The sequence below is a fragment of the Cricetulus griseus genome, chromosome 7 (genome assembly GCF_003668045.3).
Source record: "Cricetulus griseus strain 17A/GY chromosome 7, alternate assembly CriGri-PICRH-1.0, whole genome shotgun sequence".
Classification (NCBI taxonomy): Eukaryota; Metazoa; Chordata; class Mammalia; order Rodentia; family Cricetidae; genus Cricetulus; species Cricetulus griseus.
In genome coordinates, this window is record NC_048600.1 from 38,023,322 (window position 1) to 38,084,395 (window position 61,074).

At 44.8% G+C, this 61,074-nt stretch overlaps 1 protein-coding gene across 2 annotated transcripts; it reads left to right on the forward strand.

Annotated features, from left to right (window-relative positions):
- Nucleotides 1–4,364: 4,364 nt before the first annotated feature.
- On the forward strand, nucleotides 4,365–56,503 carry Usp7 (ubiquitin specific peptidase 7). Of its 2 annotated transcripts, none has more exons than XM_027423919.2 (31): nucleotides 4,365–4,519; nucleotides 26,046–26,150; nucleotides 31,057–31,255; nucleotides 32,963–33,101; nucleotides 34,203–34,291; nucleotides 35,353–35,461; nucleotides 36,562–36,692; nucleotides 37,152–37,206; nucleotides 38,211–38,291; nucleotides 38,387–38,477; nucleotides 40,994–41,076; nucleotides 43,121–43,230; nucleotides 44,923–45,079; nucleotides 45,753–45,897; nucleotides 46,230–46,360; nucleotides 46,565–46,699; nucleotides 47,132–47,233; nucleotides 47,430–47,535; nucleotides 48,233–48,325; nucleotides 48,408–48,475; nucleotides 49,235–49,335; nucleotides 50,205–50,358; nucleotides 50,868–50,935; nucleotides 51,317–51,425; nucleotides 51,507–51,584; nucleotides 52,160–52,260; nucleotides 52,832–52,931; nucleotides 54,292–54,411; nucleotides 54,554–54,625; nucleotides 54,729–54,819; nucleotides 55,194–56,503. In XM_027423919.2, the coding sequence occupies exons 1-31, from the start codon at nucleotides 4,441–4,443 to the stop codon at nucleotides 55,298–55,300; spliced, it is 3,309 nt and encodes a 1,102-aa protein (XP_027279720.1). In that variant the 5' UTR covers nucleotides 4,365–4,440; the 3' UTR covers nucleotides 55,301–56,503. The 2 variants fall into 2 exon arrangements, with proteins under 2 accessions (XP_027279720.1, XP_027279721.1); XM_027423920.2 differs by lacking the exon at nucleotides 4,365–4,519 and adding an exon at nucleotides 26,873–27,047 and having other exon boundaries at nucleotides 55,194–55,333.
- Nucleotides 56,504–61,074: the final 4,571 nt, after the last annotated feature.

Here is a 61,074-nt window from a genome sequence, read left to right on the forward strand (position 1 = left end):
ATAACATTATAGCGAATTGTCTAACCATATGAAAAGTCATGTAGGGAGTGAGCCCTGGATGGGAGAGGGCAAGAGAGGGTCCATCTTCTTCACTAGCCTCTTGGATCTGTATCTACCAGCCATCTCTGACATGTCTTTAGTCTAGATTCTCTATTTCTGTTTGTACATGTGTGGTGGGGGATCTTGGGGTGACCTGGCAGGCCAGTGGAGGTCAGAGGCCAACCTGTGGCAGTTGGTTTTTTCCATGTGGGTTGCAGGGTCAGCAGCGAGTGCCTTTATACCTTTCGTGGACAGTTTTAACCCAGATTCTTCATGAATTAACTGTTACTTCTAACTAGATGCTGATTGGGTACCTCAGCAGGTTTTATTTTTGTTTTTAACTTTTATTTGCATTTTTTTTCTGGGGTTGGAACACTTTGTTCCTTTTCAGTGAGGATCATCTCAGTGTGACAGGGGGAGCTCATATGTGGGCAAACCTGGTCATGAGCTCTGTAAATTCAATGGTGCATCTTAGATGCTTTCTTCACCTCGATTATATTCAATGACAGAGCATCTGCATCTAAACTTAAGTGCAGCATTACTCTATGCATTTTTAAGCATGTACAGCAAAAATTTAACACCCTTTGGGCCACCAACCCTGTGTCCAGTCTAGCCCCAGGCCAGGTGGGCCTGGCCACACCTACCAACTCCAACCCCCCAGGTTTTCTGAGACAGGGTTTCTCTGTATAACAGTCCTGGCTGTCCTGGAACTAGCTCTGTAGGCCAGACTGGCCTAGAACTCAGAGATCCACCTGCCTCTGCCTCCTGGGTGCTGGTATTAAAGGCATGCACCATCACCACCCAGCCCTACTCCACCATTATACCCCCAGAAGGGCACACATGGCTTCTTTAAAGTGACATCTTTAGATACTTGGTGGCATTTTGGGTAAGCATGTTCTTGATGGCTTGGGCAGTTTTCCTGTATGTTCATAAAGTGAACAGGAGGATTTGACCCTCTTGATTTGTATGATTTAGTACTGTTTTCTGGGTTAAGAGAGAGGTGAACCATCTTCACAGGTCATCTTCCATGTTTACATGAGGAGGAAGTTCAGTATGCTTATTGATGTAATAATTTCATGTGCCATATGATTTACACATTTAAAGTGCACAGCCATGTAATCCCATGCTGGAAGAAGGAAAGGGAGCCCCAGAGCAAGCTGACTAGTCAGGTTGGCTCCCTAGACTAGCTAAACTGGTAAGCTCTGGGTTAAACAAAAAGGGTGGAGAGTAAATGAGAAAGACTTCTGGGGTCAATAGTAGCCCCCCCCCCCCAGGTTAATAAGCCAAAAGGCTCTTAAAGGTTTACATCATAGCTTTGGAGAAATTAAAACAAAAAAGACAAAAATGTATAGTTAGTGCTGGAGAGCTGGCTTAGTGGTTAAGAGCACTTGCTGCTCTTACAGAGGATATGAGTTCAGTTCCCAGCACCCACACTGGCACACTTACGATGGCCTGAAACTCCAGCTCCACAGGCCCCTCTCCTGACCTTCCTAAATGGACATGCACATGCACACACATGTACGCATAATAAAAACAAAGCATACAATTAAATGGCTTCTGGTCATAGAGAACTCTACGTAGAGATCTAGGAATGTTTTCATTTCTCTCCAAAGATACCCTGTGCTGTCTGTCATCCCTTTGTCTTTCCTTGAAAACCTTACACCATTCACTCCCCAAACCCCAAGACCCTAGTCTCTGGCCACCAATAACTTATCTATTTTCTCTTGCTTGGAATTGATTTGCTTGTTAAGGATCTTGATGGAGTTGGATTCATTAACATATAGCCTTTGATTTGTCTTCTTAGCTCATGATTCATCCTGGTTATAGGTAGCATGGATTAGTATCTCATTCTTTTTTACTGCTACATAGTATTTCACTACAAGTACATACAGGTAACTATCTGTAGTCAGAGAACCCTAAATCTAAAATGTTATAAAATCCCTAATTTTCTGAACACCAACATGATGCTAGAAGTGGGGCTTAATTGTGTGTGCTTATGCATTTGTGGCCACATGTGCTATGGTACATGAGAGGAAGTTAGAGGACAACTTTCAGTTTTTTACCTACTGCCATGTGGAGCTCAAGGATCTGAATGATCAGGCTGGGTGGCAATAACCTTTACCTGCTGAGCCTTATTGCTGGCCCTAAGGAGTGGAAAATTTTATACCTGACCTCATGTGGGGTTGTGGTCAAAATACAAAATACTGTGATTATCTTCAAGCTGTGTATAAGGTGTGTCAGAAACATAAATATATGAATTTTGTCTAGGCTTGGTTTCCATCTCAAAGATATCTCTATGTACAGTCAAGAATTCCCCAAACTGAAATGTAAAACACTTCTGATCCCAAGCACATTAGATAAGGGGTATTCAACCAGGACTACGCCTCTTTATCCACCTTGTTTTTTCTTTTCTTTTTTTTAATTTACCATAGTTGAGTGTGTGTGCTTTTGCAGGCACACCCACATCTGTCATGGCAAGAGTGGAATTCAGAGGACAACATGCGGTTTTACTATGAGTCCTGGGGATGGAATTCAGGTCATAGGACTCAATGACAAGCACCTTTGCCCACTCAGCCATTTTGCTGGCTTTGTCTGCTTAGGTTTTGAACTCAGCAGAGGAATCATGGTTGGCTGTGTCTTTGCACTTTTTTCCTGAATTGGCTGGGCGGTTTTTGCAAGTCAGGAAGAGCCAGAGAAGGTTTTTGTTGTTGTTGTTGTTGCCAGTGCAAGCTGCTTAACAGCATTTGTGAGAATTTGGTGTGACTAGCGTCCCCCTACCTTCCACCCCAAACTCAGAGTGACCGGGGAAGGGGCGGTGTGTCAGGTGCTACTTATGTGATCTGGTAGTCGGATGTTCCTGGATGGGGAAACCTTCAAGCCTGTGAGATGCTTTTGTTGTTTGAGACAGTCTCTGTGTAGTCCTGGCTGCCTTGGAAATGGCTATGCCTGCAACTCACAGAGATCCTCCTGCCTCTGCTTCTTAAGTTCTGGAATTAAAGGCATACACCACCACAGTGGGCAATCTTTTTCTTTTAAAAAACCCACTTTAAAATGTATTTTTAATAAACCACGATACCTGACTACCAAATCAGTTGGTATTCAGCCTTAATAAGTTTTCTCCTCTTCAAATCTCTAGTACTTAAAAGGTCGTTTTGTAACATTTGACTCCTGAAGCCTTAGAGGGTAGAGGCAGGAGGATCAAGGAGTTCAAGGCAAGTTCCAGGCCATCCAGGAGTAATAACTGAGACTCGGTTTTCAAACCACAAAAAGAGGAGAGAAGTCTTTCTGAGTGGACGATCGTGGCTAATCTAGCAAGGAAATAAATTTTGGAGTAGGTGAGATCCGAAGAACTACACTTCACCTTTTTGGATTTGGGGTGCAAAATAGTTAAGTTTTCCCATGTATTCTCCCGGTGGAAAAACGAGGGACCGGTTAAAGGCGGTAAAAAAGGTGGCGAATCCTAGGCTCTGGGTCGGGCCCAGTTCCCTCGGGGAACGCTCCCCTCGGCCGGTAGGAACCGGGCATCTCTGGATCTGTGCCCTACCGCCTCTCTGAGCAGGACGCGGAGGCCGGCTCCAGCAGGGCGGACGGCGGGCGCCCAGAACCGCAGCGCGAAGCAGGGCGGGCGCTCCCCGGCGGCGGCGGGCGGCCGATACCCGCTCCGCCTCCCGCTCCGCCTTCCGCTCCGCCGCCCGCCCGCCCTCGTCTCGCTCGCCCGCTCTCGCCCCCCATGCGGATGTGACATTTCACGCCGCCGCCATTTTGAGCGAGCGAGCCGAGCCGAGCCGCCGGGCGCCGCATCCGCTGCCGGAGCCCCGACGACGACGCCGAGGAGGCGGAGGCCTCAGCGCTCCGAGCGCGGCCGGCCCGTCGCCGCGCCCGCGCAGCCCTCAGCAGCCGCCGCAGGCAGCGGCAGCACCAGGGCCCGCCAGGCTGCGCCGCGGCCCGCTCGAGGCCTCCAGTCTTACGCGCCCGGCCCGAGGCGGGCTGACTCCGCGGCCCCCATCCCGGCCGGGCCTCCGCCCCCGCCGACAGCGGCCCCGCAGCGCGCCAGTGCCCCGGCGCGGGAGGCGGTGCCCTGCGGGCGGACGGCGCCGGCAGCGGCGGCGCGCAGCGAGCGAGGAGGCCCGCCCGGCCGCGCCGCCGGCCGCCCGCACGCGGCTCGGCGCCGAGATTGGCGAATCGCGGAGCTTAAGTACGATGCGCGTCTCCGCTGGGCCGCCGCCGCCGCCAGGCCGCCCGCCGCGGCCCGCCCCGGGCCGCGCGCCGACCGACGCGCGGAGGAGGAGGAGGAGGCCGCGTCCGCCCGCCCGCCGCCGCGCCGCCTCGGCTCGCAGCCGCCCGCCCGCCGGCCCGCAGCCCGGGCCTCCGGCTGCAGGCGAGGCCCAGGCCGCGGCCGACATGAACCACCAACAGCAGCAGCAGCAGCAGAAAGCGGGCGAGCAGCAGCTGAGTGAGCCCGAGGACATGGAGATGGAAGGTGAGGCCCGCGGCGGGGCTGGCGCTTTCATTGTGGCCCGGGCGACCGCGGGAGCCACACGAGGGCCTCGCCATCTTTAACCAGGCCGGGCTCCCGCTCAGCCCGACCCGGGCGGGCACTCCTTGCCCGGCCGGGCTGCACAGTCATGCGGCCCGGCAGGGGGTGGCCCGGACCCCGAGTTAAGCGCATTGTGCAGCGCACGGCCTGCTGGGCACAAAGCGCCGGCAGTCGTAAATTAGGACTGAGGTGTGCTGGTTCCAGGCACCCAGGTCGGGAGGCGGGTCCCGGGGACCGTCCCCTTTCCGGGGTGTGTGACTGTGGCATGGCTGGTTGGGCCAGCTCCCCGGCCGCTGAGCTCTGACGGGGTGGGGGCGGGTGCGGGTGTGGGTGCGCCGGGTTCACCTGCACCTGCTTCGGAGCGCGCCCCCCAAATAGCTTGAACTGCTCTGCCCGGCGTGGCGCTTAATTGCGAAGACACCTGCAAGGCGCGCAGCTGTCCCCAGCCTTTGGACTGACTCTTGAGTGCGCACTCGGGTCCGCCCAGTTTATAAGTTAGCTCTGCTTGTGGAGGAGTTTGGGTACCTGGCTGTAGGTGGTGCCGTCCACATCCGGCCAAGTGTGTACTTGAAACTGTGAAAGTTTCGCCGCACATGACTGCTTCCAACGGAATCAAACTAGACCCTGGAGGTAACTAACTCGACTTTCTACCGGAGCGGCAGAAGTTTATCTTGGTACTGGATTCTATACTGTTTGCAGATAAGAGGAGTTTGGCTCTCAGGGTTTGGTGTAAAAGTGCAGTCAAGGCGAGGCTCTGACTTGTATCCTACTTGGGTTGTCGTTGACTGGCACAGTTATTTTTTTGACTTGGTACTTTGGGCAAAGTCAAAACAGTTTGTTCCCTTACCTGCCTTAAGTGGTCAGACAGGTAGGAATTCCAGTGAGGGGCATCCCGAATAGTGGCTTGTTATTTTACTTTCAGCAAGAGAGTGGGTTTCATAAATGAATGGAGGTCCTAAGGAAGTTGGTAAAACCGTATTTGTTCTGTGGAGTGCAGCATACTTTGGGTTGCGAATACTGATCCATGACTCCTGTGAACAACTTGCTGCAGATGAAACAGGCCCTTTTAGGGGATCTTATCAACGGCAGTAATGGGATTGGGTGAAGGAGAGCTGCGTCCATGCTAAGGCCTAAGTTGTTTCTCTTAGCTCAACAAGTCAGTAATTCCGCAGAGTCCCTAGCATGTATGGTTAAACCAAATAGCCGATGGGACTCATTGCTGACAAAATTGTATATTCTTTTCATGCTGCACTTCAAGCACATCTAAAGTGGAGAATTGGATTTGCACTTGTTTCCATTTCAAATAGCATCAGATGGAATAAAAAAATTATGGTATCATGGGCATACCCATTTCCCACGCAAGTTGTCCTAACTACTTTTCAAGGGTTTTGTATCCTGGTGTTGCTGGACAGCGTATATCAGATACAGACTATACCTGGAAAAATGTCTGTGTGCAAAAGTTTCTAAAATTTTGCCAAGAGACTACGGTGAAAGACAGTCATCACAGGTTTTCACGCTATATCCTGGGCTTTGTGTGTGCTTCCAAGATTTTTCTCATGAAGCTTTCTTTTCCTATCAAAGTTTGCATTTGTGAGTTAACACAGTTTTAGTTGTAATTGGTGCTATTGCTTTCAGTTTTACAGTCCAGGCTCTAATTCTCTGGAAAATGCAGTTTTAGAGGGTTGTGATCTTGTGAGCTAGTAGTGTATTGGTGTGTGTGTCTGTGCATGTGCCTCTGTGTGTTAGGTAGTCTATTTTAGCCTTCCACCCCTTAAATAGGTTACCGTGCCGACTGTTGTCAGTTAGGATCAGGAAGAGTAGAAGAATGCTTCTTCCAAATCCCTAATAGTGGAACTGAGTTACCAACTCTGGTAGGCCTCACAAGCCAGGGCTGTGGATAGGATCTGGAGGGAGTTAATGGCTTGCACCAGCCTTGGCCTGGATTCTGTAGAGCCAGCAGCTGAAGGGTGTCAGAGTGAGTTCTGACCAACTTGGGAAGGAAGGCTTTGTGAGGAGCATCATGTCTGCCCGCCCTGTAGGGCAGGGTGGTTTCGGTGGCAAGTGAGGCTGGGAGACTGGTTTTGTTGGTTGTTTCTCCCCCTCCTATCAATAGGTCAGGGCTCGTTTGCGGTCCTCCTGCCTCACTAAGTTGGAGTTACGTTTGTTTTTTACTGACCTCTGCACAGTGCTTGCACATCCACTAGAGAATTGGTTATTTTTAAAATGCCCTATTATGAGTGGTGAGGAAAGTATAGGGAAAGAGAAAATGAGGGACAGTTTATTTGTGTTGTAACCTCAGGCCAGAAAAGCAGCTTGTCCTGCCTTGTGCTCGGAGGTGGAAGGAAGCAGGGTCCCTGCCTAGTAAATGTAAGTAGGGATGCATTTATATGACAAATGTATTTACTGCCTAGTTTCAGTGGCTAATAAGGCCCCTAATCTGAAGAGGTGGCTTACTTATAAGACTGGTTGGCAATCCTGTTGAGGACACACAAGCTTTTCTGAGGCTTTACTTGTGCCTCAGAGTAGCTAACAGGAGAATGTGCTGTTCCCTGGGGTGGCATTTATGTCCCACCAGTACTGTTTTCAGAATATAATATCTGAGAGGAGTAAATGGTCAGTCTACTCTTGGCTGTCAGGAGCAAATCTTGAGACTACTGCAACTGACCGACCCTTAGGGCTTCGGTAGTAGTGGGCTCCTTTCACATCTTTGTGGGCAGATAGAGCTTCAAGACATCTTTTTTTTTATGTTTGTGAAAAGAAAGTGAGTTCTTGGGCAAGCCCACTAGCATAGACTGGCTGGCTAAGCCGCTTTATACCTAAAGTAGGGTTCCTTGCAGAGGGCACGCCAGTGGACTGAAAGTGCACCTTCCTTATGTAGGTTTTAAAGCCTCATTTATTTTTATTTTATGTACATGGGTGTTTTGCCCGCATGTATGTGTGAGGGTACCAGACTTTTTGTAACTGGAGTTAGAGTGTGAGCTGTCATGTGGGTGCTGGGACTTGAACCCAGGTCCTCTGGAAAGAGCTGCCAGTGCTCTTATCTGCTGAACCATCTCCAGCTGGAGCTTACAGTAGAGGAGAAATTCTGCTGGGCCCAGAAGCCTGTCCCTCTGATGCCAGCCAGTCAGGTTTGCATGTTGCAGAGCTGCTCTTTCAGCCTGTGTGCTGCTCCCAGTCTTCTCAGTCTGCTTGCTGGATAGTGTGTCCTCTGCAATTGGGGATAACAGCACAGCTGGGGGAAAATGTGTACCCTTACCCTTGCTTGCTTTTACCATTTTTCCTTCTCAGTTAGTTCTTTAGACAGGGAGGTCATTAAGTCAGTTCACAGTTGGACAGAATTGGCTAGTTATTTAGTTGCTATGTGATCTCCTGTCTGTTGTTGCTTAAGTTATGGATGCCTCAGTTTCTGCATCCTCGGAAAAAAGTTGTGCTGAAACCAATGTCACCAGTCATGTTTTGGACAGGCACAAGATAGAAGCACAGGTGTGCACTGAGTGTTGTAGATTTGTTGTCAGAGTTGCAGCTGAGATGAGGAAACACATCAGAGGTGAGGCATGCAAAGATGCCTGCTTATAATTCTATCTTGGCAGAATGGGACAGGGGCAACGACCCTATCAGTTTAGGTGGTGTTATTCTTGAACCCTTGGGTTGGATCAGTCTCCACAGAAACTTACGGAGTGTGACACCATGACCAATTAACTCCTGGTTTTGATGGCCAGTAATAGGGATATAGAGTTAAAGGTAAAAATTAGGAGAAAACTAAAAGAATGATAGAAACTGAGTAGATGTGCTGTCTGGGGACATTTGTTCTGGAGGTCTGAAGCAGCTTGATGGCCTCTTGCCTCTTCGATTTAGTCTTTTTCATTGCTTTGAGATAGGGTCTAATTGTAGCACAGGCTGGGTTTGAATATCCTGACCCTTTGTGGCTGCCTCTTGAGTTCTGAGATTTCCAGGTGTGCCCCATTACACATGATTGATTGTTTTTTTTTTGTAGTGTTAGTCCTAGTGATTAAGTCTTGGATGGCAGCAGGAAGATAGGTCACCAGGCCTCTAGGCGCAGGAGTAAGCTTAAGTTTTTTTGTGGGTCCCACATACTGTTACCAGGTTTTCCAGTCACCATCTTAAATGGAGTCCATTCTTGTTGGGATTTTTGCAGTGTCCCTGTTTTTGGTCTGTTACTGCAAAACCTGGCTACCTCTGGGACTGTTTGCCCTGCCCTATGAGAAGGAAGAAAAGATAGATACTACAGGAAAGTGGCTAATAACACAAATGAGAGCTGGGCAGGTGGCACTTGTAATCCTACCTAGCTAGCACTTGGGAGGCAGAGGCAAGAGAATAACAAGTTCTAGGCAGTCATGGGCTACATACTGAAATTTCCACTTGGTCTCCCATGTAACGCCAAGCAAGACCTCAAGCCATTTAGATGCCATTGTTCCTAAAAGCTTTGCAGGTCATCTCAGTCATGTCCCTTGGAAAGGAGCCACAGGGACTTTTTGTTGTTGTTGTTGTTCTACCTGTTCCAGCCATTTGTGCACCACTGTGTAGTTTGCTTGAAAAATGACCATCTCAGAATCCTCTTACTGGAGACCCACAGGAACTACAGTTTTCAAGGAACTTAGGCTAGACAGTAGTGCAGGAAGCTGGTGGGGAACTGGGGCCATAAGCAATAATGCTGTGATAGCTAGCTAACTGATTCCACTTCATTACCTTTTATTGGAAGTTACATAGAGAAACAAGCCTTTCCTGCCCATTCAGCAGTCCACCAGGGCTTTTCTAGACCTTCATAAGGTCTCCTGAAGGCTGCTTTTTGAGTGTCTAAGTTAACTTTTGTTACTGTTTCTAGTTTTTAGAAGAGTAATACATACTGGATATTGCTGCTTATTCTCCAAGCTGGGGTAGAACCCTGGGGAACAAGGTTGTAACGGTATTTCTTCACAGTGGCAGGTGTTAAATGTCACTGCTTCATTAAGTACTTGTTCTGAACTAATATGTATGGACACGAGAAAGTTGGCAGAAAGAATGTTTTCAAGTATCCTATAGAGGCTCAGCAATCCTGCCGATTTTTCTAGAAATGATGCATTTCTTGGCCAACAGAAGTCAGACAAGTTCAAATTGTTGAAGATAAGCAGACCTGTGTGCAGAAGGTTGAGACTTGAAGGTTTCCTGGAAAGTTATTTGCAGAGTTTCTAAGGACAATACACTGCCCCGGACTGGAACAAGGTGATGGACACTTAGAGAGGAACTAGCAGTGACCCAAACAGGAAGGGAAGGGGTGGATGCCTTGGAGAACTCCTGTCCTGAGAAAGAGTACATGTACTAGAAGGGCAATGCCTAGCCGAAACCAAGCTGGGCCTGGGTACTCAGCTGTGCCTTTCCTGTGTTTTGTGAATTCAGTTCTTAGATCAATACATGAAGGGTAGAGTTCACTGCTGAGTCACAGCTGTTGATAGATGCCCAGGTATCTTGTTAACAGCTTATGCTATCGGATTGACAGGAGCTTCAAATTCATTGGTGGTTAAAACCTGGGAACCAGCCAGTGTGGTGTTCCAGTCTCCAAGCTGGTGGGTGGGCCTTCATTCTTTTGGGTAATGAGAATGTAAAAGATAAGGAGAATCCTTGTAGAAACAGGACAGTTCTGTGTGACTCTTCTACTTACTGCATATAGTAAAACCTGGGTCCTTGGTTTTGATCTCATACCAGTGGCTAAGGTTCCCTGATGCCCTGTGTTGGAAGAGCAGAGCCTTATATTAGGGTTGGCCCTAGGATATTCTGCCCGGGAAAGGTCTGTTTTTAATTAACTAGCACATCACCAGAAGAGTGCTGAATGAATTCTATAGGGTGGCTTCTGTTGTAGAGTATTTAATTTACATCCCAGATGTAGCCACAGGCACTGGATAGTGAACTGACCCTTTTGCCACCTACCCATAGTACCTTCAGAAACAGTTGAGAGCCATCATTGAAAACACATGGTACTGCTCTGTATGTGTAGGCTGAGCCAACCTACAGTCCCCTAGAAACTGGCTGTGGAGAATGCAGATATAGAACACAGTATTAACACAACTTTATTACCCAATGTTAACCTAATCAACTTGGTGGGATTGGTTTCTTGCTTAGGTGTTTCTGATGGCGTTGAAGTCACTCGCACACAGTGAATGTTGGGAAAGATCCCAGAAAAGCAGAATGAATAAAAGCAGTGAAAATTTATGGATAAATGGTTCTTTCATGAATAGTGTCGAACAGGGTGTATAAGACTGTGAAGGGGTAAGATTTTTTTTTTTTTTTAATTTCCAGTGCCATGGACAGTGCTGAGTAGAAACATAATGCGGTCAAATTAACTAAATAAATGGTCATAAAAATACAAGTCCTGCTGGGTGGTGGTGGTGGCACATGCCTTTAATCCCAGCACTCAGGAGTCAGAGGCAGGCAGATCTGTGAACTCAAGGCCAGCCTAGTCTACATACATAGTGAATTCCAGGATATAGAAAGAAACTGCCTCAAAAAATAAATACAGAAAGTACATGTTTAGAGGAAATGATTATAGGTGGCAAGCACAGTGCTTGCTGCTGGGGTATTGTGCTCTTTTCCCTCCTTGAGAATCACAGAGGGAAGAAGCTACACCCCCCCCCCCCCAATGCTTGTGCTGGGGGAGAACTCTAGTGTCTTGTGGAATGTGGATGGGGTACTTGGGAAGTAGAGAGAGATGTTACAGATGAATCTAAAGAAGGGCTAGTGTGACCAGGGATGGGAGGCATTTGATATTTCCCAGTCTCTCACTAGAGTTCATAGTAAGCAAAATGTTTCCATCCTCTCAAAGGAGTCTCAGTGTTCTTCACTGCTGTACCATCTCTCTGGCCCCAGAGATGTTCCTGTTTTAATCCACAGGGCCAGTTAGCTTGTTAGTGTGGCAAAACCTCTTCTGCAGATGTGATTAGATTCAGGGTCCCCAAAAGGACCACCATACTACATTGTCCAGTGGGCTTAGTGTGATTGCCAGGGTCCCTGGCATCAAAAGGAGGGGTGGAACTGAGTTAACTTGATACAAGAATGTGACCAGCCTTGCTAGCTTTAAAGATGTCTGCGGAAGCTAGAAAAGTCAGGGACACATGTGGAACATGGGCCAGCTACACCTTGACTGTAGCCAGGAAGACCACTTCATACATCTGATCTCTAGACGTTTGGGCAGCTGGTGCCATAGAAAGGAAATTTAGCAAAGTTCTGAGATAGGTCAGAAGTGTGCAGTCATGGATACAGTGGATACAGTGCCTCCAGACTCTGAGAATACTGCACTGAGGCTCATTGACCACATGTGGTGGGCAACCAGGATATCAACAGTAGGTCAAAGGTGAAGTCACTCATACTGCTCTGAAAATTAGGTACATCCCCCCCCCCATGTGAAGCATCACACAGAAATTGGGGCTGGGGGTTTGATGAGATGGCTTAGTCACTTCTTGTTTCAAAAGCATGAGGATCTGGGTTCTAATCCCCAGTACCTGTGTAAAAAAGCTAGCTGCGGCTGTGCACACCTGTAATCACCGTACTTCCAGGCCTGCTAGTTTTGCTGAATTGGCAAGCTTTGGGTTCAGCAAGAGACTCAAACCAAACCCTATCTTAAAAAATAAAACTGGAACAATGAGAATAGCTCAGAGGTAAAAGGCCCTTGATTCTTAGTTTTATTGACTTGAATTTGATCACAAGCCATGTTAAAGTAGATGGAAAGAACAGATCCCACAAAATTGCACTCTTAACGCCATGCCTTCCCGAAATATCATGTGCACATACAAAATAAAAATGCAAATGAAGTGGCTATTGATGAATGAAGACAATATTGACCTCTGGCCTTGACACATGTGTTCACATCTGCATGTGAATATGCATGCACCAAACAAATAACAAAAACCCAGAATGAGCAAGTAAAAGAATGTCCCTCAGCTAGCACAGGAGACTGTGTGGGGTTGGTAATCAGGCCACTTGCCATTCATGCAAGGCACAAGGTACCATTGGCCATATATGTAGCTGTATAGCCTTGCATTTAAACACCCCTTTGGCTCTTACCCAGGTTTCTTACCTCATTACCCCCCAAATGGTAAACTGCAGTGAGACTTTTTTTTTTTTTAAGATTTTATTTATTTATTATGTATACAACATTCTGCTTCCATGTATATATGCACACCATACAGGGCACCAGGTCTTATAACGGATGGTTGTGAGCCACCATGTGGTTGCTGGGAATTGAACTCAGGACCTTTGGAAGAGCAGTTGGTGCTCTTAACCTCTGAGCCATCTCTCCAGCCCGCAGTGAGACTTTTTACTGACTGATTTTGGTATGGCCGACCCCATACTTTTAATATTTTTTTTATTGCCAGAATTGGCCAGGGCCCATGCATTTGGTGCAGCAGGTGGAATTTGATCACTGATAACAAAAGATACCAAGCACAGTGCAAAACTTTTTATCATTTATTGTCTGTGTGATGTGTGCACTACGACATATGTAGAAGTCCGAGAACACATTTCACAAGTCAGTTGTCTCCATTGTGAATGTTTTACCAACTGAGTCATCTCCATGACCTGATCACTCTTTGGTAATCAGAAACATGTTTGAATATGATTTTGATTTGGAGTAAATCATCCCTAAAGGAAACCATTCTGTGATCATGTAGTTGTAGATGGAGAAATTTCTTTAAGGACGTGTGTTGTAGACTGTGGGTGGTCAGCATTTCAGAACACCCAGCTCTTAGTGTACATGTGTGTGTTTAGAGGCAAAACATCAGGTGTCTTCTTCTGTCACCCCCCTCACTGAACTCAAACCCATCTCCAGCCAGACTGTCTGGCCTGGACTTCAGGGGTTATACTGTCTCTGTGTCTTCAATTGTAGAATTGTAGGCACATGCCACAATGCCCAGATTTTTGTGTGGGTGTTGAGGTTTGGAATTCAGATATTCATACCTACATAGCAAACTCTTTACTGAAATGAGCACTCCCCCACCCTTTTTGGTATGGGGGTGTTGAGACAGGATTTCTCTATGTAGACTTGGCTGTCCTGAATTTCACTCTGTAGATCAGGCTGGCCTTGGACTTACAGAGATCCACCTGCCTCTGCCTCCTGAGTGCTAGGATTAAAGACCTGCACCACCACTGTCTGGTCTGGAGAACATAATTTTAGGCTGTGTTCATTTCCTGAAAACACTGTGCACTCAGCAGTTACTCAGTGCCCCTAGCCCTCAGCATCCACCAGTCTTTGGATTCTGACTTGCCTGTGCTGAACATCACATGTGAATGGGGCTGTGGAGTTTGACTTCTTGTTGGTTTCTCTTAGCATTGTGTCCTCAGGGGTCATCCTGTCTGCATTGTGCTGGAGCTTAGTTCTTTGAGTGGTAAATAGCTCAAGAGCTGTGGATTCTCACCATGATTTATGCAAGATCAAAATCCTGCAGAGTCTCATGTCTCCATCATCATCTTTTTTTTTTTTCCTTTGGAGACATAGTCCCACTTTATAGCCCTCGGCTAGCCTGGAAATCACTATATAGACCAGGCTGACCGTGAACTCACAGAGATCTGAGTATTTCTGTTTCCTGTGCTGTGAGTAAAGACATGGCCTACACTTCTGGCTTCTTTTTTGTGTATGAGCAGAGGAAATTTTTTCTTTTTTATGGGAAAGTAAGAAAACTCCTTAGGGTGGGCTCCATTGGAGGAATTCCTAGGTATATTTTTTAAAGAATTTATTGCTGGGACTGGAGATCAGGCAAAGTGGCTAAGAAAAATTGCTCCTCTTCTGAAAGACTTGGGTTTGGTTCCTAGCACCTACATGACAACTCACAAATGTCTATAACTCCAGTTCTAGGGAATTTCCCCACCTCTTTTGGCCTCCCTGGCCATCAGACACTCATGTGGTACATATTCATGTATTCAGGCAAAACACCCATGCCAAAAATAAAAGAGAAATCTTCAAAACCTACATTTGACAATAGCTTGGTCTATATAGCAAGTTCTTGCCCAGACTAGCCAAGCTACATAGTAAGACACTGTGTGTGGTGTGTGTGTGTGTGTGTGTGTGTGTGTGTGTGTGTGTGTGTGTGTGTGTGTCTATGTCTATGGACTGGCTTGATGACAACCACTGAGCAAGGTCCTGAGTTTGATCCTCAGGACCTACACAGTGGAAGGAGAGAATAATTTCTGCATGTTTTTCTCTGACCTCTACCCCATGCCTTACCACCTGTGCCTTCATGCAAACACAATAAAGGAGTACAAGTTAGAAAATTGTCACAGTGTGGGCCAAAGAAAGTATATTTACAGAATGTGTATGGAGCTCAGATGACTTTAGCGGGTTGGTGTCCTGTTCCTAACCCATACTGTTTTTTTAAATCCATTTCCCTATGGCCCTGGCTCTTCTAGAACTTACTGTGTAGACCAGAGTGGCCTCATTCATAGAGATCCACCTTTGCCTCCCTAGTGCTGGGATTAAAGGTATGCAGTACCACACCCAGAGATGGTCTCTCATTTCCGCCACCTTGCTTTACTTCAGGCTAGCTGGCCTGAGCACTTGGGGGATTATTTGTATCTTCCCATCTCTCTGGTGGAGCACCACGATTACAGGTGGGCTCCTGAGTCTAACATATGTGAGTTTGGGGGATATGAACTTAGTCATACTTTGTGTACAAGAGCTTTACCCACCGAGCCATCTTCCCAACAACTGGTTTTGTTTTCTCTACGTACAGGCTACTTGTTTTATATCATTCTTTAAAGAGATTGTCTTCTTTCCTTGAGTTCTGTTTGCTGAGTATCATCCATCCACACATCCATTGTCCAGTTAATTGGAGACACACTCCCCTGTAACCCTGCTCAGCCTGGTCTAGAGCTCAGGTTCTCCTGCTGTGGTCTCTCACCTGTTTGGATCACAGGTCTTCATCGTTTTATTTTTGTCAGAATCCAACGGTCCTATTAATGACTGCATCTGGATTCCCTTCTGTTCTGAATGTTCTCCACGACAAAGGATCCCCTTTGTTAACAGTGCATCTTACTTGCAGCTGCTGAATGACCCTGGAGTTGAGTGAAGGAGTTCTTACTACTCATGTTCCTTTTCCAAGTAATTTTGCTTATCTGTTTCTTCTGTTTCTGTAGAAATACCAACTTGACGGGATTTGTGTTGCAAAGTGTGATTTTGTTTTCAAGTGTACTCACTTGAATTAATTTATGTGTTTATGTGTTATTTATGGGCATATGCATGTGTGGGAGTTGCACCTGTGTCTAGGCCAGAGGAGACCCGAGTCTTCTTCTACCACTCTATTCCCTTTGAGGCATTATCTATCTCTCTGAACCTGCTCTTGCATTTTTTCATGGCGGCTCAAAGCTTTTTGTCTTCCCCACCCCCCACAACAACGAATTAGAAAGTGTGCTTAGTTTGTTTGTTACCTGGGTTCTGGGATTCAAATTCTGGGTCATCATGATTGCATAACATGTGCTCATCTACTGAACCTCTTTTTCAGCTCCCTTTCCTCCCCAGCATAGGTTGGCCTAAAAGCTTCCCTATATGCCCAAGGATGATCTTGAACTCCTGATCCTCCTGCCTCCATCTCCAGAATGGTGAGATTACAGTAGTACATTACTATTCACAAAATGTGTAGTCTCTGTTGTCATTCACTGCTTAAATGTGTGATTTGGGGGACCATGTTTGCCATGTTGAGTATTCCTATTTGTGAACACTTAAGTGCTCAGTGATTTGACCCCAAGAGTGGCCAGTACTCATGCACTATGTGGACAGCCAGTGTGGCTCACCATTGCTTTGTAAATTCAATCCTTGCTACCCAGAGTGGCCTCCTTTGACTTTACATTAAAGTCAGGCTTCTTTTGCTGTAGTTTTCACAGTACCTCTGGGCACTAGTTTTTCAACCCTGAAATGAAAGACAGAATACTGGGTCTCTAAGGAGAGTAACCTAGAATACGGTCTGTTTGTGTGGCTGAAAATGGAACAGGCAACCTGTGATGAAAGTGTTAAAAGAAATGAATTTAGGTTTCCTCTTAGAGTCTTACCCAAATAAAAGAACTCAAAAACTCTTATTTATTTGTTTGCTTTTGGTTTTTCAGGATGGGGTTTATCTGTTTAACAGCCCTGGTGATTTGTAGACTAGGTTGGCCTCAAACTCAGAGATCTGCTTGCCTCTGTCTCTGGAGTGCTAGTATTAAAGGAGTTCACCATCATAGTAGGCTGAAAGCTTTTTTTTTTGGAGACAGGGTCCTTTATGTCGTTCACGATTATCTGGAATCATTTATCCTGCCTCAGCCTCATGATTATAGGTCCTTTTGGGGGGAAAGTTTTTGGTTTTTCGAGACAGGGTTTCTCTGTGTAGCTTTGGAGCCTATCCTGGCACTCACTCCGTAGACCAGGCTGGCCTCAAACTCATTGTGATCCGCCTGCCTCTGCCTCCTGAGTGCTGGGATTAAAGGTGTGTGCCATCAACACGACTTGGGAGAAAGTTTTATGTATGTCCTTTTTACTCTGACTTTGCTACTTCTCACTTGACCTATCTTTGAGTGACTTTGAAGGGAAACTAGGTACTATAGTAAGGAGGTTGCTGATTTCAAGGTGGAAAGGGACCTTCTAGGTAGTCCACAGATAACTCTAGATGTCTGCTGTGCCCCTTTCCCTCATACAAATTACAAAGGCTATCCAAGGAGGGCCTTGCTTCAGCTAATATTTTAGTTGTTCTTTTGGTATTGATGTAGTGTGCATGTACACACTTGTGTAAGTGTGCACACTATAAACTTTCTGTACTCTAAACTCACTGAAAACATTCAAAGCAGGGAGCTGAGGGTCAAAAAGAGAAGCTTCTGGTCTGTAGAGATTGTGGGCCAGCCTTGGTCCTTCAGGGGATTCATGCCCTGTCTTGTGTGCTATTCTGCGCACTGTTGCTTTGGCCACTCTAGCTCCTGCGTCCGTCCCCCAGCAGCAGTTGGTTACACACCACAGTTGAGCAGTGGAAGTGAATGCAGAGCATGCATGGTCACCAGCTCCTCATTATTTTATACTTCTCAGTTCCCATTGCTGTATTTAGACCAGAGTTTGGAAGACACAGCTTACAATGAGGATCTCCAGGGAACAGATTTTTTTTTTTTTTTTACACGATAAAGCCAAAGTGGAAGCCCCAGTTTTATTTAAGGAATACAAATTACACGTGTCTTTCCTTGGGGTTTCATTTTCATGTAACTAATGTAAATCAGGGTTCTTTTTAGACCATAGAGGTGTTCTGTAAAATGGGGTCTATTTCTAGCTTTCAGGCTTCATTGCCTTTAAACCTGTGGGCACTGGCCCCTGAAATGGACTTCCTTCCTGCTCTGTCGGTCAGATGCCTGGAACTACATGCCCAGTGCAGAAGCCCAAGTTGGACCACTTTAGCTTCATGAGACCAGTAGAGACAGTCTTACTGCCAGTGGGATGATCAAAGGAATTCATAGGCTGACTGGGATCTACATCAAATAGAGGTCCACCTTGACAGAAGGAGAGGCAAGCTAGTCCATTTTCATCAAGATTTTTTGGGGAACAAGTAGCTTGGAAGGGGTCCCTTTTGCCTGTGATGGACAAGACAGACAAAAGTCCAAGTAGTTCTGTCAGGTCCATAGTGCATTTTCATGGTGTGTCTTCCTCTCTGCCCATTACTTAAAATGAGCTTGAGTTCACCTTGGTCTTCAAGGTCTTCCATGGTTGTGGCCCCATTTTCTTCCCACCTTTTGCATCACCCTTGGTCCTGTTCCTTTTGTGGCTTACTCCATCCACCTGGTGTGGGTTATTCTCACCAGGGTTTGCCCACCTCACTGCTGTTCTATGATTTCCCCCAAGAATCTTCTCTGTGGCTATGGTATATGGGAAGTTCAGGTCCTCTATCTTTAACTCCATTGCTGTTTGTTACTTTTTGTGCTGGATTGGTCCTCTGGTCAGTGTTCCAAGCCATTTGGTTATAGCTCTGGTCCTGGATATCAGTGTGGTCATTTGTGCCATGAAAAGAGGCTAGCTGATTCTGGAAGCCAGAGAGAAACCAGGCTGTGTGTTGCATCATTCCAAGTAGCCAAAAACCAAAACAAATACCATAAACATAAACACAGAAAAAAAGCTAGATATCTTTGTCCTCAGAGTACCTGTCTGTGCATCTTGGTCCAATGGCTGTGACTCGCCTGTGTGGTGTGAGAATGTTTCTTCCTTAAGAAAAAGTGCTCACTAAACATTGAGAAAGCTTGGAGGACAGCTGCTGTTGGCGGGCACCTGGTCCAGCAGTAGTTCTTTGACATTAGAATTGAACATCCCTTTGTTTATACAGCATTGGTTGACTTGCTAACTTAATATTGGCTTTTAAGAATTCATCTTTCAAAATCCCAAAATAAAAACAGTAGATCTAAAATGCTCCCAGAGCTTTATTTGTAAAACTCACACAGATCTGGTGAATGGTCACACAGTGCCCTCCTTTTCACCCTGTCTGGCAGTGAAAAGCAACATATTGTTACATACTGTAGCATTTATGTAACACTGTTGAAAAGACAAAGAGGACTCTCACCCCCTCCTGCCTACTGAGACAGTCTCTAACCATGTAGCTCTGGCTGTCCTAGAACTCACTATGTAGACCAGGCTGGCCTTGAACTCACAGACATTCTCTTACCTCGGCCTCCTGAGTGCTGGGATTAAAACTGCATTGCTATGCCTGGCCTAAAATTAAAGACACAATGGTTGTCGGATTGTGGTGCGAGGTTGTGGAACATTACAGGTTCCATCCTGTAATGTTACAGGATGGAAAAGTTGCTTAGCATATACCACGGTTGCTGCTCCTCCAGAGGACCTGAATTTGTCTCTCAGTCCTCACTGTGATTCTATCCCCAGGGGTCTGATGTCCTCTTCTGTCCTCTGACTGGAGGAAAGGAATACATGTATACAAATAATTTTTTTTTTTTAAAGGACTCTTCTTCTGGAATTGATCTCTTCTGCTTCTCTGGTAGTGGCTACAAATCTACATGTGTGCTAAAATTATATAGAACCAAAAAATTGAGTAGAAGTAAATGCTGAAAATTCTGTTTAGGATTGGTAGATTTCTGGACCAGGTGGACCAGTTGGACCAGGACCTAGGTTTTGTGTGGTGTCTCCCCCCCTAACCTCCACAGGGAAAACCAGAAAAAGAGTACATAGTCTCTCTGCATTGTTTGTTTTTTTGTGATGGAAATCTCATAGTCCAGGCTCACATCCCTCATCTTCCCTTGTCTGTGCCCTACCCCATGCTGGTCACCACCCACCACTGTGCTTTGTGATTCCTAGTATGGAACCCAGGCCTCTGAATACTTGGCAAACCAATTAAGCCCCAGTCCAGAACACAATTTTAAAAAGCATATATGCATGCTTAAAAGCAGTTTGTTAGCCTTTTCAGATTGTCATGTATATTGATCAGGGCTTCGGTACTGAGACCCAGCACCTTGTGACATGGCCCTTCATCTGTCCAAGTGTGACTTTAATCAACCCATAGTGTGTTAGTAAACCAGGGCTTACTCTGGAGGTCATTGGTGCTTGCTTGCCGTGTCACATCCCCAGTTGGAGTTTTGTTTGTTTTTAGACTATCTGTTCTGTTCCCTAGTGCCATCCATGGGGTACCACCATGACCTTGATTAGGGAAGTGCTCCTGTCCAGATAGATGCTCTCCCAACATCACGCCCAACACAGCTAGGGACGTACTTGAATGGAGTGGTGAGGGAAGGAGAAAAGGTAATATGCGGACCAGAAAAGCTGAGATCAGGTGGGCTGGGCTCTCTGGAGAAATTGCAGCACCCAGAATGCCAGTGCGTTATATACAGTTTATTATGTATAGAGGCGGGATGCATATATGCTTACAGCTGAATGCATCAGGGAGACTGGCCTAGCTAGTCTTGGTAAGAGAGCAGTGTTTGGGTTGTGGGTATTTTGGACATTTTTCTGAATACACTACCAATATCCACACATGGACCAGAGGAAAGTTTTGTCATCCCTCTGAGCCTCACTGTGCTTGTGTGTGTGTGTGTGTGTGTGTGTGTGTGTGTGTGTGTGTGTGTGTGTGTTGGGGGTCATGTCAACAACACACATTCACTTGGGACTTAACACACTGTTAAGGCTTACCCCCCTGCTCTCCATATCCCCACCCAGCACCTGCTCCCTTCTGTATACTTGTTGTTTGGTGTAGGAAACTTCATGTTTCAGGGGGCCATCACGCTGCATGAGTGAGTGAAGGCATTGCTGCCAAGCCTGACCTGCATTTGATCCTGGAGCTCCATACATGAGAGAACCAACTCATTCAAGTTGTACTTGGCTTGTACACCTACACACACACACAATAAAATTTATATATAAAAACTCTTTTTACCCTTAATATTTTTACTCTTAATATTTTTAGTTGTTTGAGACCTAAAGGCATACCCTATATGATGCATGATGGTAAAATTTTCTACCAGTCCTTTTCCTTGCTTCTTAGGCTTGAGTACTTCCAATAATTTAAAATTTTTGGAGTCATTTGGATTTACAGAGAAGTTAAGACTTGCTACAGGGAATTCCCTCTTATCTCCTACTTGGTTCTCTTCTAGGTTAAAATCTCCCATCAAATTGACCTTAATATATTACTGCTTACCAAACTCAAGACTGCTTTTGCGGCTTCACCAGTGACCTATAAATGTCCTCTTTCTGGTCATGTGGTCATTTTACCTTCTATGAATTGATGAGGTTGTTAGAATATATTTCTTGTCCTAAAAACAAGAATTTTACAGGATGCTTTAAAAAAATAGAATGTTGAGGTGTACAGCTCCTGGAGATTCTATGCATTCACTACGCTGTGGGCGACAGAACCCTCCCTCTCCAGCCCCCCAGACTCGCTGGGCTACAGAGCCATGAGACATGGCTGGGAACTACAGGCTTGGGCAAGAAGGTGATTCAAGACTTCCAGACCAGTACCCACATAGCTCAGTTACCCCTCAAATGATTTGGTGTTGTCAATTAAGTAATATCAGTCTAAGATATCTATGCAGAACAATAGATCTGTTCCCTCTCTTCTCTCTATCTGTCCCTCCATCCTTCAAAATCTCTCTCCCTTCTACCTTCCTTCTTTCCCCTTTTGTTTCTCAGGAGACTGAACATAGGGCCTCATGAATGTTTTAGGCAAGGACTCTTAACATTCAGCTGTGTCCCCAAACCCTCTTTTGTTACAGATAGTTTCTGTATTAAATAATATTCTGAATTGAGTTTAAATGTGGGTTGAGGAGAGGAGAGAGGAACCACGTAGATAATACTCCTAAAACTGGAAATGGAGCCGATTGGAGATGGGGATAAAGATGGCCTGGCTCTAAGATGTTATATGACATGCCCAGGACCCAAGAATTGACCCCTGGTGTTCTGTGTTCTGCTTTGTACTGGTGGGTGGTTACTAGTAGGTTGTTAGCACAAGTTGAAGAGTCTGGAGTGCGGTCAGAGTGAGAGATGCTTAGGACTACAAAGAAAGAGTCTGACACTTGCAGCCAAGGCCACCACATGGTGGTAATAACAGCAGATTGTAATAGTTATTTGGAATATTGGTATGTCTTCTCCTGCTTTTGCCCTTTTAGGTTACCACAAGGTTCTTCCCTCGGGCTCTTAATCTCCTATCCAGGTTTGGGACTGAGGTGCTAAATTAGTGCTGCCAATTTCCATAGCAGTTGGCAAGTGTTCTTTGGTGAGATGGTAGTTCTGTTATGACATCACAAATGAAGGTTGATGGGATGAAGCACAGGCCTCTCCTGAGTAAGGAGGTTTAGACTTTTAACTAGCCAAGAAGCTGTGATGGTTCTAAAAAGAGGTGTTTTTTTTTTTTTTTTGCCTTTTAATAAACACAAAATTATACCTCTGATACTCAATAATGAAAATGGAATCCCTTTTCTGAGTGACACATACATTAGGATGGCGATTGTTTTATATGAAGGTTGGGTTTTGTGCAGGTTGATGGGAGGGAGTGCTCAGAATTGAACTAGTCCCTCACTCATGCTATGTTAGTGCTCAATCACTGAGCTACACTCCAGCCCCAGGAACTTTTTTTACCTAGCCATTTTAGTCATTGTCATTGTTGGCTTATGATTCCTCATTATTTGAGATGGTTCTGTGTTAGAAAGTTAATATTGGGGTTCATGTTTGGCCAAATTATAAGATTCCAATTAGGTGCTGGGGAGAGAGCTCAGCAGGTAAATTGTTTGCTGAGCAAGCTGGAGGATCTGAGTTTGGAGCACACACCTGTAACCCCAGTGCTTAGTTAGGGCTGTGAGTTAGTGAGGCAAGTGGGTCTTGCAGGCTTATTGGCCAGTTAGTCTAGTGGAATAGGTGAGAGTCATGTTACCACCTGATAAAATACAAAGTGATGGAGAAGAATCAATGAGAGAATCAATGTCCACTTCTGGCCTTTACATTATGCAAACATGAATGACTACTCCTATACCTCTACCCTACTCAGTAGGACAGAAAACCCAGGAATGAAATCCCTTATGTAGCCATAACCTGTTCTTAAAGTGTGCCTTTGACAATGAAGGTCATTTGGGTGCAGTCCTTACTCTGGCCTAGAAATCTCCTGCATCTTAAGTTTTACATGCTTTGCAGATGAACTAGTTTTTTGAAGAACTTTACAAACTTGATATTCTGTCTGTCCTTTGGGAGTTAGACTTGAGCTGCCTAGGCAGTTTAGGAACTTCTCATGGCTGAGTTTCTAGCACTTGTCAGACCAGCAAGTGACTTAATGACATTTTGTAGCCACCAGCCTCAACTCTACCAGTGTGGTGGGTTAATTGGGGTGTGAGGGTTGGGCTGTTAGTTACTCAGTGAAGATTTCAACTATAGGGTTCTTGTCCGTCCCGTCCCCCCCCAATTTGCCAACTGTGGATCAGCCTTCATTAGTGATGGAACAAATGCTTCTCTCCAGTCAACATTGCAGTTAGTTGTGCTGCTCGAAAGCTGGGGCAATTGTGTGCATTCCTCTGATAACAATGTACACGATGTAAGAGTGTGGAGCCATAGCTCTCTTGAACTCAGTTTTCATAGCCAACATAACTTTTGCTTTAATCCCAACAAAACCAAAACAGAAACCCTCTTTTCTGAATTTACTTGCATCTTTGGGTTTCAGTGGAACTAGTAAAAGGAGAGCCCTTGTCTTCTCAGTGACTGAGTTATAAAATGTTGAGGGGATGGTTGTATTTGGAAGGATATTTTGAGAGTGGTTTGGCATTTTAACACAAAACATGTTCAGAGGCATTTGTGATAGTACCAGACATACTGCCAGGTGTAATTCTTAAAGAGAATTCCTTTCGGGTCTGATACCTCCAAACTTGTGTGTGCAACAGACTGGCCACTGTTACTTTACTTCCTGTGGTGCACCAAATGAACAGGGCCAATAGGAATAGGTCTTCACATACTTGAGACTTGGTGAAGAAAGTAAATTACATACTTTGCCCATTCCAGCACACAACTCTTTGAACATTTACATAGATCTAACTTCGTATAGCCCTGGCTGATTTAAAACACAGAGATCTACCCACTGAGATTAAAAGCATATGCAACCATGCCCAATTTACATTTTTGTTTTGGGGGGTAGAGACCTTGAGCAGATGGCCTATGCTATGGTGTGTGTCTGGAGCTCAGAGGCAACTTTGAGAAGTTGGTCCTTCATTCTACATTTCAGAGCCTTCTGTGGCAAACACTTTAACCAGTGCTGAGCTATTGCACTGACCACAGTCCTCCTGCTTAGAGACAGAGGTTTGCATGGGAAGCAAATAGTTTCTGTTTTTGTATTTTAATAAACTATATATGCAGTGAGGTTATATTGTGGCCCTTTTAAAATGCCAGACAACACAATAAATGCGTCAAAGCTTTTTGCCTTTTAGCTCTTGAAAGTTTGGACTGGTTGAAAATTAGCAAAAAGAGCCTCACCGTCTCTTCCTGCATCTCACACACAGCCTTTGTGTGCCATTCAAAACCTTTTCATTGCTTTGTTACCTGGCACGTGGGTTTAAGGTAGGGGTGATTGTAAGTTCCAGGCTAGCCCGAAGACCGACCAACTTTATTTACCCCCATTATTCCACCCCTCCTCCAAGACAAACCCTTGTCCAAGAGATTGTGGTCTTTAGAGATTAAAGCGCCAGTTTTTAAGTGTTTGTTTTTTAGAAACAGCTTTCTAATTAAAATGTAGGTGGGAATGCCTATCTCTTGTTATTTTGAGAGTTTTAAGATGTAGAGGCAATGGGGCATCATTTAATACAGGAGTTGGAGAGTTTTCATATTCTAACAGGAGGATTGCAGTCTGAGAGCCAAATAGGGGGAAGAAAAACAAAAACCACTTCAGCTCTGTCCTTGGTCCTGAACCAGTATGTCATATTCCCCCTCACTCCCATCCCATCACAGTGACAAGTGAGATTTGGAATTATGAAGGTCCAGCACACAGCTACCTTTTCAGAAAAAGCATGCCTCCTGCATGTTAAGATCTGTTTCCTGCTGGGATATTTGGTTTTGGAGGAAAAATCCAAAGCTCCTAGACAACCTGGGGCAACATTTGTGGAATTGAGCTGCTTCTGCAGTCTGTTTTGGAATGGTGTGCCTGGACTAATCCCAAGATTAGCCAGAATGGTGACATCACCTGTAGTCCCAACATTTAGGAGGCAGAATGATGAGAAACCTAAATGCAACCCACAGTTTCCCCACTCTGTTTTGTTTGCTGATATTTAGTGAACTCAAGAAAATAGTCTGTAGGGTTAAGGTTTTTATCCAGTGATGTGTTTTATTTTGTGTGTGTGGTGTACATGTGGGTACGGGTACCCTCTAAGTTCAGGAGACATATCCCCAGGGACTAAGAGTTACAGGCAGTTGTGAGCTACCGTGTCAGTCTTGGGAACTGAACTCCGGTCCTCTGCAAAAGCACTGAATGCTCTGAATCTCTGAGACATCTCTTCATTCCTAGGTTAAGTTTTATTGTTTTTTGTTTTGTTTTGTTTCCCAGTGTTAAGTATAGGATCCAGGAACCTTTGTACATGCAAGGAAAGACCTAGTCATTCCCTAGAGGATTAAGTTTTAATTAGTAGGAAGCTTACTGCAAAATGACTTTCCATATCAATTATGTAAAGGTTCTTAAATCTAAGCCATTAGCTATTGCAGAATAAGTAAATAAGAAATGCTGCAAATAAGCATTTTATGTATACAGAATAGTTCTTTCATTAATTACAAATGGTTATGTGATGCAGCCAGTTTTCATCTGCCTTTAAGCTTTAAAAAGTTAAACGTTACAAGCTGGGCAGTGGCGCACATCTTTAATCCCAGCACTCTGGAGGCAGAGGCAGGCAATCTCTGTGAGTTCGAGACCAACCTGGTCTACAAGAGCTAGTTCCAGGACAGCCTCCAAAGCACAGAGAAATGTAACTATATTCTTGTGCATCTAGTCCAGCTGTGAAGATAACTCAAGGTTTCTTATTTTCCTTAAAGCTGGAGATACAGATGACCCACCAAGAATTACTCAGAACCCTGTCATCAATGGGAACGTAGCTCTGAGTGATGGGCACAGCAATGCGGAGGAGGACATGGAGGACGGTAAGTACTGCTCACTTACTCACAGCTGTGGAGCGCTGCCAGAAACACAATCCATCTGTATTTTTTCCTTGAGTACTTTCAAGTCTTTAGAGTAGTTAGTTTTCAGGAGGTTATGTCTGAGGGCAATTTAGGATCCTATTTTTGTTTTGGGTTTCAAGATTGTGTTTCAAGGTAAGTTGCTTCTCCTCAGCCTAGGCAAGGGGGTTCAAATCCAGAGGTTTGTAGTGAGTGGGTGTCTGCTCATACCCACAGGTTTCCAGCCACTGTTATCATCCAGGGTGCCAGGTAGACTGTATTGTCCTTTCCCATTTGTTTGCAGCAAGATACTTCCAGCATTGGGATTTGGTTTTCCACTGCATTCCCACTTTAGTGTCTTATCATTCGACTGCAATTGAGAACACTTCCCAGCTCCTGTTAGGTGAAGTTGAGAGCCAAGCGTTGGGCCCTGTACTTTCTCCACTCACTTTCCTCTGTAGCTTCCATGTGGAAAAGCATATGCGTATGTATATGCATGGGCATTTTGTGTCAGGGAATCACTTTTTTCTTTTGAGAATTCTTGATGATATATCATCTTAAGAGATGTAACATTTGCAAGTCAAAGTCCTGAGGAGGGAGCAGCCAGTAATTGCTTTATGCAGCCCCTGGAATCTTGCAGTGTAATATGAAACCATGTTCTGTACAAGCATGTCCATCAATCCTCATGAGGGTTGTGTCCTTCCCAGGGGAGTAACGGGGCAGTTGAAAGAAACCATCAGGCACGGGCTGCACCACCAGAAGGACTGCTGTTCAGACCTCCTGCCAAAAGTTCAGCCTCCATGCGAAACTGCAGCCGCAGTTGAGAGTTCTCTCACAGTGCGGTTTACCCCTGGCAGCTGGCTGAGGCAATTTCTGAGGAAGGTAAAGAGGCGTGGGCTACACCCCGCTGCTTTGTTCCCCGTGGAGTGCGCTTTCCACTGTAGATGAAGGGCAACGGTGTGGGTGTGGTCTCATTGGTTATTGGGCGTTTGGTGGTTTCATTTTGGACCCCATAGATGCCAAGAGTGGTTCAGAGAGTGCATTTGGGAAGGTGGCCAGGCAAAGGTGCCAGGTGTGTATTTGGGGTCAATTTGAGTTGTATGAAGAACAGTAGCAAGCACACCCCATCAGCTCTCCCAGTGTAGTTTGTTTTAAGCTATCCCTCTCTTTATTAGGAGTGTCTGGGAGACACAGATGCAGCTATGAGACAGTGGGTTATTCTGTGTAGTAGAAGAGGCCAGTGTTAACCCTCTGAACCCTACCTACTTCCTGCCAGCAGTCAAAACAGACAACCAAGTGTTTTTGGGGGCCGGGGTGGCCTAGGTTGAGAATCATGGTTAAGAGATTATGAATCTGAATTCTTTTGGGGCAAGCAGCACTGAATTCTTCATTCTAAATACCCATGCTGTGTCACAAAGATCTGAAAGTAGAAGCCCCCAGTTTGGGGTCTCAGATGGACAAAGCAGAACATTCCTCTTGGTTTGGTGTTGGAATTGTCTTCAGAGAGGGCTCAGGGCCTAAGCCTGTTTACAGCATGACAAAGGCACAGGAGGGTTGGGCTCTGCATCTGGCGCAGAACATAGTTTCCAGAGATTGTGAAACACTGATGTAGGTTGTGTCATGTGGCGAGGGTCAGAACCTTGGAAAGGTTGAGGGGCTCTGCATTGTGCAGGCCTCAGCCATCTATGCCTAAGCTGGCTTCTACAGGGGGGTTTCTTAATGATTCCCCAGACTCTGGCTTTGAACCCCTTTACACATCAAACAAGGACACATGATTGAGAGAACACTGGATTTAGGTCAGTTTGTAACCAAATGGTGAGTGACTTCCTGGCCCTTCTAGTAAGAGACATCACTTGTGTAAGAACTTACGTAGCTCGGCAGTGCAGATATCAGTGGAGAACATGTTTAGTTGAGGAAGAGAACGGTTTTAAAGTTCTGATAACAGACTAATGAGACAGCAAGTTTCAGAGCTACTTCTTCATCATACCTATTCTTATTCCCTCAAATATGGTTTTTCCTTAGATGACTAAAAGAAGTTTTAGAGAAAACGTGGGCTCTGAAGATCTCTATGGAGCTAGATTAAGTTGTAGGTATCTGACAGCTCATTTCATCAGATGAAGTGACTACAAAGTTTTATGAGAATGACTAATATATGTTAAGTGAGGTTTGAGAAAACACTCTAGTGCCACCATTTGGAGAAATTAGTCCCTTTAAAAGCCTGAAATGTCCTATCTTCATTTGCTTTCTCTACAAAATTGAAGCCCAGCCCAACCCATTGGCATTTGCTCTGGGCCCATAAGATAGTAGTGAGCTTTGGGGCAGGCAGTACAGCTGCTACTCCACAGTATCTGGGGCAGGACTGATGCTGGTGGGTTATCAAGGAATCTAGTGTGGTCAAGAGAAAAAGAAGGGTGTAGGTTTGAGCAAAGACAGTGGCCTGGAGCCAGCTGTCTCCATTTGAATGATAGGATCACTTAGGGTTTCCATGTCCTTTATTCTGATTATCCCTTGTGTTTTAAAAAAATAATAATAATAAAAAGCAAAAGCCTTGGAAATGCTTAAACTCATACAGGTTTTTGTTGTTTTTGTGTTTTTTTTTTCTTTTTTTTCTTTTTTTTTTTTAATAATGAAATCCACATACTACTTCATCCATTCCTGGGCAAAGACTTGTGTCAGTCAGTCTCATGTAATTCCCTCTTTGGAGGGTAATCAGCAGGCTTTTAGTGTCAGAAAGGTTTCAGATTTCTTTTATAAATTTTCATTTGTCCTATTGGTGTGAATACTGAGGGCCTTGCTCATGTCAACTGTAGGCTCTACAATTGTACTCCAGCCCTCAAGTTATTCATAAGAAGTTTCAACTTCCTTAGCCTGTTCTAAGAATGTGCCTTCAGTATAATGCAAAAATCCAGTGGGACATGGAATGACTCATACTAGTGAAGAGGGGTGCCAAGTGCTACCTTGTCAAAAGAATTACATGTCAGTGTAAATTTCACCACTGTTTCTTTTTACTAAAATGTGTGGGGTGGAAGAACAAATATTAAATTACAGTATGCTTCCATTTTTGTGGTTATAAAGTATAATCCTATAGATCTAAATTGCAGGGATAGGCTAGCTTTATTGGCTCCTGTATCTTGTAGAGTGCACCATCACTGTCCTTGGTGTCTCCACAGATGATGGGCATTAGTGAAGACTCACTGTCACTTTGTAACATGCTTCACATCAGTATGCCTCAGTTTCCTTACTCGTAAAGTGGATAATGCTGCTCAGGTGCAATCTATCTCCATTAAAGCATGTGGCACACCTTTTCTGCTAAGTCCTTTTAGGTATTGTCATGGACAGAATTCATCCCCTTTCAAGCAGGTATAGGAATACCCCTCTCAGTAGGCTTGGGTCCGTCATCAGCACCCTGTTGCAGCTTCCTGGAGCCGCTCTTGTTGTTGGAGCCGGGATGTACGTAGTGCAAAGGGGTGGGGAAAGCAGAGTGTGAGCTCTGACAGACTTTGGTAAAGAATACCCTCTGTGAGGACTGATGGACATGTTTTCTTAAGAACAGACCTAGGTAGTTGCAAACTTCTAGCAACTTTAGTATATCTAGAAGTAGGTGATCCCACAAATTCAATTTGTGTGCAGTTTGGAGTTGGAAGGATTGTGGGACTGTTGTGATGGCCTTCAGCAATCTGGGGTTTAAGGGGGCAGGGTGTCCCTGCTAATTAACACGCTCCTCATGAGTCTAGACTGGTTATGCTATGGGACCCAGTAGTCAGGGATGCCAGTACCTGATTCTATGGTGTGTGTGTGTGTGTGTGTGTGTGTGCGCGCATGCGCGCGTGTGTGTGTGTGCACGCGCGTGTGTGCGTGTGTGTGTGCGCGTGTGTGCGTGTGCGCGTGTGTGCGTGTGTGCGTGTGTGCGTGCGTGCGTGCGTGTGTGTGTGTGTGTGTGTGTGTGTGTGTGTGTGTGCGTGCGTGCGCGCGTGCGTGCGTGTGTGCGCGCGTGCCTGCCTGCCTGCCTTCAGGCCTCTCAAGGTGGCCCTCAGCCCCTACCAGTCAGGGAGCTGTTCCTTCTCCACAATGAAGCAAGTACAGAAAGTGATGCCTTCAGACACTTGTGCAGGCCCTTGGTCTTCCATGGCTTTTGTTTGGCTTTCCTGATGCTTGTCAGTGACAATTGCCAGAGTGTCTGTGGAAGACAGCTCCCTGGCTGTAGCCTGAGAAGCAAACAAGACATTATTGGTGCTGCATCAACTTACTGGCCAGTGGTGGGTAAATGATGCTATTATTTTAGATAATACATTTTTTTATTAACACACTGAACCCCTGACCAGAAGCACAGTAGGGCAGAAACCTTCATTCCTTTGCTAATATTTGGAAGAACTTTATTTCTTTATAAACAGATTGCTACTGTAAGATATCCAGCTTATTAGTTCACAAAAGTTGAAGCTGAGGGACAATATTGGAAGTCAATATGTGTTGTGCTCCTAGCACAGTGGCTGGTCTCTTTGGCTGCCCTTCTCCCTACTCCCGGGTCTCAGTCAAAGGCTCATATTTTCCCTGTTTCTCTACTTACATATAGAAATATGAGCCCTTCTTTTCCTTCCATCTTAAGTCTGCCCCCACACTTGATGCCCAGGTTTGGGGGTGAACACTGAAGATGTTCAACCCTTAAAATCTTGGTTTTCTGAGGGAAGGCAGGTGTGTTTGAGTGAGCCCCTCTGTTAGGAGTCCAGCTGTGCAAAAACTGTCCTTACTAGCCTCTTCATAATTGGAAATGACACTATCATTTCCTCAGAGGCTTCAGCCGTTGGATTGAGATATTGTAGAGCAGTTTACTGTAGTGTTCATGCGCTTTTGGTTAATGCCCTGGCTCTGTGATTGATGGCATGTTTTCTTGCAGACACCAGTTGGCGCTCCGAGGCAACCTTTCAGTTCACTGTCGAGCGCTTCAGCAGACTGAGTGAGTCGGTCCTTAGCCCTCCGTGTTTTGTGCGAAATCTGCCGTGGAAGATAATGGTGATGCCACGCTTTTATCCAGACAGACCACACCAAAAAAGCGTAGGATTCTTTCTCCAGTGCAATGCTGAATCTGACTCCACGTAAGAGTTTAAATGATGCCACTACAAATGCACAGATTTCTGGAAGCCAAATTCCATCCTCTGTTTTCAGTTTCTCCATAACTCTATGCAGTTCTTTTCCTTTTGTTTTGGGGATGGAACCTAGGGCCTTGCTATATAATCACTACTACTGAGTTAAAGCCAGCCCTGGTTCTAGTGTGCTAGAGCCCAGCAGCCTGGAGAGGCTGGGCCCACTGTGGGCTCTGCCAACCACTGAGTACTCATTCCCTTCTCACCATAAGCAGATAGATGCCTTATGTGTGGCTGTCAGAGACTGATGGCCCTTCTGTCCTCTGATGGCCTGGGCCTGTGGGCTAGTTGGAAAGTACGAGTCATAGCATTTAGTGAGGTATTTAGAAAAAAGTATGGATCTGGCCTATTTAGGGGGAAAGTTTTGGTCATAACTTTGTTATGTAAAGATTTGTGTAAAATTGTATTTGGGAAATGGAGGCAGGAAGTTCAATTCAAGGCCAGCCTGGATTACATGAGGCCTTGTTACAGTAACTAAGAAACAAAAATCTTGGAGTTCCTTCCATTGATATGAAAGATGTATCCTGTTCTATGAGTCTTTCAGGTTTGTTCTCAGAAGTTTGTAGCTCTCCTTCAGTCCTATCCCTCACTGTCACTGTTAAACTTATGCATGCCAGGATAGTTATGAGAAGGTTGATGGGAGGATGGAGTGTATTGTCCCTTTGTCTACACCAGGGAGCCTAACCCTCTGTTCTTAGACCCTGTCTAGCCTATATGATTGGGAAACCTGGGGAGAGTGTTCTCCCGAGGATGCCAGCTTTGGCTGTTCTGTAAATGGTTCCGGGAAGGACATGCTTTGTTTCCTTCTCCTTTAATGTTTATGAAGTGCCTAGCTAAGCTGCAAGTGGTTCAGTGGTAAGGGGTTGGCCTAGTACAAGAAATGGACTGGGTTTATGGCTCAGCACCCCCCCTCTACCTACCACCACCAAAAAAATGTGTGAAATTAATTGTATGTGTAGTAAGGTCCTTTTTATAGTTTTTCTTCTGAGCTTGTCTCCGCTAATAAATGGGTTCCTAGATTGGACTGCATAACTGGAAGTCAAGGTGATACCCTCTGGTGTCCCCATTGGCAGCACCTAACTTTTGTGCCCAATCCCTCCTGATACATAGGGCAGGTGTGCAGGAACCCTAAGGCACAGGCTCTACTGAGGAGTGCTGCATTCTTTGTTGTCCAGGCTAGCCTTGACTTCACAATAATCCTCTTGCCTCAGCTTCCTGAGTGCTAGAGATTATGTGTGTGTGCTATCATACCTTGCTCATCAACTCTTACTCTTGGATCTATCCCCCGTCACAGGACTTTTTGTACATGCCATGAAACCACTATTGCTGAGTTACACCCCTCACCTAGCCACAGTTGTATAAAGCTTAAAACTTGTGTTTTATACTTATTTTTAGGGGTTAAAAGAGACTCACAAACCAGGCAGGTATCAATGGTACAGAGTCTCTTGAGTGCTAGTCCAGCTAGAGTCACATGGTGAGACCCTGTTATCACCAAATAATAAAACCATGAATTAAGCCACTGCAGTTCTGTCCTCAAATCCCTCTTCTCTATCCAAAGTAGATTTTCGTGTGCTGGTTTTGCTGTTTTAAAAATGTATGACTCTCAGTTAAATGTGTCAACTAAGGCTTGGGTGATTCTCTCCCCCTCCCTTCCAATAGGTCGTGGTCCTGTCATGCACAAGCAGTGTTGAAGATAATAAATTACAGGGACGATGACAAATCATTCAGCCGTCGAATCAGTCACTTGTTCTTCCACAAGGAGAATGACTGGGGATTCTCTAATTTTATGGCCTGGAGTGTAAGTGACGGAGTATTTAGTCTCAATATCCCAACTCTTATTGCTAGTCTTGTTCTTTTATTCCTCAAAAATCTTGCTTTGTGAATTGAGCAGGTATCTGGAAGTTGGTGTGGCTTTCTGACATTAGGTGTTCAGGTTGCATCCTTTTACGTTTTTCTGTCCTGTGTATGTATGGTGTACAAACTTAATTATCTGTGTTTGCTTATGTACAAATACTGAGTGTGGGCACACATGTGGTGGCACATGGTGTGGCACATTTCTGTGAGTTCTGTGAATTGAGCTCAGGTTCACAGGTTCAGGCTTAGATGACAAGTACCTCTACTGGGTCATCTCAACTGGCTTTTCAAGCATGAGGGATTTTTTGTTGTTGTTGTTGTTTTGTTTTTGTTTTCAAAACAGGACTTCTCTGTGTAGCTGTGACTGTCCTGGAACTCAGGCTGGCTTCAATTCAGAGATCTACCTGCTTCTGCCTCCCTAGAATTGGGATTAAAGGCATGTGTCACCACTGCCTAGCATCAAGTATTAATTTTTAAAATATCTTTAAAAAACTGTCTCTGCCTGGATATATATGGGGCACGTGTGTGAGGATGGCTGCAGAGTCCAGGAGGGGTTGTCAGATTCTTTGGGGGTTAGAATGATGGGACTTTGTGAGGTGTGGGTACTAGGATTCAAACTCTGGTTCAAGAGTAGCAAGTCTGTTAACCACTGAGCTGTTTCTTCATTCCACTGAAGTGTGAACTGTTAATTACAGTCCTTCCTGATAGGCTGACCTTCCTTGGGAAGACACATTATTCTTTAGGACAGAGGAAGTGGCCAGTGGGTGGTGTTTGACAGTGGGTGACTCTCTCCCTAGTCAGTACATCAGAACCTTACCAGCTCACCCAGGCTGTGGCACTAAACCCTGAACACCTCTGCAGAACTCCCAGGGTCTGTGCTTAACAAAAAATGGACCACTTCCACACTAGAGCAAAACTGCAGAAATTTTAAAGTATTAAATTTTGAAGGTAGTGCTTTGTTGAGTGCCAAGTACAAGGACAGTCTCTTTGGAATAAAGTAGATGCCTATATGTTCTTATATAAGTTGGGTATTTTTATTTTATAGGAAGTGACTGATCCTGAGAAAGGATTTATAGACGATGATAAAGTCACCTTTGAAGTTTTTGTTCAGGCGGATGCTCCCCATGGAGTTGCGTAAGTTTTGTTCATTTGGGTACTGCTGTATTGTATTGAGAAGCATTAGCATGTGTTTAAGAGAGATGCTCAGCCAGTAAGGCCATCCTCTTTATTTAGTTTGCCCTCAACATTCACATCATAGCTGCCTGCTTCACACCCTGTCATTTAACCGGGTTCCTTAGCAGTTCCTTTGTGCTCACCAGTGAGTTTTCTGAATGTAACCAGCCAGCAGACTAGATGATTTTGCAATCTTAAAAGGCACAGCCTTACCAAGTAGAGAAGCTGGGGCCTCATATGCATGGCCACTGACTGCAGTGGGGATTTGCTTTTATTTTGAAGAGTGCATGGCGAAAAAACCTGTCAAAGAGAAACAGAGAACATGCTGGGTACTACCTGCTGACAGCTGCAGTCCCTTTTTAGGTGTGAGGTTCTAACCCGGGCCATTGGCCAGGCTCTGGGACTACATAGTAGCTGTCATCCTCTCTGACAGTGTTGATTCATGTCTCTTATTAGTATGTAGAGGGATATTAAATTGGGTGGTTTTCTCTGGCTCCATTACCACATGGGTTCAGGATACCTAGGACAAAACTCAGACCACCGTTTCTCCTATGTAGCCACCCAAATAGCATAGTAAAGAGGAAAAGCCCTCAGAGTTTAGAAGTGCATCCTAAAACTTGAGAAAATACATTCCTGTCTTCCTGTATATGTGTTTCTACAGAATTGGCAGCAGGGGTGGGTGTTCAGCTGTTGACATGTCCTACTGAAAAAAATACTGAATTCCACATTTGATATAAATGTAAACAGGTCCCCCCATTGTCTTGACTGATGATCTTTATAAATGGCAGCTGTGCTGGGAACTGTTAGCAGGCAGGTGAATACTGAAATTGAGTTTGAATAGTCAGTGAAAGGACTTGTATGATGTGAAGTCAGGCCTCAATGGAACGTGTTCTTTGCCAGGGTGCTAGAAAACACATGATGGCATAGGGCAGTGACACTCAGCCACACTGATGGCAGGGTCAGACTGACTAGAAACAAACTGTCCTGTACAGTTGACCTTCAAGCTTGGACTGATCTTTCAGGTGGGACTCAAAGAAGCATACGGGCTATGTCGGCTTAAAGAATCAGGGAGCTACATGTTACATGAATAGCTTGCTGCAGACTTTGTTCTTCACAAATCAACTACGAAAGGTAAATGAATAGTGTTCCTCTCTCGGCTTTCTACCTTCTGTTCTGTAAGGTATGTCAAAAGGCCCAATAAATAAAGTATTCAGCAGGTGTTCCCTTCCCCCTCCCTGGACTGCATCCCTTTCTCCACAAGGAGGCCCTGCCAGGCTGCCTTTTAGTCTCTGGCCAGGGGACACCTGCTATTGAAGCTGACTCGGGTGATCAGCTTTAAAAATACAAACACCATAATGATAACAGTAAATTGATCCTAAGACTAATATTTCTACAACTAAATTATATTCCCAGGCTCCCTTCACACCCTCTTCTCTTATTCATTTACTTGGAGGTAAGGCCTCTATATAGTACTGGCTTTCCTGGAGCTGACATACTTGCCAGAGATCTGCAGGCCCGTCTGTCTGTTAGAAAGTGCTGGTTTTAAAGATAATGTGACACCACGCCTGGCCCCACACCACTTTTTTGAAAAAACAAAATTGAGGAGGAGGGGAAGGTCTTAATTAAGTTGCTTAGATTGGCTTTAAATTTGCTTGGTAGCCTTTGTGATCCTCCTGCCTCGGCTTCATAATAACTGGGATTACCAGGACCAGGTGTGCACCTTATATTTACATGGATTAATAAGAATATTTTGAATGTAATGATGGAGGGTGGTGCTTTCTGATCTGAGGGTTTTCTGCAGACAGTATGGAGCAGTACACGGAGAAGGTATTTCTAGTTAGGCTCTTTCTGTATCTGTCTCATTTGCACGTTTCTGCCCAACAGGTGACTGAGATGAGATTGTGTGAAGTGTTAGCTTGAGTGCCATCTACATTTCATCATCTCTTTTTTGTTCATAAGTAATGGCAAATTTAAGTCTGTACTGTCCCCAGGGGGCGTAAAATGAATGAGTTTTGTTTTATTTTTGCCTGGTTGGTGAGCTGTAGGTGACTTAATTTTTTTTTTTTTTTTTTTGCATTCTCCTTTGTGTTTTCTAAATTGTCTTTATAGACAATTCGATGGTTTTTCAAACTTGGGCATAGCTAAGAGCCCCTAGCAAATTGCTTTACCCTTATGATAATAGAAATGATTCTTTTAACTAAAATTAAACACTTCTAAATCAATTCTTTTAGGCTGTGTACATGATGCCAACAGAGGGCGATGATTCATCTAAAAGCGTCCCTTTAGCATTACAAAGAGTGTTCTATGAATTACAGCACAGCGATAAGCCTGTAGGAACAAAAAAGCTCACAAAGTCATTTGGGTATGTATCAGCAATCACCTCCATTCTGCTTTCTATGGAAGGGACAAGAGTGGAGAGAGACTTGAGTGACACGGTGAAGTGGGCTTCAGTTCAGGCAGGCTTACAGTCGTCCCAGAGTATGTGCACTGTTTCCCCTTTTAGGAAATAGGCTTTGTTTTAGAGTTTTTCTTGAAAAATGTCACCACTTTGCTTTTCAACAAAGGGGCGTGTGTAGCTTTTAAATGTATGTATATTTAACTTGTAGATACCACCTCTTCTAGATAACAGTTTAGAAAATATTGTTTTTTTGCTGACTGCAGGCAAAATTCAACTTAATCTTTGAATTATGACAATTACACACACAAAAAGCACCAAATTTGATAATAGTGTCTGATTTTTAGTTTATAATCTAGATTGCTTCTTAATTGACTCCCTTGAAATAATAGAAATTGAAATATAGATGCTTTTTCTCTTTGAAAGGTGGGAAACTTTAGATAGCTTCATGCAACATGATGTTCAAGAGCTTTGTCGAGTGGTAAGTTTCAAGTAGTAACCATTTGGTTCTTAGAATAAATGTTTGAGGCAATGCTAGAGGTCTTTGTAAATAAAAGCCTCGCAGCTAATCAGATCACTTACCTTGACTTAGGACTGGTGTTTAGGCCAGAGTGAGGAGTGCTGGGATTCCAGACATGTATCACCATGTCTGGTTTAGGACTCATCTAGTTCTAAACAGTGGGAAGGACTGTGTTACTCAGTAGAAGGCGACTTGTTGGGGAACATTGGATAGATGTAGCTATAAGAAGTGGGTGTCTTACTAGTTAACTGAGCGTTATGCACAGGAGTCACAAAGCAAAGGGCAAGTACATTGCCGAGGCAGCTGCATTCAATCAAGAATCTTCTACACCCACCTCCCACTGTGGGCACCTCTGTGTTGCTGCTTGTCCCCAAGCTCATTAGTCACTACTACATTCTCATTCCTGGATTGAGGAAAGAAAGACATAGATTCATGTACACGCAGACGTGGAATGGCTGTTCAAGGTGATTGGCTGGGCAAGGTGTGTTTTCTTTTTTGCAGCACTAGCTGGATTGAATCAGTTCATTAAATATCCATGGACAAACCAGTCAATCCTGTTGACAGGCTCAACCTCATTAATCTCTTGGTGTGGACCAATACGAGTTAAGTTTAGTGATCAATTTACATGCTTTTCCACAGAGGTAAAATAAATATAAAAAAATGCTTCTAAAGGCACTACAGATTACTAATTCATTCCAAAGACTGTATAAAAGGTTAACTCCAACTATTGCATGTAGATATGTTTTGTAAAAGCAACAAAATCCAGCCAAGAAAGATTTGTATGGTTTTTGATAATTGCATGCCAAAGGTAATATTTTTATAGTCTAGAAACTCTTTGACTGTTGGTACTTCCAAGTAAATTGTTAAATTATGGTGTATTACTCAAGTATAAGGGTGTTTTGTTTGTTTGATTGGTTGGTTAGTTGGTTTGGTTTGCTTTTTAATACCCAAACCTTCTCTTTCAGTTGCTTGATAATGTGGAAAATAAGATGAAAGGCACATGTGTAGAAGGCACCATTCCAAAATTATTCAGAGGCAAAATGGTGGTATGTGAACATTAGTTTTAAAGAAATGGCTTTGAAAAATCATAAAAGTGTAGATTTGATGACCAATGTTGAAGCTGTCTTCTGTTTGATTACAGTCTTACATTCAGTGCAAAGAAGTAGACTACCGTTCTGATAGAAGAGAAGATTATTATGATATCCAGCTAAGTATAAAAGGGAAGAAAAACAGTAAGTCTTATCTCCATAAGCTTTTAATCATTGTTGCTCTGGCTCAGTGATTTTTTATAATAAGGGATAGATCCTGGGAGTGACTAAAGTGTACAGCATCCTGGGTGAATACCTCCTTCTACCCTGTCTAACTCTCAGAACACTGTATTAGGCTGCCTAAAACCCTCCTGTTCTGCCGAGCACAGCCTGCCTATTCCCTGGCTCCCCTCAACTCCTCATGGAAACCACCCTGAGTTTTCAGCAACCTGGGCCACCCTTTGTGTGTGTGTTTGTGGAAGCATGTAGCTTCATGCAGCCTGATGGCTTTTTGTTCAGCATCATATTCATATCTGCATCATGTGTGTCTCATAGGAGTGGTGGTTTGATTATCACCTAGGGACCATTCTTTTCTAGATATTGTGCTTATCTACAGGCTCAGGCAATTGTTCTTTTTTTCTCCTTGCATTTATGACAAGGCTCAAACTCATTTATTTCTTGGTGTGGACTGGTGATACATAGTAAGTTTAGTGATCAAGTGTACATACTTTTCCACAGATCTAAAACCAATATTAGAAAGTGTTTTATGTATTTTATTTTAAAACCTGTATACAAATTTAGCTTATACTGTTGTAGGTGCATTGCTCCAGTGGTAAAAGTGTGGAACTGTTTCTTGGGTCTGTGAATTTAGGGTAGGCTTAGTTCCAGTTTGTGTTTCCCCCAAGATTGGTAGAGCCATCTCCTTTTTAGATCATTAGTGAAAGTTAGATATACTCTTTGTAAAATGCCCATTTAACCACTGTACCTAGGTTCAGTGTGGGTAGTGGTGGTGGTTGTTTTGGCATTTAGGATGGGACCCAGAGCCTTGTGCATGCCAGAAAGGTGCTGAGTTCCTACTTTGGTGGATCTTCCTTTGAAGAGATTTGTTTGTTTGCTTGCTTGCTTGTTTTTTTTTTAAAAGAAAAGGGTTATGTTTGGAATATATTTGCTCCTTTTTCAACTTCCCTAGTGTTTCCATTCTTAACATATATGGTGCTGTCTGGTACACACACCACACACACACACGCAAACGTGTTCTGCCAAGTTATAGGTTTGCTGTGATGTCAGTCAGTGATGGTGCATTGGAATAGTATTTGCAAGCCCTAGGTTCATTTCCTTTTTTTTTTGTTTTGTTTTTTTGTTTTGTTTTGTTTTTTTGAGCCAGGGTTACTCTGCATGCATAGCTTTTGGATCCTGTCTTGGAACTCACTCTGTATAGATCAGACTGGCCTCAAAATCACAGAGATCTGCCTGCCTCAGGCTCCCGAGTGCTGGGACTAAAGGCTTGTGCCACCACCTCCCGTCTTCCTAGGTTCATTTCTTAGCATTACCAAAAGATAACAAGATATTCCTCTTACAGCGTTGATATATTTGTGTAACCCAGTTTGTTTTAGAACTTGCTGTGTAGACCAGGCTGACCTTGAGCTCACAGAAATCCTTCTGCTTCTGCTTCCTGAGTTCTGGGATTAAAGGCGCATACTGCTATGCCCAGCTTGATGAGATCTTTAATTTCATCTTTTGAATGAATTTTTTTCTGGGCATAGATTCTAGATTGGTAATTGTATTGTAGCACTGTCTTCCTGTTGGGGACCCTTGTTGCCTTGTAGAGGTGTTCTCCCATCGCCATCATTATAAGCTATGGTTTATGATGATAGTTTATTCTGTTGTTGTCCCATAGTCTGCATAGGTATTTACCAAACAATCTAAACACTCTTTCACACCCTATTTTCCCTTCAGCCTCTTGTTGTCTGGGTCTTCTTTGGTGTTGCAGTTCCCATTGCTTTGCCTTCAGTTTCACTTTTCCTTGGCAGCATTTCATTCATTGTTAACCCTGGCCCTCCTCTACTCCTCCTCTCAGGAACATTGTTCCACACCACCTGTAACTACTTACCTCATGTTGTTCAATTGTGTTACCCCATCCCAAATGAAGCAGAGCACCTTTCCCCCAGGGTGTGGCTGGCCTTATCTCATTCCTAATTTGTTTAATGGCATGTGCTAATTTTAGTTAAATAATTGTATTGGTTTTTGCTCTTCTATTCTTGTCACTGTTGTGATTGTGTGTGATCCCACTAGAACAGGTGTGTGTCAGAATACCAGGGCTGACCTCACCCTGACCCACTCAGGTACATCTGTGCCCTCGTTCTCCTGGTTTGGCATCATCATTAGGCTCTTCAGTTTTACATCCTGTTTCTAGGTCCATTGGCTTTCCATGCTGTCTTAATTGTTATAATAAGCATCTCAAAAAAATTGAAAGGAAGGACTTGAGTTTCCATTTCATGCTGCTATTTTACTGCCCTGAGAATATATCTGTGGAGGGGCAGTGGTCTGTGTCTCTCTATTCAGTAGATGGTGAAGCTGCTGTTCATAGCTAAAATCACACATTCTACTGGGTGCCTGTCCTAAACACATTAATGTGCATCATTTATACCTGGGCTGACCCTGTTTTATACATGAGTTTTATTGACCACGCCAGTTGACCTATCTTTTTATTTCTTTTAAAGTATTTGAATCATTTGTGGATTATGTGGCAGTAGAACAACTAGACGGTGACAACAAATATGACGCTGGGGAACACGGCCTGCAGGTAACCTCCTTCCTGTGCTGTTTGCAGTCCCTTTACTCAGTCACTGATCAATACTGTGCTGTGTTCTTTTCTGCTTCTGAGATTTGGAGCCTAAAGGTTTTTTCTGTCTTGAGAGGTCTGCTGAGGTGGGAGGGAGGGTTTTCTTGATGAAGAGGTGCATTGTGTCGCAGGCAGAAGCAGCAGAGTGGTATGAATGTCTTGTGGGGCTTGACATTTCCTCTGTGGTTTTTGGTTTTTTTTCCCCCTTCATTAGAGCATTCACTGATCTTATCAGAAGGTTTCTTTGTCATTTGAACTCTTACTTTTAGAGCTCCCCACCCCCACCCCCATTTTTTTCTAGGTAGGGTTTCTTTCTGTGTAGCCCTGGCTGTCCTGGAACTTACTTTTTTGTAGACCAGGCTGGCCTCTTACTCAGATCTGCTGCCTCTGCTTCCCTGGAACTAAAGGCATGTACCACTACACCCTACTCTTATATTCATAGATGCCTTGTTTGTCTCTTTCTTTCATTGTTTTACTTTGCTGAGTGCTAGGCTGTTAGGCTTTTAGGGCAAGGAGTACATCCCTAGGGTGTTGCTCAAAGGGAATGTGAGAGCTGGGGTGTGGTTGCTGGTCAAGCTGGCCAGCTGCATGCAGCAATCTTGGGTCTTGTTTTCAGGCTTCTAACTAGGTTCTTGCTGGCTCTATGAATTTATTATCAGAGTATATCACAGTGCTTAACCAGGCCTGCAGGCTTGTAGCCTGTCATGGTACCACAGCTCTGCTTTGCTGGGTCAGACCATTGAGAATCAGAGGCTTTGCTGCTAAGCTGTGAGGAGTGCTTGAGAAGCACTGTAGTCAGCTGCCACCCTGGATGGTTTAGGATGTGCTTGTGCAACAGGAGTGCAGAGTGCTTACTTGAGTGGGAAGGGGTGGAAACACAAATATTTTTGTTGTTGTTGTTGTTACTTGTTAGTATGGACTAGGTACCTTTGTCTTTCTTGAGATAACCCTGTCTTCTTCATTCTATATTACAAAGAATGTTGCCAAATAGGGTTTCCAGGTTTCTAGTTGTTGAGTGGAGTTGGAAGTGAAGACTGTGGTGGGGTTGAGGTGCTGGTGAGATTTAGGGCTAATCATTGTGAGCACTGAGCCTGTGCCCCAGCCTTCAGGAAAGAAGGTCACTTAGCTAGAATCCTTGTGCCTGCAGATCTGTTCTTCTCTTACTGGTGTTTCTATAGCTAGCATACACTTTTCACATAACATCCACCACAGTTTTCTACTTACTGATTTTTTTTTTTTTTTTAAGGTCCTCTATGTTTTTCTCAGTGTTTGATGACTGCAGTATTGCAGGTAGCAAGTGTCTTTTTAAATAAGCCCTGCTTCTCTTCTGGTTGTCTAGGTTAGGGTGTAATCTCCCACATGTTAGAGACCTAAACTTAAGGCTTTCTGAACAACAACAAAAAAATGCAGATGTTCTCACTTTTAGCACCAGAAGATCCTAGGTGTGTTTGTTCTCCTAGTGCTGAAACTTACTTATTATAATTCTGTGTGTGTGTGTGCGTGCGTGCGTGTGCGCGCGCGCGCGCGCACGCATGATGTGCCTGTGTAGGCATGTGTATAGGGACATGTTTGGAGTACACAGGGCAATTTTTTGTGGACTCAGTTCTTCCCTTTCATCTTGATATTCATCCCAGGGATCACAGTCAGACCTGTCAGCTTTTGGGGCAAGTGTTTTCAACTCTGGGCTGTCTCCCTGGCCAGAAAAAGTTCTTTTCTAGCTGGTGTAGTGAAGTATACCTTTAGTGTACCCCTATTTGATAGGCAGAGGCATGTGGATCTCTGAGTTCCAGGCCAACCTGATCTATATAGCGAGTTCCAGGCCAGCCAGGGTAACCTAGTGAAAAACAAAAAAAGATGGGTAAAACCTGGTGTAGTAGCTTAGGAGGTGGAGGTAGGAGATCACTTTAAGTTCAAGGTTTATAGAGTGAGATTTTGTCTCCAAAAATAAAAGTGAACTAAATTAAGCAGAGATGAACTAAAATCACCATTTCTTCTCAACTTCCAGGAAGCAGAGAAAGGTGTGAAATTCCTAACATTGCCACCAGTGTTACACCTGCAACTAATGAGGTTTATGTATGACCCTCAGACGGACCAAAACATCAAGATCAACGATAGGTAATTTGAGGGCTTGGGTGACCTGTCTCTGTTCTCCTTTGCTCTATGTATGGGCATTGGCTCTGTAATAGTAGAGATGTCATCTAACAGATGGTTGTTTTCAGTTGATTATCCCTTTCAGGGATACCATGACCCCAGCCCTCTACTGTGCCACCTTGAAAGCAAAGGGCAGGGTTTTCTGAGTAGGTCCTAGAGTTTTGTATTTAGCTTTTCTAATGGTTAGATTTTGACTAAATGTGGATTTTTGGTTGTTTTTGGTATTTTCAAGGCAGGGGTTCTCTGTAGCCCTGGCTGGCCCAGAACTCTCAGATATCTGTCTGCCTTGCCTTCCAAGTGCTGGGATTAAAGGTGTGTTTCTGCCCTGGTAAATGTAGATCTCAACCACAAATTGGTGTTTTTGTTTTTGGCTTCCAGAATGTTCTAGAACTTGAAGAATGAAGAAGTATGTCTACTCCATCATAGTTTCCATATTTTTAAGACAACAGATTTAAGGATTTAGGGATGTGGTAGAGGCCCCAGGTTTCATCTAGGCTTGGTGTTGCATGTCTATAATCCAGCAAAGAGCAGGTAGAAACAGCCATATTAAGAATTCAGGATTATCCTTAGATGAGTAATGAGTTTGAGGTCAATCTGACTTGTATTAACAACGAACCTTTGTGAGAGTGATGGTACATGTTTTATCTGAGTTGTATACACAGTTTTACTCTGATTAGTTTGAATATCAATTTTGAACAGTACATACATATGATGCACAGTCACCATTTGTATTTGAGGGTAAGAGTGGCCAAATTATTTCCACAAACTGAGTATGTGCTCACCTGCCTGTGTTTTACAAACCTGTTTCTGCACACCTCATTTTTGTTGTTTTTAATGGAATTACTGCTACTGTTCTAATAGTGAGGTTTTTCTTTCATGTCCAAATCAGACATTTTCAGCAGATAGGGTCACAGTCCCAAGGTAGTGAGGCTAGATCCAAGCAGCCCTTGGCCACTAGCCACATACTCTTTGGGTCTCTCTATTCCACCTTGCATGGCTTTCTTTCCTGTCTCTGAATTTTGGGACAGTTTCAACTCAGGCTGGTCACCAACTCACCAAGACCATAAATTTGATTATCCTGCTTTCACCCTTGTGAGCTCAACCAACTCACCTTATCTATACCATGTTGGTGATAGAACCCATGGCTTCATACATGCTAGGCAGGGACTGTACCAACTGGGCTGCCATCCAGGACAGCTTAATTTATCATTGATGATGAGATTTGGTAAACTAAATCACAAGTTAAGAAGCCAGTCAAATATAGTATGTTCATATAATCTAAGGATCTTTATAAACATCTGACTAGCTTATACTCTTTCTTTAATATCAAGGTGTCTTCATTAGTACCTTCCTGGATGCCTTAGGCTTATATATACCCTAGAATTGAATTCAGTGTCAATTTTCTATAAGACAGTTGGGTAAAGGTTTTGAATTTGAACCTGTTAGTTATCTGGCTCTTCTCTGTGAATTTTCCCTGAAAATTTGATAATTCACCTTTGATAAGTAGGAGCTCCCTTCAGAAGTAGCTTCCAGGGCCTTCAGAGCCATCATGATTAAAGATGGATAGTTAATTATAAGAGTTTATAATAATGTTCTAACATACCATGTTTTGCATGTAAATCAAACATGAATTTCTTTTTTAAATATTTTGAATAGGTTTGAGTTTCCAGAACAATTACCACTTGATGAATTTTTGCAAAAAACAGACCCTAAGGACCCCGCAAATTATATTCTCCATGCAGTCCTGGTTCACAGTGGAGATAATCATGGTGGACATTACGTGGTTTATCTAAACCCCAAAGGGGATGGCAAAGTAAGTGTTGGCTTTGGATGCCCTTATTTAAGAAACATGCCTATTCTGGTTCACACTTCGTGCACTTACTGGATTTCTTCCCAGCCTTTGAATGCTTGTGTGGTTTGTTTTCCTGTCCAATTTTCCACAATGCAAAGGTGAACGGTACCCTAGAGAGTGGCTTGTGTTAGTAATTGTACCTCACAGAGGCTCATGCAACTGACAAATACTGAAAGTGGTTTTCCTTCGCTGGGCAGGGAGGCTTCATTATACCAAGTCTGTTCACAGGTCCTTTGTTCACTCATCCTCCAGGATCCCTGCTGGGGTGCCATGTGCCAAAGATTTTCAGAATAGTTGATATATATTTTTTTTATTAAGGTATTTCCGCATTTAAAGTGACAAATTGGAAGGAAGATCATTATTAAATAATTTTAAGTCAGAAGCTTGCTACAACATTATGGAGTTAATTTACAAAATCTCTCATTTAATTGTACTCTGTGCCTTTAATTCTCCAAAGGGTTTGCACTATGCTAACGATTGGCCCAGTGTCAGAAATAGGCTATTTGAGTAGGTAACAAACAGTACCAGTGGGTATATCCTGCCTCCTTCAAATTTTGAACAAGGAAGACAAAAGCACTCTGGGTGTTGTGGGAGGGTGCATATCATTACTCACATTTGCCTGCTTTCCTTCCAGTGGTGTAAATTTGATGATGACGTCGTATCCAGGTGTACTAAAGAAGAAGCTATTGAGCACAATTATGGGGGTCATGATGATGACCTATCTGTTCGACACTGCACAAATGCCTATATGTTAGTGTACATCAGGGAATCAAAGCTAAGTGAGTACCCATGACTTGTGTTAAACTTGTACTATGGCAAACTCGGTATAGTTCTACAAAGATTCCCTCACTGCCTGTATAATACAGTATCATAAAGCATAGCAGACCCAGCCATGTTTAATGGTCAACTTTTTTTTTCCCTTATTCTTTCTGTCTCCATCATTCTATCCCCCAAAACAACCATTGGGATTGTGGGCTTTGAGGTGGTCACATGGTCCCAAGACCTTCCACATTCCTAGGTTATTTTATGAATGAAGACCTAACATATGGCTCTTATAAGAAGGGAAAGCAGAGAGTCAGCACCAGGTGAAGAAGATCCATTTGTCCTGCAGGTGAAGTGTTACAAGCTGTTACCGACCATGATATTCCTCAGCAGTTGGTGGAACGATTGCAAGAAGAGAAAAGGATCGAGGCTCAGAAGCGGAAAGAGCGGCAGGAAGCCCATCTCTACATGCAAGTGCAGGTCAGTCTAGGCCTTGGAAACTGCTGTGTTGGCACAGCAGTGCAGTGGGTCTGTGTTGTCTGTTCCTGGCATCTCTGGGCATCTGGGCTAGCTGCAGGGGCTCACTGTAGGTAGTGACGTGAGTGGTTTGAGGCCTTTTGATATTTGAGTGTGCTCAGGGTGACATGTCTCACTGGTTGTAAGCTTGGCTCTGTGTGCCTTCAGATAGTCGCAGAGGACCAGTTTTGTGGCCACCAAGGAAATGACATGTACGATGAGGAGAAAGTAAAGTACACCGTGTTCAAGGTTCTGAAGAACTCCTCCCTGGCAGAGTTTGTTCAGAGCCTCTCCCAGACAATGGTGGGTATAGCTCCTCTTCTCACATCCAGGCTATTGATACCATGAGAGACCTGCTACGTTGGGTGGTCACTGTGTCTGGGCCTTGCCTGAAAAGGTGATGTTGAGCTGAGCTCCTGACCTGGCTCCGAATCTGAATCTAAGTCTCAGAACTGCTTCCTCCAGTCCCCAAAGCTAGCTTTGTAGCAGATCTCAGAGAACGAGTTTGTGGAGACTGTTTGTTCCTCTGCTGGCTGCCACCACCAGTGTCTGGTGAAATAGGCTGTTGAGCTGAGTGAGCCCTGGTGTAGTAGTGATCCCGGTGAGGTCTGAGTCATGGGACTGAAGTTGAAGTTGGAACCACACTCCCTTTCCTTTTACTCACAAAAGCAGCAGTAAATTGACAAAGATGGAAATATATGCTTATTGTTTTAATAAACTTTTTAATTTTTTCAGGGGTTTCCACAAGATCAAATTCGATTATGGCCTATGCAAGCAAGGAGTAATGGAACAAAGCGGCCAGCAATGTTAGATAATGAAGCTGACGGCAATAAAACAGTAAATATCATTGGTAGATCCTCGGGTATCTCATGTGGAACTCTGCGGGAGGCCTTTGTCCTGCAGTTAGCAGCCTTGTGTCCCTTTGGGTTGCATTCAGTAGAGCTGGACATGTTCTGCACTACTCAAGTATAGTTGTCGCCCTGTCACCTAGGCCATTGCAACCTTCTAAAATCATCATCTCTTTTGGAAATAGATGATTGAACTGAGTGATAATGAAAACCCTTGGACAATATTCCTGGAAACAGTTGATCCTGAACTGGCTGCTAGTGGAGCAACATTGCCCAAGTTTGATAAAGATCGTAAGTGCCCACCAGGTACCTGCTCCTTTTAGAGCAGTCACTAGGCTTGGAGTCCTCGAATGATCTCAGCCAAGGGCTGAACCTTTCTTCCCTTGGAGAATAATCTCCTGGTGCCTTCACGTTAACTCATTTAGTCCCTTCCATGTTGAGGTCTCCTAAGGAAGCCACAGTAGACTGGCTCACCTTGAGCCTCCTGTAGTGGGAGAGACAGCAGTGATGTTCTGGCTGCTGGCTTGTGCTCATCTTCTGGTCTGAAGGTTAGGGTATTGATGCAGGCAAGTGTTGGGTCACTAGGCATGTGTGTGTGTCATCTTAGGGCCACACAACACAGCCTGTTTGAAGGAGTTCTGAAGCAGTCATGCTATGCCACTAAGTAGGTGGCTGCCCCACAAACTAGGACACTGAACTGCTAGATAGATATAGCCCCTTGGGACTAATGGTCCATCTAGTCAGTGCCAGGTCTCAGTTTACTGCATTGGTGTGCTCTTCACTGCCTCCTGAGGTGGTTTACTCGGGTGTGATTTGTGGGATGCACTTTTGCTGTCACTGGATCAGCCTCCTAAAGGAGTCTCATGTCATTGTTACTTCTGGGGACTTCTTACTGTGTTGTTGGGTTGTCATTTACCCAAGCTTACTTGTTAGCATTTTCAGACATACTCAGGGTTAAGAACCTAACAGCCTGTTCATCAACTTGTAGATGATGTAATGTTATTTTTGAAGATGTATGATCCTAAAACACGGAGCTTGAATTACTGTGGACATATCTACACACCCATATCCTGTAAAATACGTAAGTCCTGGCTGTACTTTGTTCAGACTAGCTTTTGCTCGGTGCATTACAGCTGTGTATTTAACAGATTTCTTCACCCTAGGTGACTTACTCCCAGTTATGTGTGACAGAGCAGGATTTATCCAGGATACTAGCCTTATCCTCTATGAGGTTTGCCTTTTATTTCTCTCAATTACTGTATTGTTTTTTGCTTGTTGGGGAGATGCTTGCCTTAAATTATTGCTTAGGTCTTCTACTCTGTGTGTGTGTGGGGGGGGGGGGATGTGTGAGACAGGGTTTCTCTGTGTAGCCCTGACTGTCCTGGAACTTGCTCTGTAGAGCAGGCTGGCCTCAAATTCAGATAGATCCATCTGCCTCTGAGTGCTGGGATTAAAGGTGTGCACTACCAACCAAATCCTCCACCCTTTTGTTGAAAATTAGATTGTTTTGTTTTTGTGGTTGAGATAGGGTGCCATGTAATCCAGGATGGATTTAGACTTGCTCACATGTAGCTACTTTGGCCTCCTAATTTGATTACCTCTACTTCCCCAGAAGTGCTGGGATTACAGTATATCCTACCACACTGTGTTGTACGTTTAAAAATAAGTAATTTGTACCTGGTTAGGATTGGTGATCACCAGATCACTTACTTTTAGATTTGTTTTTCCCACTTGTATTTTATCTTAATAAAAATGTGCATAAGCTCGGTGTGGTCATCTGAGTTTAGAGATATAGCTGTTAGGAGGACTGCTTGAGCACTGGAGTTCAGGACCAACCTATAGAAACAAGATCCTGTCTGAAATTAAAACAAAACACATTAACATGTAGATGAATAGACTTGAATGTAGAGAAAGCATAAATAACAAAAAATCTGGGGGGGGGGGTTAATAGATGTTATTAAATGTAAACATGTGCTGTCTCTTCCTGTAGGAAGTTAAGCCGAACTTAACAGAGAGAATTCAGGACTACGATGTGTCTCTCGATAAAGCCCTCGATGAGCTGATGGATGGCGACATTATAGTGTTTCAGAAGTATGTATCTTTGACAGCTTCCATCTCTTTTGTATGCATAGCAAGGGTTTTGTTGTTGTTGTTTTTTGGTCAGTGCTAGGTCCAATGAGCAGTTACTTAAGTTCTCTTGGTAATAGGTGGTGAGCACTGTAATCCTAGTACTTGGCAGGTAGAGGCAGGAGGATCCAGGGCTCTGTGAGAGCCTGTCTCCCAAACCCAAGTTCTCTAATGTCCTACAAATGTTTGTGAGGTATCTTTATAGAGTAAAATACTTGAGGTTGGCCTTCAGACGATTTCTCCTCTGGCAGCTTACGTCACTGCCTGCACCCACATTTGTAGGTGTGTGCCTGGGGCACTAATGCGTGTAACAGCCTGATAGTGAACAAAACCTGCAGGTGTAGGCTGCAGTCAGAGCCCAGGCTGAATGCACTGTGCTGCAGAAGAGCCTATTATAGGGAGCTGTTTGTCATGCAGTCACTGGAGGGGCAGCGGGGACTGAGTGCCCTACTGTAGAGCCTCCTTTCTTGATTTTATTTTTATGTGTATGAATGTTTTGTCTGTGCATGATGTGTGCCTACTGCCAGTACAAACCAGGAGTGGGTATTAAGATCTTTGGGACTGGAATTATATTGTTATGAGCCATCATATGAGCGTTGGGGGTGGAGCCCAGGTTCTCTGGAAGTGATCTTACCCTTAGAGCCACCTCTCCAGACACCTTTCTTGTGCCCTGTTAAGCCAATAGCTGAGGCAGGCTCCTTGTAACTTTCAGTGAGAGCACTCTGTCTTCCATTACACTTCACTGTTTTACATTTGGTGTCACTGTTGTCTAGAAGATATGGTACCTTTTGCCATACACCTGATTCAGTCTGCAAACATTTTTTTCTCCCCAGGGATGACCCTGAAAATGATAACAGTGAATTACCCACTGCAAAAGAATATTTCAGAGATCTCTACCACCGAGTTGACGTCATCTTCTGTGATAAAACAATCCCCAATGACCCTGGGTTTGTGGTTACATTATCAAATAGGATGAATTATTTTCAGGTATTGAACAATTGCTCTTTGCCACTTCATTTACCCTTCCTAGAAGACACATTGAATGTTTGTGAAAGAAAGTGTCTAATGGCTTCAGTAAGAAGTAAGACAGTGCCTTGCTTGGCAGCTCAGACAGAGGTTTCAAGTTCCAGCTTTTCTGGGCTCCACGGTAGATTTAACACAGGCCTGGGCCATATAGCAAGAAGCCTCAAAGTGTTGAAAAGTTAAAATTGTTGAGTTTAAAGGTTCACAACACAGATAAATGGTGACTATATCTACATTGTGCTGTATAAATATGTACAATTAAGCAGGAAAAACTCTTACAAAAAGGTCACTTCCATGGTGATGCACTTAGGAATATTGTTTTGTTATGGCTAATAGTAAATTAATTCCTAGGGGTTTTGGATTTGGGCTGCTCATGTATATCACATTTCTATAGAAATGTAACTGAATGACTAACCATGAGTATTTTAAGTACAGAATGCCACCCTCCCTTCTGGTCCTTCTCTACCTCCTAGGTTGCAAAGACAGTTGCACAGAGGCTCAACACAGACCCCATGCTGCTGCAGTTTTTCAAGTCTCAAGGGTAAGTGAGTGAGGCTCGGCTGGGTCACCAGCATGTATTTCTTAATGTGAAATACAGGTGTGTCATTATTTACATCTTAATCATATGGCCCTGAGGTAGTAAGGTAATTGTCCACCTCCTCTGATGCTGTATTTGATTCTGGTTGGCCCGTCATGCTTTTTTGGGTCTAGGTCCTATGCAGATACAGAGTCATAGGTGTGCTCTCTCCCCTCACAGTGTAGGCTGAGAGACAAGGGTCTGGGAACAGAAGGAAGTGGGCTAGGTAGGTTTCCAAGTTTCAGACAGTGACAGCGATTTGTTTTCGTTTGTTTGTTTGTTCTCAGGTGGTGTGTGTTGTAGACCAATAAACAATTTTTTTTAATGTGTGCTGTTTTCTTGTAGTTATAGGGATGGCCCAGGTAATCCTCTTAGACATAATTATGAAGGTACTTTAAGAGATCTTCTACAATTCTTCAAGCCAAGACAACCTAAGAAACTTTACTATCAGCAGGTATGAGTCCAAGTCAGTGTAACTGGGAAGGTTTGGGTTTCTCTTGAGTCTGTCTAAACAAGTGTCTCTCTTTCTCAATAGCTTAAGATGAAAATCACAGACTTTGAGAACAGGAGAAGTTTTAAGTGTATATGGTTAAACAGCCAATTTAGGGAAGAGGTAAGCATTTCTTCTAGTATTACCATTAACCCCTGTTACTCTTTTCAGAGCCCTAGGACTAAAACATGAGAGCACTCCCTCAGTGTGGGGAAATGGTGGGGCCTTTGAAAGGCAGAAATGAGAGCTTGAAGTGTCTCCCATGTTCCCCCGGCCCAGAATCAGGTCACCACACACAGCCAGGCTGTGCCCCAGTGCCATGTCCATCAAAAAAGATCATACTTTCCTGGGTAGCAGTCTATTTTACCTCCCAGCTGCAGAATTGAGAAATTTGAGACCTAATTAACTACTGTGATGTCTGTAGTGTTGGTGCCTTTTCTGAAGACCAGCCCTCTGTCTCCTTATGCTGAGGACAGGAAAGCTCTTAGGGTGACCCAGGGATTGTTTCTGAGGAATTGTTCTGATCTGATCTACAGTCCTTCATGCTTTGGAGGAAGTGGTCCGACTACCATAAGGGAATCCACAGTTGAGGGGCTGCTAACTCACCCCTTCCCAAGTTGAATAGGAGAAGTTCTTGGGTGTGTGGTAACAGAAGTCTGTTTTCTTTAAAGCACTTGTAATACTCTGTCATTACTTAGGAAATAACACTATACCCAGACAAGCATGGCTGTGTTCGGGACCTGTTAGAAGAATGTAAAAAGGCTGTGGAGCTTGGTGACAAAGCGTCAGGGAGACTTAGGCAAGTATCTCTGGAGCTGCCGAGGTTGGGGTGGCCAGAAACAGAATGGAGATCAAATAACACCATCCTTCTGCAGTTGCTGTTTTGCAGAGGCATGCCGCTCTCCTTTCTTTAACCTGTAGTAAATGGGCGTGATGCCAGTAGCAAAGGAACAGTGGGTTCCAGGGTACATATATCTTGAGTGGCGAGAAATGTGTGGTGTAGCTTCTGTGCAGGTATAAAGTGAGGCCCCAGACTCTGCCTTTCTGCGCCTGGGCATGTTTCTATGGTTTTGCCTTGTGGACACCTCACAGACAGGTGGCTTTGGGACTGTTTGGTTCCCTAAAATGCTTTCTTGCTAGTTTTAATAGACAGCAGGCAGTACTCTGTTTCTGCTCAGCCTGCTGCAATGACTATTCTACCTTCCAGGACAGCCTCCTAAGCCACAGAGAAACCCTGCCTCCCCCTCAGAGAAAATTAGCAGTAAAAGAAGGATATATAGAACATGATCAAGCTAACCCCACCCAGAGTTCCTGCTCTTGTGTCTTTGCATGGGTACAAATACTTCATTGCTCCGTTTTTCTTCTTTCAGGCTGCTAGAAATTGTGAGCTACAAAATTATTGGTGTGCATCAAGAAGATGAACTATTAGAATGTTTATCTCCTGCAACAAGTCGAACTTTTCGAATAGAGGTAACTCACCTTGCTGGCCTCAGAACCATCTACTGGAGTGGATACCACTATGGGCTATATAAATTAGCTTAAGTTGTTCGATTCATCAGCTCTCACAGAGGTTAATTTCATTCCAAGCTTTAAAAATGCTGCAATATGGGAAAAAAATACACATAGCCTAGAATAATGTAGCCACTGCTGAGTGTGCACATGCTGGTTCTGGGCATGGGTGCCTTGTGCCATTGGCACCCTCTACCCCAGAACCTGTTAATCTCAAACTATTGCTGTCTGCTTTTGTGACTTGTATGAGGGACGTCTTTATAAATTTGTGCCAAGTGTGATGGAGCACACTTTTGGAGAGGTATTAATTGTAGCTTGCATGTATATCTGTACTGTATGCATGCAGAGTCCCGAAAAGTGTGCCGTATCTGCTGGAGCTGGAGTTAGAGGTGGTATGAGCCACTGTGGGTTCTGGTAATCAAACCCAGGTCCTCCAGAAGAGCAATCAGTGCCATTTTGAGCCCTACTGTTGGCCCAGAGCTTTATTTCTAGCACTCAGGAGGCAAAGACAGTCCAGTCTGATCTGTATACCAAGTTCCAGGCCAGTTAGCCTAAATATAAAAGCAAAAAAAAAAGTTTGGAGCAGGCAGAATGGCTCAGCTGTGGTAAGGTGCTCCCTCACCCTCAGCTTGGTGGCCTGAGTTTGATCTTCTGGACCCACATGGTGGGTGGAGAGAACTTGCTCCTTTAGGTTGTCCTCTGACTCCTGTATGTGTGACAGGCATGTGTGCAGACACACAGATCAATCAATAATGATGTAAAAGCAGAAACTCTGGGTCAGTGATAGAAATAGAGCTGCTGACATTTCCATAGTAACTGGAATATGAATGTTTTGGGTTTTTCCAAGAAACCTGGACTATCTTTTGACTGAGTCAGCTGAGTGTGGCCTTTTGGTAAAATGAATGCCAGCAGCATATATTATTTCTTTAACAAGTTACCTGAGATGATGAGCTTAAATAGAAGAACAGTTTGCAATGGCTCACAGATTTGAAGGCTTTCAGCATGGCCCTTGTTTTGTTGGTCTGTAGAGTCAGCACATCATCTAATAAAAGCCCTTTCATTCTGCTACTGAAAAAGGAGACCAACTCCACTAATTTCAATCTCTCTCTCTCTCTCTCTCTCTCTCTCTCTCTCTCTCTCTCTCTCTCTCTCTCTCTCTCTCTCTCTCTCTCTCTCTGTACCCCCACCCCCTATCCCAGTCATTTTATTTCACTAGTCTGGAGAACACCTGAGGCTTGGGGTCATCTCTTAACCTATTGAGTGTCAGGTTAGATTTTAAATAACCACACTTAGGAAGTCTTTGTTTCAAATGTGTCTACAGGAAATACCTTTGGACCAGGTAGACATAGATAAGGAGAATGAGATGTTAATCACGGTGGCGCATTTCCACAAAGAGGTGTTTGGGACTTTTGGAATTCCATTTTTGCTGAGGATACACCAGGTAAGAGTCCTGTCAGAACTCCGTGCCTTTAACTGACTTGATCTCAGCTGCTGAGGCAGGCAACCCTGACTTTGGCATCTAGCATACCTGTGCACTGGGCGATCACCATCTGAGCACACCTGATTTTTCTTTGTCTTCTCAGGGCGAGCATTTCAGAGAAGTGATGAAGCGAATTCAGAGCCTGCTGGATATCCAGGAAAAGGAGTTTGAAAAGGTGTGCACACTTAGGAACCTGGCTAGGCCTTAGTGGCTGCTTGAACCTAAGTGAGGCAACTGAGCAGGCAGCAGATAATGGGGCGTTTCGCTTTTTTTTCCAGTTTAAATTTGCAATTGTCATGATGGGCCGGCACCAGTACATCAATGAAGATGAGTATGAAGTGAATTTGAAGGACTTTGAGCCACAGCCTGGTAAGAGGCTCTCAGCATAGGGCCTTCAGTTCCCATTGTAGGTCTTGGAGCCATGTGCAGAGCTCTCGGGAGGCAGCAGCCCTGGGGTTGAGGCAGTTTGTTCCCCACAGGTCAGGCCTCTGCATTCTAAGGAGTAAGGCTCTTTTGCATTAATGGGGCTGAGGTGTAGGTGATCCTGCTTCAAGTTCCCTTTGGTGTTATGTTTTTAGCCTTTGAGTTGGAAAGAGGCACCTTAATAAACAGACCAGTGTCAGCTTGTGTTAATAATGACAGCTCCGGGCTCCAGCTGACTGAGCAGCCATCCAAGGTGGAGACTGGATCTGGTAGTTGCCAAAAACCTGAGGTCTTAATGGTTTGTTCTTTGTCCCTGCCAGGTAACATGTCTCATCCTCGGCCTTGGCTAGGGCTCGACCACTTCAACAAAGCCCCAAAGAGGAGTCGCTACACTTACCTTGAAAAGGCAATTAAAATCCACAACTGACTTCCTGCCTTCCCGTGTCCAAGGCGAGGGACAGCTCGTGGGTGTGTGCCCTTTTTAACAGCCGTAGAACTTTGGTACACGTGCACTCTAGCCGAAGTCTCCAGCAAGAGGATTTGCTGCTGATGTTAATTTTATTTTGTTGAGGCTGTTCAGTTTGGCTTCTCTGTATCTATTGACTGCCCTTTTTGAGCAAAATGAAGGTGTTTTTATAAAGCTTGGATGCCAATGAGAGTTATTTTATGGTAACCACAATGCAAGGCAACCATCAGCATCATGGGGAGAAGAGGTTCCTGGGATGCGAGTCCTGGCAGAGGTGTCTGGTTGGTGCGGGCAGTCTGGCCCCTTGCTTGGGTCCTGCACAACCCTGCAGCTAGAGCTAGTCAGGCCAGTGTGTAGGCTTGTCCAACTTCTTCCTTCAGTTAGACTTTCAGTGACCTGTGTGCATCTAAAGGCAAACCAGAGAAACAACCCTACTCAAAAGTGCTCTCTCCTTCACTGTGTGCGTCGCTGGCCCTTCCTGGGGTTTCTGTCCTTGGCTGCTGGGGCTGTTTAATAATAAATGTCTCACTTCGTCAGCCAGTACTGTTCGGCAGCCCATTTGCAAAGTGGACACACTGAATCCAGTGCTGACAGTTAGGGGTCTTTTTATACACTGAGAACATTGTCAGATACAATTAAGGTTTACTCTGTTGCCTCTTGGCAAATGCAATGATCTGAGCAGGTGAAAGAATCACTCTAGGTTCCTGTGAGGATGGAGTGGGCGAGCGACAAAGGAGAGAGAGAGAGAGCCTTTTAGCAAGAGCGCATGCTCGCTAGTGGTTAGTAAGCTGTTGACTTTGTAAAAAAGATAAAATAAAAAAGGAAAAAAAGGAAAATGAAATTGTATATTTAATGAATGAAAGCTGTACACTTTGCCCCTGGGAGGAGGTCATTTTCTGTTGGGTGAGTGCAAGTGAACTTGGCCAACTTGGACACTCTGTGCGTAGCTTTATTTGAGTCCTCTCCTCGTTTCCCTTTATTTGAAGCTAATGCCAGCTGCGTGTCTAGTTTTGAGTGCAAATAGAATCAGCAAGCCACACTTCTTTTCCCTCCCTCCCCAGTACTTCTGTTTGTTTCTGTAGCAGCAGTGTACACCAACTCTCCTGTATATTGCCTTTTTGCTGGAAAATGTTGTATGTTGAATAAAATTTTCTATAAAAATTATAATTTAGTGAGTGCTGTGGAAGCTGAAGATGAGCATACTCTTCCCTGGAGACAGGCCATGCATTGAGTCAGGCCTGCAGCCGCCATGGATTTTTCTCAGCTGTTGGACTTTTCCTTTGGGCGGCCTAGAACTTGCTATGTAGACCAGGATGGTCTTGAACTCAGAGATCCACCTGCCTCTGTCTCCCAAGTGCTGGGCTTAAAGGTGTGAACCCCTGGCTTCAGTTTGGCTTTGGCCTCTAACATTTGAGCTTGAGAAAGGTTTTTGTGAGGTGTAGTGGCACAGGCCTCTAACCCTAGCAGTCAGGAAGCAGAGGTAGGCATATTACATCAACCTGTCAAGACTAAGGGATGTAGCTGATGGTAAAGTGCTTGTCTAGTGTGTGCGAGGCCCTTGGCTTCATCCCCAGTATCTGGGGAAATGTAAGAGTCCTCCGCTGGGATCTGTGCACGTTACTGAGTGGCTGGGGAAATTGGAGGTCTCTGGACGAGGTGTCCAGGGGAGGGTATCGCTGGCCTGCTTCTGAGCCATCTGCGCCCTGGCTTCCTTTTTCCTTTTGCACTATGAATTGTGTGCCTTCCAATAACTTGTGTTGTACAGATTGATGGGATAAGGAACAGATCATGGGGGACCCTGTAGGCCTTTATCCTACTGGACCCTTTGGCCTTCTGCAAATGATAAGTTACTGGCAGTTATAGGCAAGGCAATGAGGACTGCTCACCCAATGTTGGCCTTTAAACTCCAAGGTGTTCCTGTTTGAGGGCTTGTTGTGGGTTGGTCAGTCTTAGGTACCCACGATTTCTATTCTCCCTTAAATATTAAATGATTATTTTTAAAAGAACTTGTTGTAGTGTTTCTTGTGTGCTGCATTCATTTTTCCATTCCCTCCCAGCTCTCAGAATACTGAGAGTCTCGAGTTCATGTACCTGATTTGGGGGAAGGTAGAAGCAGACATTGCTCACTTTAATCCTCTGAAGATGCTGGGTCCTTTTGCTCTGTGGCATGTGGCTATTGATGGTAGGGGAGTCTTCACCCATATTGGGGGCCAGAGTGTGGCCCAATTGAGGGCTGGCAGCCATGTTGGCCGTGCGGTTCTGCTGAGGATTGTGAAGCTGATGAGGTTGTTGGGACTTACAATCCTAGCATTAAAGTGGGAGCAGGAGGATGAGTTTAAAGCCATTCTTGACCACATAGCAGATTCTGGGCAGCCTGAGTTATTTGAGACCCAGTCTAAAAATACAGGAACACAACCCTGAAGGTACATTGTCTACTGGGGATCTACAGCAGATCCTTGCATGTTGGCTCTTAGCCTTGTGGCATTAAGGAAGTGTTGACAGGTTTCCCTGTGGCTTCTTGGGGATACCCTCTGACAGTAATGAGGTCTTCAAGAGCATTGAGCCATCTGCCCTTGTGACCAGTGCATCTGGCAAGGATTAAGGTGAGGTTCCCACAGTGCTAACCAGCTGTTTTTGAGCACTTAAGTCCCTGGCAGGAGGGTGATCCTAAATGTGAGACTAGTCTAGGCCACACAGTGACACACTGCTTCAGAGTAAAACAACTAAGTCTGATGTGTACATATACCACAGGCCCTGGGATGGGAACCTGTGGAGGCTCAGCCCCAGAGCCCTGCAGCCCAACAAAGTCAGGCCCCATCTGCAGTGAGGTGCGTTTGCACCCATTTCCTCAGTGTAGGAAGTTTAGTGCCTTCAAGCTGTGTGAAATGTCTCCAATGTCAATGTGGAAACATTTCTCTAGTGGATTGTTTGTGGCACTGACTGAATCCTGGGTTGGCAATCCTACAAAAAGCCTGGTGGTTAATATTGGTAAGTTTGTTGACACAGTCTGGTGAGTGGGTGGAGTTGGGTACCTAGAGCTCTTTCTTGCCATGGGTCTCTGCAGAGCTTGCCAACACTCTGGGTGGAAGGGAGATAGCCTGGCATCTGGTTGAAAGGCAGCGGCGATAGGGACAAAGCCAGGTGCTTTTGTAGAAATGAGGGCTATCTCCAGGTGTGGGGCCCTTATATGGCATGGTCTGCCCTCTGCCAGGCTGTTCTTTCTCTAAACCCTCTGCTGCTGGGCGGAAGCTGTGCCAAAGGCTCTGTGGCTGCTAAGCACCAGAAGTGCTCAGTTCCCAAGGGGCTCGACAGTCACTTGATCACGTGTGCCTGGTGTGTGAGAACAGTCCAGTTCCCCTGAATCCTGTGACAATCAGAAGGAAGCCCCAGGAGAGTTCATTGCCTGTGTAGGACAAAAACCTCCACCAGGACCAAGTCTCTTCATGTCCTTTAGTCTTGCTGTTGGTAGACATGGGTGTGCTGCTCATCTGTGAGTGGGACCTACATTCTGGGGGCAAAGTTGTGGGTATGAGAGGTAGTCTGTCCCTGCCAGAGGCCACAGACCTGTGCCGCTGGCTGGATGTTGTGGGTAGATGGCCGGATCCCAGCTTGTACCTTTGCAGAGCAGTTTCTATGAATCCTCATGGCCCGTGAGGTGAGCTTACCCATCTTCCCTGAGTTTACTAGGCTCTTAGACATTCTAAGCTCAGTTCTTCAGTAGGGTGAGAGGCTGTGGAAGTTGGGGAAGTGTGTTGAGGTTCATCGCTGTTGAAGGGACAGTGTCAACTTTCCTGCTTGGGGATGTGGACTGGCGCTGAGGGTACATCAAAAGCTGCCCAGACTTCTCTCCCCAGCCCTGGTGTCTGCTCTCTGTCCTTAGACTGTTTGGATGGCAAATTCCCAGGGTGGACTTGTTCTGGGTAGAGCTGGCAGCAATGGGCTGGGGGTGGGGTAGGCACAGAAGTCATCCTTGGTGACTGCTGATACCAGAGCCATGCCCGTGACCACACCCACCTGTCTGCTCCTGTGATAAGGCTGAGTGGCATTAGACTTACTGAATCTCGGTTCTGACACAGAGGGTGGTTGGCTAGAAACAGAAGCCTAGAAACGGGGTCAGCATCCGCTGTCAGCCCTCACCGTGGAGTCAGCAGCACGGTACTGAGCATCAATGTTACAGCCCTCACGGTCAAGTCAGTGGCAGATGCGGGCAGACCCTTCAAATGAAGCTGAATAGTCAGTTTTTGGTGGGGTTTCTTCCACTTTGTAGGAGATGGCAAGTGACTACAGTCTAGATCCCCAAAACCTGTGATTGATTTGTGGGGTCACAGACTGGGTAGAACCTTGTAATCCAATGGTGGTACACTGTGGGATAATTGGTTTTGTCCCAGGACTAAGACATTCCTGTCTGGACTTGTCTAGGAGTACAAGTCAAAGCCAACACGTCTTGGGAGGGGAAGGGATCTGAACAAGGAAGGTTGGAATTGAGCAATGCAACATAAAGATGGTTTATTATCAAGACAAGTCGCTCTGTCCTGTTTGAGTCCCTAAGGCCCATGCTGACCTAGCATCCCATGTCTTGGGGTCCAAAGGCTATTTGTCAAACTGTCCACAGTAGTATTGTGATCTGGTGTCAGACCTGTTTCCTGTTTCCATGTCAGTTAAGGCTTGCAGCTGTAGCACATTGTGTTTCTGATGTCCAGTCTCCCATCATTTCAGGGCCTACATAGCAGGTGGAAGATCAGCTAACAGGCCTCTCTGGTGTCTAGAAAAATGTGCTGGCCTTGCCTGACTTTCAGGCTTCTAGGAATCTCAGCCTGAAATGCCAGGAGATGCTGCCATCCCACCAAGCCTCCAGCCCATGTCAGTGTACCTACTCGTGTGTACACCTTTTCATGTCATGGTAATGCAGGGGCTACAGGGAGACTTAAGAGTTTCTGGTTGCCCAAGTATTTAGTCAGCTGGTGCAACACTGCCCTCTTGTGATGAGTGTGGGCATTACAAGGACCCTCAGCACAGACCAGTTGCCAGTGTCTTTCACGTGCCTATAAGCTTCCTATTTCCCTTTTCCTTCAGTGCTTTCCTCATCTCTTCTCCCTCTCTACTTGAACAATGATAGGTAGGACGATGTTTGTGTTTTCCAATTTAAATGGAGCTTCAGTGTGGTGGTACACACCTGTCAAGCCAGCAATCGAGAGGCTGAGTCAGGAGGGAGTGAGGTCCAGGCCTGCCTGAGATACATAGCAAGCTGAAGACCAGCCTGCCAGTTTGAAAGGGAGGGCTGGGGATGTAGCTCAGTGGTAGAGCACTTGCCTATCAGACACGAAGCCTTGGGTTCAATCCTCAGCACTAACTGCAAAGAATCACAAAGCTCGACTGTCTGATACTGGATCTTGTCCAGCGGTCCTCATTTTACCCAGAAGTCTCCTCCATAAGCCATTTTGAGGTCTTCTAACAGCCACTCCCTTTCCCTTGACCTCTGTACCCTGTAAGTTGGGAAGGAGCTGTAAGAGTAAACCTCATGGGGGGTGGGGGTGGGCCCTCTCCACAAATGACTCATCGAGACCTATCCCTTCCCAGATTCTATAGCCCCATCCTCAGATTCTCTTGGTCATTCGGGTGTCAGGCTAAACTGAGCTCATGAATCTTCCTGGGAAAATGAGAAGATGGAGAATGGAGAATAGACAGACAGGCAGGCCTGCTGGATGGGTCGGTGGGCTGTCCTGCCTGGGGTGCAT

What these genes read in the sequence shown, in the direction of transcription:
- Usp7 (XM_027423919.2), top strand. Translation starts at nt 4,441, where the DNA reads ATGAACCACCAACAGCAGCAGCAGCAGCAGAAAGCGGGCGAGCAGCAG. An exon ending in TATAAAAGGGAAGAAAAACA is followed by an intron (nt 38,478 to 40,993) that starts GTAAGTCTTATC and finishes TTTCTTTTAAAG; the next exon opens with TATTTGAATCATTTGTGGAT. An exon ending in GCCCAAGTTTGATAAAGATC is followed by an intron (nt 47,536 to 48,232) that starts GTAAGTGCCCAC and finishes ATCAACTTGTAG; the next exon opens with ATGATGTAATGTTATTTTTG.